General features: G+C 42.1%; 1 protein-coding gene across 7 annotated transcripts; it reads right to left on the bottom strand.

Annotated features, from left to right (window-relative positions):
* Positions 1-13264: 13264 nt before the first annotated feature.
* On the bottom strand, positions 13265-71407 carry LARP4B (La ribonucleoprotein 4B). 7 transcript variants are annotated; one of them, XM_075419732.1, is made up of 18 exons: positions 71059-71407; positions 68598-68678; positions 52688-52822; positions 36673-36820; positions 36328-36489; positions 34065-34146; positions 33058-33194; positions 32371-32474; positions 29949-30059; positions 29414-29467; positions 29025-29234; positions 25781-25887; positions 25015-25269; positions 24288-24333; positions 21010-21174; positions 18429-18553; positions 17663-17774; positions 13265-17103 (listed from the first exon to the last, which is right to left on the bottom strand). In XM_075419732.1, exons 3-18 carry the CDS (start codon positions 52766-52768, stop codon positions 16816-16818), a joined length of 2187 nt encoding a protein of 728 aa, XP_075275847.1. In that variant the 5' UTR covers positions 52769-52822; positions 68598-68678; positions 71059-71407; the 3' UTR covers positions 13265-16815. The 7 variants fall into 7 exon arrangements, 5 of the variants coding, with proteins under 5 accessions (XP_075275847.1, XP_075275845.1, XP_075275843.1 ...); XM_075419730.1 differs by lacking the exon at positions 68598-68678; XM_075419728.1 differs by lacking the exons at positions 52688-52822; positions 68598-68678; positions 71059-71407 and adding an exon at positions 38708-42129.
* Positions 71408-72089: the final 682 nt, after the last annotated feature.

The raw sequence follows: 72089 nt of genomic DNA, 5'->3' as shown, positions 1-72089 counted from the left end.
CTGAAGAAAAGATAACAGAACATGAAGAAAAGATAACAGAACAAACCCCCCTGTTTAGTCAGGGGTCTGCTGAGCTCCTTACTCCAGCAACGAAATTGGGGTTTCAGGAGGATGCTCGTTTTCTATCCTTTTTCTTCTGCTGCCTGCTGTTCTCAGGGACTTACAATGTGACATACGCTCTGTGGGAAGAAACTATGAAATATGGGAACTTCTTATGGCAGCTGTTTCTGCAGGCTGGTACAGGAGGACATTTCAGGTAAGTAAGTGATGCCTTCTCTTACAGGGTCAGGCTGTGGAAATAGTGACAATGCCACAGCAAAGTGCCAAGATCTGAACTCACCCAAAAGCACAGGCAAGGTATGGGGGGGTTCGCTGAAGGGTGTGAAACATGGGGAAAAAACTGGAACAGGACACAGAAGAGGCATCTTGTACAAGCAAGCTTGGATGGAAAAGCTGAGGAAGAGCACTTCTAGAATTCATCTTAGCCTGACAGAGGTCGAAGCTTACCTTCAGTTACTCCTGTGATGCAGGAAAGCATTACACGCTCGTTGTGATTAAACAGGGTAGCATCATAGACAATGAGCTTGCTGACATCATTTTCTCTTCTTTACAGAAACGCTTCTCAGGATGGTTGGACAAGCCCAGTCCGGCAGTGCCAGTTCCCAACCATCATTGACCTGCCCGGCCAAACGAGTGCCGCAGCAGCCAGGGATAGGTCCCTACCTGAGACCGACGTCTGTCTCCTCAGCAAGCTGGCATGTTTTAATGCCATCTCAGCCTGAAACGATGTTAAAATCTCTGACCTGCTACCAGTTAAAGCCTTTTTTATTTAATTTAAAAAGCAATCCAAACCTCTTCTGGTTATCTTCTTAGGGACAAACTCTGAGACAGGGCAGCTCAGGGACAGCAGTGCTGGAAGTCACAAGCTTTGCCTTCATGTGACAACAGGCAATTAAAGAAGAGAAGAGAAGCTCCTTTCTCCCTCACCTACCACGCAATGTCCCTCAGTCCAAAGATAACGTGCCACTTTATCATGTGTTAGTGAAGGTGAGGCATTCATCTCACCTGGCATGGCTCAATAAGGGAAGGACTCAGAGGCTTCAAGCAGAAAAAGACACCACCAGCAACAGCTTGCTGAAAACTATTCACGGCTGTGCCAACAGGTCCGATGGCCAGCAGAAGCTGGGGGAGGGAAGAGAGAGCAGCACCACACAACCACACAATGGCTGGGAACACCAGGGACCTCTTGAGATCATCCCGTCCAGCCCCCAGCTCAAGCAGGGTAAGCCAGAACAGATTGCTCAGGGCTGTGTCTGATCAGGTTTGAATACCTCCAAGGATGAAGCCTCCACAACCTCTCTTGGCAGCCTGCTCCAGAGCTTGACCATCTTCACCAGAAAAATGCTTTTTCTTATGTTTCAGTGTAACTGCCCCAGCCCGTGTCTGCACACGCCGAGAGCACCAAGTGGGGAGCGCAGGAGGGACCCGACACAGCCCATGGAGGTAGCCGCCTTCCTCTGTCTCCACCAGCTGCGGTACCATCCATGGTCAGGCCCTGCCCGGGACCTTCTCCTACCTGAGCCAGCTCCTCTGCGTGCCTGCCTCCACTCTGCAGCAGAGATGCTCCCTTCACCCAGCACAGTTTTGCCAACCTGTGCCAGATGCGGTGAATTAAACCCACTGTAAGACTCATCGCTGCTGGTGCCGATTTGGGTTGAGGCCAAACCTCTGCTTCGCAGCTTGGCACCCAGAGGAGCCGCTTGCCACGGGTGCCCTAGTCCCCGAAATCCCGGCAGTGGGGCCTGCTGACAGCTCCACGGCTCCTCTGTGTCCCCTGCCGTGCAAACCCACCCGATCGCCCCTCGCCTGGTCCCCGGTGACTCAGCTGCTTCGGAGGCAGCGCAGTGCATCAGCTGCCGCAGAGCCGCCCCGACAGCCGCGCCGGGGAGAGGAACAGCCCAGAAGAGCCGAGGCATGGCCAGAGGCTCCCGACGTGAGACGGCGTTTATTTTTAGAGTGCCGTAGCACTAAGGATATGGCATGAGCCGCTTCCCCCTCGTCACTCTGACGCCATCACCCGCCGCCCACGCGAGCGCTAAGTGGGTTATCGCAGCCCATCAGGCTCCCAGGGAGAGGGGAAGAAAGCAGAAAGGTCACTTATCTCCTCGTGCCAATAAACAGCAGAAGACATTCAGCACTGTGGTATTCATTAATGGACTTTGGTTTAGAGTGCTGAAGGTGTCTTGCGCAAGGCATCATCTCTCCTGCCGCTCAGAGCCCGCGGGCCAGCTGTAAGTCACCGTCCTCCCAAATCCATGACAAATCCCACAGCTAAAGGACTTACAGAGGGCTTTCCTCCATCTCAGCTGATAAACCACTTTCCGTATCCTTGTTTTTTTTTCCCTGACCTGTCAGTATCCTTTCCTCTCTGCTAGACATTGCTAAAATCACTGTGAGCCCAGCTACCATACCTCTTCTCAGCTGCCTTCTCTGTCATTCTAATTTTCTCACCTGACATATCAAAATTCACACTTGCCTGAGATGTTTACGTGTCCTTTGTGCCACAGTATTTACAGGGACTCTCCAGTGATGTTGTTATCCTCATCTAACACAGGGAAGCAGTGCAAACTCCCCATCCCCCATGTCAGCGAGAGATGAGCAACATGCTCAGCACAGCAGAGACCATCCCAGCCCTTCACACCTCAGGTCACACTTTTTCCTCTTTTCCTTTTTTTCCTTCAGTTAGACTCAATTTACTGCTCCGCAGACCTCACTGCTCCTCCCTGCTCGCCATCCTGTGCATCCTTCCAGCAAAGAGCTCCTCACCGGGAAGCTTCAGCCCACTCTGTTGCACTTTCCTTGCACATTTCCCTTCCTCCAGCTCGCTTTTTAAAATTTTCTGGCACTGACAAGGCGCTCGCTGAAGTAGCACATCTCTGCTCTTCATCTGCCTAACCATCTGCTTGAGAGAGAGCAGGGCAGGGGGTGTTTCTGCAGAGATTTGTAGACCGAAGGCCAGAAGGAACCAGCATGATCTAGATCAGCTGCAAGACAAATGCCGTAGACAACCAGGCAGCAGTTCCCACAGCAAGCCCTTCATCAGTCGGTGCGCTACCTCTAACCAGTAAAGGCCCAGACTTCCTGCCTTTTTCTAAAAAAGATGCCATTAATTAAAATATTTTTTTGTACTATGAAAACACGTAACTCTACAGGGAGAGGACAGCTAAGGTTTGGAAATCTTAATGACCAGATTTGGGTAGACTGTACAGTCTCAGGTACATGTACACACAGGCCTAGCATTTTAAGCTTGCACAGTTTAATTAGAAAACAATTCTATGTAGTGAAACATGCTGAAATTCCTAAATGTTTTGTTCCAGTGAGCAGCGATACCTGTCTCCTCAGGGAGAGCTACAATGGCCAGGAGCTGGCTGTGCTGAAGCCAATCACCTGCAGAAACCCAAAGCAGCGTAACGGGAGCCTGCTATTCATACCAGCCCCAGCGCTGCTGGGGAGAAGCCCTGAGCATCCCCGGGCTCAGCTGGAACAAACACCACCTTGTCTTCCAGCCCATGGCTCACAGGCCCTGCAGGCTCCATCACTAAGGTCACCCCAAAGAGCTCTCTGCAGCCCCGGGTAGCTGTACACCCACAAGTGCAGACACAGCTTTGCTCCCAGCCACTAAAAAGCTGTTACTTCAGCTCACCTAACATGGAAACCTCACCACCATTCCTTAGCCTCAGGAGACCGAAGAACCCAAAAAACCTTAACCTAGAGGGGAGTCTGCTATGCTCTGTTCCCAGCCAAGGGATAAATGACAACACAGGGGTATTTCTCCAGTCCTAGCTCTATCAGGTGTCCGATATGTCTCCATTTTAATCCTGCCCTCCAGTAACACTACCAGGCACGGGGAAGTCTAAAGCCTCCTCATGCCACAGCCGCAACCAGTAGACTCTTACTTGGCCCTGGCAACAAGCTAGCTCTTACTAGCTCAAGTCAGATCTCCCAGCAAGTCTTCAAAAGCCTAATTATAGCCCAGATCACCAAAAATAACGTTAGCATGGAGAGGTCCAGAAACTCCCTCGTCAGTGTCAGAAAATATCCAAAGCTGAAGCCCAGCAGCATGGGTCTAACGTCTACTCCAGAGCCTGGGGTGGGGCCACGGGGGTGATTTAATCAGCCACTTGTCTCCCTAAATGAAAGGCAAGAGAAGTCAATAGATGCAAACTCATTAAAAACATGCATGAAAGTATTGATTTTCTCTGTAGTTGTAAAAACAGTCTTTTAGTCAAAGAATTGGTGCTTTCTTCTATAAAAATCTCTAAAGCTTCCCCAGCACCGGCTAAGCCTCTTTAACAAAAGACAGCGTGATACACGTTCGTTTAGATAACTACACATGTGGACATACTGCAGGCATCTCTGTGAAGTGCTTCGTAAGATGACTTCTTGTATCACTAACGACAAACGGTGTCGGCATCTCCCTGGGTGGAAGCTGACATCTTGTGGACAGTTCACATGGGTCTCCCACGGAGAAAAGCGCTGGGAAGCCACTGGAAGCTGGTGGGAGAAGGCTGGTGTGCCTGGCCGCTACAGCATTTATGTCCAAGAATATTGCTGTAATTGGACAACCGGACAACCTCTTAAATATTGCAAAATGTAAAAAGGATCCTATGAATCTTTATCTGCAGATTTCTTGCTTAGTAAAAAACACATTGCCCATGGTCAGATGGAATGGACACTGACAACTTAGTATTTAATGCCACATTTTAGTAATTTTAAGAATCAATATACTCTAAATAGCATGGCAATTTGCTAGCTCTGGCAAATCCCTTTTTTTAAGGATGGACTTACGTAAAAGTAGAGGGATTGAGAGACACTTAGTTGATTTAGCAACATTGGTGGCTGTTTCTTTTGAAAGACATTCACCTAGGAGAACATTGCCTTCCCTCCAGGCCCCTGGGTTCAGCCTCACAGTTACCACCAGGGAACAGGCAATGTGCAGTCACTGACCCCACGCATGCCCCTCGTTTCCATCAAATACGAGCTTATCTGAGTTAGCTCAGCCCTCCTTGGTACAGTCCCAGACCAGTGCTGAGAGCACGAAACAGCAGATGCATCCAGATGATTTCCTTTGAACAGAGCAGCTGAGCCACATCCAAATGACTGAGTTCAGATAAATTGAGTCATCAGATGCCCACTTAAGACAAATTAGTTTAGAATGGCTACGCTGCATTTGTCAATGGTTTAATGCACTAGAAGTGTATTTATAAACCAGGGCTAATTTCCTAGTCCTTGAAGCACACCACTTTGAGAAAGCAACTGCTCCATCTAGCAAAGTATTGTCAGATGCAGTCAAAAAAGGCATTCGGAGCATTAGTTTACTATGATACATCTTTGGCCAAAAGTCACTCTTAAGGCTGAAGAGACATTGTCTTTGGTTTTTACAATACGAACAACGGAAGTAAATGTCAAAACACTGAGGACCTCCTAAATCATGTTGTACAAGTTCTCTGCTTCTTCTCTTCTACCAGATTAAATAGCAGCTGAAATGCAACCTTATTTTTTATAAACTGGATTTTAAAATTTTTACCCTCTTTCTTCAACGTCAGCAAAGTATTTTGCTGAAGCCAGCGCTGGCTGGGAGAGGCACGCAGCAAAGCGCACCCCTTGGTGCCAGCGGCAGGGCCGGGCTGGTGGGCAGCAGGTCAGCATGCCCGGCCAGCCTGCGCGACCTCCCTCCACCGCTGGCCGCGGCTCGCTGCTGCTGGCACACAGGGGTGCACTGAAACCCTCCCCGCAGCGAGATGAGCAAAAACCCCTCCTCCTTCAGGACTGGAGCTCTCTCCAGCTCTTCCCTGTCTGTCCTTTCCTCTGCCTTTGCTCGTGCCTGCTTCAAAGTCCTTCCTTGTGTCCCAGAGGAGCAGGAAGAGAAGCTGGGGTGGCTGGCTGAAGGGGTCAGGGGAGGAGGCTGGGAGCAGGGCAAGGACAATGCAACGCTGGACTAGATTGCTTGGGAAGGTAATTTCCATCACAGAAACAAAGTAAACGTAACAAATAATCTGTCTGGCATGGGGGGGACAGGAGCAAGGCAATAGAGGCATCATTTCCTGAAGGCCCTTCTAGACATTTTTTCCCCTACTACACTGAGACGGCAATCCATACTTGCAAAAATTTGTCTCATAATAGCAGCCACTGGGTACAAGAAAAAACCCATACAAAAAGTACTCATCAACTTCGAGCAGCAGCAAATAGAGTTCTAAGCAGCCACCGTGTTACACAGCCTCTTCAAAGAAGTGGGCTTAGGAAATTTTCTAAGTCTCCAGTTATGCAAAGGCAAAAGGCAACTAGAATTATGCTTTATGTGGAAAACTGCTAGAAGGTAGACTGCAGCTAGAGTACTGGGTCCAGTTTTGGGCTCCCAATAAACAAAAAGCATGAGCAAACTGGAAGCAGTTCAAACTGGAGCCAGTTCAGAGGAGAATGCATAGGCTGGAGCACTCATGCTGGGCAGAGAGGCTGAGGGAGCTTGGCCTGGTCAGCCTGGAGATGGGATGGCTTTATGGACGCCCACCTGCAGCCCTCCGTACAGGGAGCCATCGGGAAAACAGAGCTGGGCTCTGTACAACAGGGTAGAGGGAGGATGAGGGGAAACAGGCACAAGGATTTGAGAGGAGGACAACACTGTCCATGAGGACAGTCAAACATTGGAGCAGATTGCGCAGAGGGGTTGGCAGTCTTCATCTCTGGAGGTTTTCAAGATCCGACTGGATAATACCCTGAGAAACCTGCTCTGATCCTGCTTGGAACAAGGTGGTGGACCAAAGACCTCAGGAGATCCCTGAAGACCATAATTACTCTAAGGTTCTGTAGTTTTTACTGTATCTGCATCTAGGAAAAGACTTGATATCAAATCCAAAACCATGCTATGTGTTGCAGCCACTTTCAGACAAAGACTACCAATTAACTGTTACTCAGGCCACTAAAAACGTGCTATGTACATTTATATTAATAAAGAGCTGTATCACTTGGCCATGTTGATGTGTGGAATTGAGTTCACAGATCAAGACACCCAGATACAGGTGTCTGTGTAGGCTGTGTATCTGCATGTCCTCAAATTTCAGTGGAGCCTGAAGAGCTATTCAAAACGCAGGATCAAAATCTGGCCGATCAAGATGCAGATGAACAGCTCTCCGGGGTTCATTCCCTATTGATCCCATCTCCACGGACTAAGCAGACAATTAAATTTATGTGCATCTGCAAGCTGAGTCCCAACCACTGCCTAGTAGTTTATAACTTTATTTCGGCGTCTTACATACACATTCCTTGCTCTTTTACGCTGTATTAGCAGACAACAGCCTAACACAGCCTCCCACTTCACTCCTTAAGAGGCAGTTCTAGTGCCATTCACTTGGGAGTTTTTACCATGCTGAGATCAGTCTGGCTTGGCAGCCGTGGTAAGCGACGGGAAGGCACTGGAAGAAGCAGAGGAGATCAACAGAGCTTTTTACACATCTCAGCGGAGAAGCGTGTTGCAGTCCTGGTGCTCATGTCTTCACAGAGTGGGAGAAGCCCCTGCAGCCACCTGGCTAACCCCGTCGTTCTCGTCCTGGTGCAAACCACGCCACTTCCCCTGCACTCTGCTTTGTTTCTGTTTACTAGACAGTGCCTTTTGTTTTCGAAGTACCAGTTCTTACAGAGATGGAATCAAGCCAGAAAACATTCAGATGTCCCTGGAAATGCTGCCAGAGACCTGAAGGTGGTTGTGGAGCACACCATCAGTGCTGCTGAATCACCAGGATTGCCCAAGGGCCAAGGAACCGCAGACAAATGTGTCCTGACTCAGGACATGCCTGGAGAACTTGGAAGGCCCGGGGAGATCCCCATCTGCATGCAAGCATCACAGCACGCTAGCAAGGCTGTGACTGCGTGGTATTTATTCAGTAGTGACGGTGACAGGTCCCACGTGCTGCGATAAAACTCCGGCACCTTGTGCCCGCCCTTGGCCCTACCTATCCAAGGCACTGATTTATGTTATGTTTGTTCCTCAAAGGGCAGTAATGGCAAATGTTGGGAAATGGGCAGAATTAGGACTAGTTACTCAAGTAACTCAGCTTCCATTTCGACATGCAAGGGGAAAATCTAGATGGAATTTAGGGAAACATTATTGGAAAATGTTACTATTTTCTGTGGAAATTTAAATTCTTATTCAAATTTGGTCATTCAATTAAGACGCTTTAAACAAGCTATTTAACAATAGCTTCAGAAGATCTCATCTTTATCATACACTCACTGATGGCTTCGAAACACAGTTAATAAAATGCATCAAATATGAACTGTTATTTCACAACATGGCAGGAAAAACCCCAACCCACACTGAAAACTACCTGCTGATAAGCCAGAGCAAAGGAGCCAAACTTCATCTCCGAAAGGCTGTGCATGCAGAACTAACCGTGTCTCTCACCGGGGATTAAATTAGTCAATGCACAGTATAATCTGAGTTTTTGTACAAATAACTAAGGCAAAGCAAGACTATCTCCCTTCCCAGCTAGGTAACAAAATCCCAGACTGGTTGAGGTTGGCAAGGACCTCTGGAGGTCATCCAATCTGAACCCCTGCTCAAAGCTGGGGCAGGCAGAGCAGGTGGACCAGGGCTGTGCCTGGTAAGAATTTGAGTATCTCCGTGGCTGGAGACCCTTCAACCTCTCTGGCCAACCTGTACCAGTGTTCAATCATCCTTAGAGCGAAAAAAAGAGGGGGTTTATTCTGTCTCTTGTCCTGTCACTGGGCACCACTGGGAAGAGTCTGTCTCCATCGTCTTTACTCCCCCCATCAGGTGTTTGTACACAGAGATAAGATCTCCCTGAGGTGTCTCTTCCCCAGGTGGAACAGTCCCAGCTCTCATCAGGCTCTCCTTGTATGACAGATGCTCCAAATCCCTTAATCATCGTTATGGCCCTTCACTGGACTCACTCCAGCACGTCCATGACTTTTTGGACTGGGGAGCCCAGCCCAACACCCCAGGAGTGGCCTCACCAGCACCAAGCAGAGGGGAAGGATCACCTTCCTCGACCTGCTGGCACTGCTGCTCCCCATGCTGCCCAGGGTGCCCTCAGCCTTCCGTCCCGCAAGGGCACATTGCTGGCTCCTGTCCAGAGCATTGCCCACCCGCACCCACCAGGTCCTTTCCTGCAAAGCTGCTTCCCAGCTCGTCCCTGCCCCGGGTGCACGGCCCTATTCCTCACCAGGGGCAGGACTTCGCATGCCTCTCTGGTGAACTTCGTAAGATTTCGGTCGGCTCATTCCTCCAGCCGGTCATGATCACCAAGTCTACAACACTCAGGTCAACAAAACCAATCTTTGATATATCATGGCCAGCAATACAACAGCCAAACATCAGCAGCTCACCTTCCTACAGTTGAAGAGCAACCCTCAGTAGAAACTATAGCTTGAAGTTACAGGCGAAGGGGTTAGCACATCTGGTTTCAGGCAACTCTACGCAATTTAATGGGGAAACAAAGAAGAGGCTTCTCGCTCCGAAAGACAGCTAATCTCTGCCGCGTCCTGAGATGCCAGAACCTCTGAAACGGCAGCACTTGCTATGGCTGAAGGGTGAGGCATGCGGTGTGCTGTTTGCACGAGTCACCAGGTCCAGCTCCGCCGCACATCCCCGCCTTCTCGTTCTGGAACAACTCACAGCACCTATATCCCCCTTTCCCTATCAGAACTAAAAACCAGTTCCAAAGAGCACCTCTTGGTTTTCTGATTTTCAAGCTCAGTGTGCATTAAACCTGGCACCTAATGTCCACGTATCCAACCCGACGCAGCTGCCTTCAGATTTTCTAGGCCAGGATGAAAACATGCATAGGTACAGAGGATGGCAGCCAGCACAGCTGAGCTTAGGTCTCCATGCAAAGAGCTAATTCAAACGAAAACTAAAATACAAAGGTTTATCCGAAACAGGATTTGCTACCAAGGAAGCATTTGATTGCCAGTCCAAGCAATTGAATCCTCCGAGAAAATCACTCTAGCAAACCGGTCACTTCAATGTCTGCTGTCTGACTCCACAGGTCTCTCCGGCGCTTATTTGCCATAGCTTCAAGGCAGGCATCTTCCCTCAGTACCACCGTGAGTCATACAAGAGAAGATGGAGCTAGCGTTTGCCAGCACGTAGGAAGGACACAGATTCCACCAAACGTAGAAACGAAGAACTTCGTATCACATAAACCCAGAAAAAGCTATAAATATTCAAAGATAGAGCATACTTTTTTGAATTTGTTGTATACGTTATAGTTTGGGAACCTAAGAACTGACACACATCAAGATAATCCTCCTTTGAGTACCAAATTTGCTTTAATATGTGGGATAAAAAAAAACCCTCCAGCAAACTGAAACGTTTCAAAATGCTGAGCTTGAGCCTATTGCATTTCTGAAAATAGGCATAGTCCTTCGGAGCAGTGATCCACAGCTGCCACCTCCCACAGGCAATGCAGCTCAGAATGAGCCCAGAATGAGCGCGCCGAATCACGAGAGAAAGGAGGAGGAGAATATATACCCAGGGAAGAAAAATGACTGAAAAAAAAAAATTAAAAAAAAAATCTTACACGCCCTATTTCTAAAGGGAAACAAGATAGAAATCGCACTCCTCCCAGCAGAGGAGTAAGACTGCGTAGGCAAGGCCAGCCACCAGCACCACGGATCCCCGAGAAGCATCCTTTCAGGAAGAGGCCTTCTCTGGAGAGCCTGTGGAGCTGCCCATCTCCCCGCCTCTGGTCCCCACGCAGCGCAGGGCACAGGGCTGGCCAGGGGAGCTGCAGTAATTCTGTCTGTGTAGATTTCATAGATCTTCCTAGTTCGGGTGTGTTTTACAACCCTAAATTCATCCACTTATCCCTCCTTCCTCAGAGCATCCTCAGCCGTGGCAGATTTACTACTCTGCAGACACCATCTCCCTGCAGCAAGTGGGACGTAAAGCCGTCAGGCTGCAGGATGGTTTCCGTACCACACACACGTAACACCAGCACACACAGCAATTTGCTCTTCAACCTGACGGGAATTTAAGAGAGGTTAGGGGGTGATTTTATCTTGGACACCCTTCCCCCAGCACACAGGCGTTCTGCCCTCCATTTCGCTGAACAGGGAATGCTCCCAAGCCAGTTGTGACAAGCCGCTGCACAAAGACTTCTATCGCCATGAGACAGATGTAAGATTTAGCACATTCACAGCTCGTATGTAAGAATAACCAAAAAGGCCAAAGCAGAACCCAGACCTTTCTCCTCATCTCCCCACTGCGAAAATAAGGGTCAAAAATGACCAAGCTTGACGAGTTGAGCCACGTTCACCCGTGCAAGCCAGGCTACCTTTAAGCCACAACCTTTTACCTCCCATTTGTCACAAGGTCATTGTAGAAACGCTCACTTTTTGGCTGAGGTAAGACACTGTCCCTGCCATGACTATTACTGCACCAGTCCCCTCTGGGCACTGACTGTGTATTCCTGCCCCTTCCTCCATCCTGCTGATGGTACGACAACAGCTTCTGGCCTATTCTGAAAAACCCTCATTCTCTGTTATTCTCAGACAGGCCAGTGTGCCGACGACGCGAGGGAGCAGACACAGGAAGGACACGGCGCAGCTCGGGCCGGCCAGCCTCCTCAGTGCAGTGCTGTGCTTAACTGGCCGAAGAGCTCAGAAACAGTACCCCATGCACCGCTTCACCTGGAGCCAGTTCCTACTCCGTCAGCTTAAGCTGAACACCGAGTTGTAGGAAGGTGTCTGTCCATGCCGGGAGCGGGTGCTGCAGCAGCCGATGGCACCAAGGCTCTGCACTGCTACACCGCTTTTGCTCTCACAAGCGCAGACGAAGTGGGTAACGTTACTTACACCTATAAACCAGCAGAACTTGAATTTCAGTCACTTCCCTGACTTGAAAAGTTGCACTGGCCGTGATAATCCACAGAATAGCAGGTCTTAAAACTTCCAGAGGCTTGTGAAGTAAAAGCATATCAGAAAACTGAAATCTTCATAAAATCATTTTTCTAAAGAAGCCTTAGTATCAAAAGGCACTGAGTCACAGTTTCTGTGACAATAGGCAACTTCTGGATACTCAATCGCATGTCATCTTCCATATTCACTTTCTCCTCATGCCCAAGCAGAAACGAAACAATTTGTTCAACAGGAACCTTGGTGCAGCCATCATCCAACATCACCTCGCACTGGGGAAAACTAGCACTAAGGGGACACTGCCGAATCTTGCTGCACGAACAAATCAATCCCTGATTTCTGCCAAAGCTGGGGCGGTCCTGGAGACCCGCACTACGATTATGGCAACATTGCTGACAGATTTCCATGTATTTCTATATGTTGAAGTAATAGAAAACTAAGTTCCAAGGGCAGAACAGGATACTCCAGGCTGAAGTGAAAACTGGTCGCCTTCAACTATTTGTAGTCCACATCACCACCACAGCTTAACGTTTAACTGACACACCAAGCTTTTCCAACAGAGAAACCTGCAGTGCCTGGTGAACACTGATATTGCTGTGTTGCCCTATGCTGTTGAGCAGACAGGAGGTGAGAAATAAAGCAGCAAGCAGCCTAACCTGTCCAGAAACCTACAGAACATCCAGCCTGAAGAATAATACTGCAATACTTCCCAAGATACTTATAAAACACAGTAATTGTTAATATTTCCATGCTTATGCTCATTGTTATAATTGATTAGATATAGCTGAATGAGAACAAACCTAAAAAAAGGGTTTCGAGTATTTCCAAGTTCGCTCTTTTACTTAGAGGTAGGATAGCCCAGCAGCTCTTCTTTCCTAGAGGCACAGCCAGGACAACCTCCAAAACCAGTCAAAGTCAAAATTAATCCCAGGACATCTCCGAATTCAAGAGCCATGCAAGCAGAGTGTTAACCAAAACTTTAAAATCCACACTTCAGACCAAGTCAAGGCCTTATCTAATAATTTCAGGAAATCACTAATGAAGATAACCTCTGGTAAACAAAACATCACATCAGCTTTTTGTGTTTATTTTTAAAGAAAGTTAAGCAGCCATAGGTACCTAAGAGATAGACATTGCTGCCCTCAGTTATCTTACAGGTGTTCTTGCTGCTGCTACATAGCCTTAGGTGATGGTTACAACAGCTGTGCTGAACAGTAAAGCAAAGATTTTTCCCCAAAACTAGAAATAAACAATTTCCAAAAATGGGAGCAAAAGACAAAAGGTAACCAAAAATACTGCTGAAGAAAGGTTTAATTAAAAAAATCAGGAATTCAACAGTGCCTAAATCTTTATTTTTCATAACCTACATATTTTTTCAAATTAGACAGTTTTACATTTTATGACACAAAAGGAAACTTAAATTACTGATAGTTTACATGTAAGCTTGATTCCAGTCTTAATGGAAGAACAACAAAAACAAAAACCCTCAAGAAGGCTCCCATATTACACTTCTATTTCACGAACTGGCAGCTGTTAGGTCTCCTCAGACGTCTTCGATTGTCTGCTGCTGTTAGCGTAACAGGTTACAAAGCACATCAACACCCCTAACCGTAGCTAGCAGCAGGAGGTACAGAGACAGCTACGCACCATCACGCTCCGCTGCTGCTCGTGACACCGCACCACGTTCAGACAAGGGCCTTTCTAGCCCAGCTGCTGAAGTCTTCGAAGGATAACTCTGCAACGTAAAAAGTTGCCATGGTTCACAGATTTCTAAGTGGCAAACGACAGTGGCATGGCAGGGGACTGATCTGAAACAACATTTAAGTTTTAAAAGCAACCTTTGTTTTCTTTAAACCCCTGGAAGAGTCTCAGATCCCATTTTGACTTTTCAGAATGAAAAGCATCATCACACAGTCCTACAAGGTACAATGACAATTTTAATTACTGTGTCCCTGAATCTAACTCAGCTACTGCTTTTGGGAGGTTTTTCATTTTAAAAGCCACATTTTAATCTCTGTGTATCATAGCAACAGTCTGCATGCCACTTCACAACTCTACTCCAAAAACTCCACTTTGTCATTGACTGGGGGGGGGGGATAATCTCAAAGTAAAACACAGTACGGTTAAGTTGTGTATGCCACAGCTATTTGGCCTGTCACTTTTCTTTTTAAAAAAAAGCTATAAAAACCACATCAGAGGAAGGTTTAAACTTTGGACGCAACGAGTGTTGCCGGGTGAGCAGTAATTACAGTGTATGGACCTAGCAAAGGGCAGCAGAACAGAGGAGAGCAGCACACAGCATCCTGCCGGCCCCGCCGGATTACCTCGGGTACCAGGCAAGCATCGGGAGCAGCCGCACAGCCGCTGACAGGAACCTCTGCAGCTGCTGCAGCTGGTGAGCCTTTCACTGCCAGCAGACAAACAACATGAATCATACAGCCGGCCTAAGCCATACAACAAATCTAGCTACCATTTTCACTGCCACTGGGGAAAGGAGAATTGGATTCAAAATCCGATGACAGAACTAGTTGAGCAGTTTGGGCGATGTTGTCGGAGTCCCACCTCCTCCCACAGCATTCACAAAGTGCGCTTTCTAAACAAGAAAAATCAACAGATTCCAGCATGCCCTATTCTGACCAATTCTGCAGCATCCAACAGGCCAGACTTGAAAGGTCAGCTAGTCACCAGTTGATGCTTGTAGCAGGAAATTTATCAGGAGTCAATTTCTGTAGTTACTTTACAGTTCTATGAAAGGTACACTAAGAAAAGCACTGGTACTCTTGAAAGCAGACAAGTAAGCTTCAGTGAATATTTCTGTAGCAGTCTGAAGTCTTTTTTCCAATTGAATCTGATTTTATTAATGACTTAAAATTACAATTTGACTGCTGAAATTCACTTATTTACATTGTAGAACACTTCTGAATTGGTTAAATCGCTTGTTTTAAGAGGGACTTAGGAAAACATTTGAGGGCTTTCAAATAAGACTTTCATTCCATTTCCCTTTTGCAGTGAAGAGGCAGAGTCAGTTCAGCACACCAGAATAAAATAAGAAAAAAACCAACAGATTAAAGTAATATTCAAACCACAACATTTAGTTTATCTACATCCAGCTCAACAGCAACATTTATAATATCAATAATTTTTATCAGATTTTTTCTTTAGGGTACCTTTTTATATGTTCTGATTATTTACAACTGTACAAGCAAAGCACACACTTCCAAGTGCACATATTTAATACAGTATTGACTATTTGCATTTACAGGTTTTTCAACAATCTGAAAAAGATCAACTGTTTAAGATCTTTAAGGTATATTACAAAAACTGCTGCTAGTTCCTGTACTACAGTATGTTTACCCAGTAAGACCAGTGACAATAGATACATACTGTAACTGAGTAATTCTGTATTCCACTCATGCTAACCCTCCACGGGGTCAGACCTCATTAACTCTAAGCTGTCTTGTACAAAAGTTAAGGCAAAGTCATTTTCAAGTTTAAATAAAATTCAAGTCTTTAAATATTGGATGGAAATAATTCTTTAAAAAAATCAGTTGTTTAAATAAACATTTTTGTGGAATAAACTGTACTGTCATAGTCAGCAGGAATGAGTTTGTCTGAAATTCCTGCAGTTTAAACGCTTAAAGAAAAACTTCAGGCATTTTAAAACAAAAATAATTTATATTCAGCTTTATTAGAAACTTGCTAATTTAGTGCATCCTTGTCCTTCAGAAAGCGCATCACTTCTAAAGTAAGTGTGAGAAACCTCAGCCCAGAGGTAAATATCAGGGATCTCTTCCTCCACCACACAAAACAAACACCATTCTCTCACGTCCTGAAAAATTTAAATCCGTGCACCAATGCTTGTAGTTACAGGAAGACGTCAACACAAGGCTGACTAAGATATGAACTCTTTCAAAGAGCACTTGGGGCAGAGTCTAAAAAAAAAAAGTCTACACCGAGCACAGGGGTAACCAGAACATACAGCGCTGACTCAGTTAACTCCCTTACAAGCACAGGGAAGCTATGGTTATCACAAGGAGGCTACAGTGCCTTCTCCTGATAACATCCACTAACGGGCTTCACCACCATAGAAGCTCACAGACTTTAATTACTTTCTATTCACAATGTGCTTTGTATTTGCAAATTATAACATCAGTTTTATTCTGGAGTGAGAAGATGGTTACTTGCTTGCAGTAAGTCAAAAAAGGAAATATTTTAGAAAGACTGCTATGGTGCTCCATAGGATTCATTCTGTGTGTGCAAAACAAAAAAAAGATTAAATTTTTAAAAACGCTAGAAACAACTACTCATTTAACCTAAAAGTGCAAGTTCATTTGCTGACACTTAGTACAGCAGCCCAATAAAAAAAAATCTTCAAGGTCATACTAATTCGTAAAATACGTCTACTTCCTTGCACTCTACACACTAGCTGCCGTTATCAGTCGTTTGGACACTTTAGATATGTACTTGCAGACCAGTTTATTAAAAATATTGCAGCAGCACATTTCTGCTTAACAGTTTAGAAAAAACTCACTATACAGAGCTTGCACTCACACAGCCACAGAGAGGCTTAATAAAAAGTTGATTTTTTGAAAGACAAATATTTTACATCTTGAAAAAAATAATCACACTAAGCTTCACCTCCAATTAAGCACCAACCTAAATGTAAGGTTTAGAACAACTATCCAGAAATATCCAGAAAAATAGAATGTTTGTTCAAGAGGGGAAAAAGTATTTCACAGAAAAATAACTTGCAGGCATTGTTATATGCCTAGTATCACTGCAAGCTCCTAACCAGCAACTCATTCTCAGGTATCTCAGTGGGAACATGGGTTTAATTTGTGGGAAGCAGACCTCTTTTCGAATCCCTCCCAGGTGTTAGCTTCACTGAGGAGATTTTGGAGGGGTATTCTGTTCTTTATTTAAGCGTTTGCCAACGGCTGGAGGGGATGATCTGCGTCCTGACTGTCTCCTCTGGTCTTTGGGTTGTCCAGGATGTGACTTAGCAGGAGGAGGAGGAGGTTCTCTGTTTTTCTCTATTGTTTCTGTGGGCTTTCTTTCTTCTTTCCCACATGCTACAGTGTTCGGCTTCTGTTCTTTCTGGGGTTGCAATGTAGGAGGATCCTTAGTTGTTCTCTGGCAAATTTCTGCATAACTAGGTTTTCGCAGTTCCTGTGAAATTGAAAGCAAACAGGACAGAGTTAAACAAAGCATCCTGAGAAAAAAATCCTTTTGTGAACAAAAAAGGTGAAGTCTCTGTCCTAAAAGATTGCTGCGTTAAAATATGCAGATAAGGGCTTAAGTATGAAGTTTACAGCAGCTGTACAGACAAGGTAACATGCAAAACAGTATGCCAGAAAAATGGGGTACTGTGATAGGGCAAAATAATTCCAGTTCAAGCAAACTCTAAACCAGCTGAAAGACGATGGAATACTTTGGTTTAAATACCAACAGCTGTACTAATGCTTCTACCTCAAGGACACTAACAAGAGGAGAATTCAGATAAAGAGCTATCATTTGCCAAGTTATCCTGAACACTTTTGCACTGTTCACTGCAGAATTGCATCACGCAAGCAATCATGAGGCCACCACCATGCAAATTTAAGGACCCCGGGCAAATTTAAGGATGCTGGACTGACATGATTAAGCAACACTGGGTGGCAACAGAAACCATATTCTGTTAAACACAAACTGGATCATTAAGAGAAAGTGAAGTAATAAGGTCACTTACTATGGCAGCCCCATTGACTTGCACCGATTTACATGCAGTACTGAGTGTGGAAGAAGAAAGCCTTTCTGTACTCTGTGTCTCTCTCTGCTGTTTATCCACAACCTTGGAGTCCCTGTAAGCATCCAGCAGGAAGCAAGGCTCATGAGTGAAACTTCAGGATAGAGGAGTGATCTAATAATGGGTCTAAAACTCTGAGTATGACTGTAACAAGTTAGAGCTATAATTTGCCTAGTACATTATAACTAGCATTGCATTGAAAAACGCTACCAAATATTGAAAAAGATATTCCTGTGGAACTTGACACTACCTGTAATTTGTGACATTCTGACAGCATTTGGTTATTCAGTTATCTTACTCCTGTTACTCAAACACCTCAATTTGATTTGCAGGTTCCAAATAAAATCTTACTGAAAACTCTTTATTGTATGGACAGCAGTACCACCCATGGGATCATGGGTTTACTCTCTAAGTTTCAAAGCTATCTAAATACAAGACAGTAAGGTATTCACTAAACTTAAATACTTGCAGAGACTAAAACACAACACTAAACTTTTGTCTGCTGAATAACTGTTATGACTGAATCACCATTATGATATTGTTCAGAAATTAAGCTTTACTGCCTTTACTACAATATACAACAAAACATTATTTCTTTCATTGATTAAGATTTTAATAGCCATTTACAGTGTTCCACCTAGCCTTCTGATGAGAGAAAATGCAAACATGATTCAGAGCAGAATAATGATAGCCATGTCTAAGTGCTTACTCAGAAGACTGGGATGGAGAAGGAGACCTTTCAAACGTCCTGGGCAATGTAGAAGAAACTGGCAACAATGGCTCTCGAGGAATTCCCGATGGAATAGTGTTTGTACTTGCATCCACATTAATGTTCTGAAGAAGGGAAAAAAGGCACAGAAGGGCAATCATTATATCCAATTAATATGGTTTGCCTGGATATTAACACAATCAGGAAACAGTTTACAAGTTGATTTAGAAGGGTAAATTAACTATATGAAGATACAGAACCATCCAATATATGTATTTTAACAACTAACTTTTTTGCTTTACAATTATTTAGAAACACAGACAAAATCACACACTGTGGCTCTTTCCCAAAGAGCTGGAAACTTAGTTCCCTTTGGAACGTATCTGGACAACAAAATCACTTCTTTCACACTGGGAATTCTGCACCTGCTGGTGACAAAGTAGGCTTTATGCCTGTTCACACAACCACAGTTAGCCTGCTAAGACAAGTCTCCTAGAGTTATGCACTAAACTGTCATCTTCAAAGCTCTAACTCTGCATCATCCTAAGAGCTGGTGTTCAAAACCCCTAACCTTTTAAAAAAATTTTTTTTTTTTGTTATAAGTCTCTTTCTTATGCTATAGCATAATTTGCTACCAAGCAAGAGAGGCTTTTTCCATAGCCCTCAAAGGATTCTGCTAGGGCCAAGTGATACTGTGCTTCCAGATAAAGACCAAACAGGTTCAAGACACATGCACGAACTGTCACAAAATAAGAAAGGAGAAAGAAGTCTTTGTATCTTGAAAAATGCATTTCTGACATTTAGTTAGAAAATGCAGGATGATCAACGCCTGCCATTCCCCAGAGCTACCCCTAGAACACCACCACAAAGCAAAGAGCACGGAGATATGATGCTTGGATAACAGCTGTTGGAAATCATGCAACCTAAATTCACTCAGCTTCTGTACACCAGACTTGCCCACCTATAAAACAAGAGTAGCACTGTGTAACTACTTCAGCACTTCATAACTCTGTCAGGGGACATGAAAAAACATTGAGATCAAGGTGAAAAGCAGCCTGTATACACTGGCAAGATTTGAATGTTAACTCAAACACCTTTATAGAACACAATCACTCTTTGGAGCCAGTTGCTGTTATCTTGTTCCTTACTAACACCAGCAAGGAAAAACAGCGCAATCCCTTTCTTCTAGACAAAGGTACAGACCAACTCATGCAAGACAGAAAAAGAAATTGGGAAATCAAATGAAGATTTTTAATGTAACAGTGAATTGCACTATGATAAAACCTCAGTGCCTGACTGATAAAGACAGCCTCTACAGGGGAAAAGTGTTAAGTGCTTTACAATAAGCACAATGCAAAGCAAGTACTAGATTTGTAATGGGAGGAGCCATGGGTTTTCAGCTGCAGTATCAATAGCAAGTACTGGAATTACATTTAAAACCTGAAAGTCAAAATGCACTTCAGAAATCAGAGAGGTAAAATACTTCAAAAATAGATAGATCTTTGCCAAGAACAGACTACAATCTGGCATACTGGCTGACAGCAAGTTAAACACTGCTTTTATGTCACTGAGCTGCTTGTTCCCCTTAAATGCAAGCCTGGCTGTGCACACAACCCTGGCTTGTCTGCACAGCCACTGCTTCAGCTGCAGGCTGCCCTCTTCCCTTTCCCAAGAAACACCCTCCCTACCCACCCCTAGTATGCGGGCACCAAACAAAACACTTCTGCAATAGACTGGCTTTAGAGACAAGATGCAAGAGATTTTGGTGTTTCATCAAGTTACTTTGCACCACTATATCCAGGTGTTAACTTCAGTTCTGATACAGCTAGAAAAACACAAGTTAAATTAGAGCTAGCAAAAAAGCTAATACCGACTCCCATAGCCTGGACTGTTCCACAGCACACAGTGTTACATGAGTCTTGATGGAGGAGAACATACTGTCACTCACAGATGGCATGGTGGAGACAGTTCTAAGAATGAACTCTATGAGCAGCTACTGAACATTAATTTTCAACTGCATCTCTACTACATGTAGAAAGTGGTGGTTGCCAAGTCATTCTGGTATATTTTTATCTTTCCAAGCAATATGACAAGACAACACTGGGAACCAGCTGGTTTTGGTAACAGTTCATGTTCCAGCTATGATGCCTAGTGTACTGAGATCACGTAGGCAGCTTCTTTATATTTCGGTGCTTAAAAGTTTGTCTCTGTCACTTTAAAGTGTTTTACATACAACTCAGAAGCCTGACTTTCAAAGAGGAGGAAAATTTATCACATTTTTCACCTGAGTCTATCAAAAAGCCTGATGCAATTACAAACAGCAAAGGGCATATTTTCTAATCTTTGCTATTAACATCTACTTATACCAGTGCTCATATTCCACACCATTTCAAAGAGAATACCCCACATATTCTAAGATGTAAGTGAAGGTGGCACATCATTTGACAGATGTTTTTTTAAAAGCATTTCTTAATCACCCTTGTAAGACCACATGTTTTTTCTATGTGTTAGCCACCAAATCTGGACATAAGTAGTATTCAATTGTTTGTTTTTCCAACAAAAATGAACACTGGTTACTCACTCTTTCTTTTGATGTTCCTATTACCACACTGGACAGTCTGTTTTCAAAAAGATCTTCGGTCTTTAAATTGCCAGCAGCCCCGGGTAATGGAGGAAAGCTAGATAAACCCAATTCAAAGCTAGGAGATGGAGGTTTTGGGGGTGGCGGAGACTGTGTTTGGCCTCTCTGGAATAGAAATAACACGTTGAGGTTACTGCACTGGATGACAGAAAAGACATGGGACTCTAAACTGTACTTTGTATTTGATTTATATCTGCGAAGACCTAGAGAGGCTTCCCCTATCCCGCCTCCCAAAGAAAGCCACACAGTACCAAGGAACAGATGCTTTTAATTTCCACTGTGGCCCTTAAAATATTTAGCTATCATTTAAATAGGATGGCATAAGCATCCTTAAAAATTCCATATGCATAAGCTTTAATGATACTGGTATAGTAATAAGTCTTCTCACTGGCTATTCCTTCAGGATAGACACAGACTGACATAGAAAGGAAACCAGACTGATTTAGACATCGTGATATAGTGAAAATATAAAGTCCATTTCTGTGCAGTTGGTAGCATTCTAAATGAAAGACAGGACTCAAAAAGAATCTTTTATCATGTTCAGATACATTAAGAAATGGCAAGACAGCATGCCTTGCATGTATTGTAGACAACAGCAATTCTCATCTAACTAATTTGAATTTGTATCGTCACTTTGTAAAAATACAAAAATAAATGTCAAAACTGTTTTTTGAAACAGGGAGAATTTTTCTAACTAAATCTAAGACAACAAACAATGTCCCAGTCAAAAAAAAATCAATGGGCTAAATACAACTATTTTGCACTACAGACAGCAATTTAGGAGTTGAGTACCACAGTTAAAGATCACTTGTAAGGATTTGTAAAGCTAAATTCTATTTACATTGAAAAAATAAAACTGCTTTTGTAACATGCTGTAACTGAAGTTACTCCTTAACTTCATCTACATCATGTAAACAAAGAAGTAACTATTTCATGACTGGGCTCAGGCCCGTGCTAAGAGGATCTCTGCTGTAAAATACCAAATGCAAAGCAATCCTTGAGACGATTCCTATTTTGAAATGGAAAATATTTATGGGTATATAGTCAAGATGGTCTGAATGTGAGAACAATGCTTCTGGACAGAAAAGTGTTGCATTACTTACTGCTTTTTCCTCTTCCTTCTCATGAAGAATAGATACAAAACTACCCTTGAGGCCTTTTCACAAACTACAGATGATGTCAAAAGAAGTGTGTATTGGGAGGGAAGTAGGGAAAGAATAAATAGAGAGGCAAGAACAACTACAACTTCTAGAACTGCTGCTGACCCAGCACTACCCCCCAGAACACAGTTTAAGAGTGTTACAGCAAGGGAGGCTGCAAATCTCTAAACATAGCTGTCAGATTACCTGTCAAAGGCTCATGAAGAGAGACTACACTTACCCAGCTCAAACTGCCAAAGGAATAACTTTTTTTTTTATAACAGGTCTTCAAATCTCAGCACTTAGTTTTGTTTAAGACAACTTACATCCTGTGATAGATAAAGCTTTTATATTTGCTACAAACATTTTGTTATACAGCTGAGTCCTAAAAATTCCAATATATTAAGAGACCAGTAGCATTAACATCTTAAATTAGTGAGACCAGGGAGGACTTAAATGGACTCTTAAGCTACCAACTGCATAAATTCTCAATTCAACTTGTTATGACAAGTTGAGTAATTGGCTTATGTCTACAGCCTCAGATACAATCTGATCAAAAAGGTTCATGCTCTCTCTTATGCAAGCATGCATACTCTTCGTAATTTTTCCTTTACAAACTAAAAAAAAAAAATCAATGGAAGTGATCACTCCATTCCAATACAACTGGTTGTAGTGATGTCCTATGTATACTACCTAACCACTAGAACATCACACAAGAAATAGGATCCTGAATCAATTATTTCCAGTCTAAAGGGGTAAAATTTCAGGGTACGCTCCTCCTTCCCAGTGTACGCAGTTGTGGGTGTGCAGCAACTCTCGCCTCTGTTCAAGCTGCATCACTGGACAGCACAGACTAAAGACTCATGGGCCAGAAGAGACCACAAGAGACTGCTGCACAGGCTGCAATGAAAGCCTGCTGCTGAGAGATGGGAAAGGTAGGTCTCCAAAGAACTCACGTCTACCAGTTTTACACTCAAAATAACCTTTGGAGTCAGCTGAGTCAGAAGACCCTCTCTGCTCAGTAAGTGTCCAAGGTAATCCTTTCACTCCAGCCACTCACACACACCTAACGTGTACCGCTCCCTTCTTCTTTCAAAGACAGAAAAAATGTTGACAGGAAAACATCAATCTAAAAATTCAAGCAGCTCTGAAAGGGCAAAAGAAAGTAGTACTGAGAGTCCTACATGTAATCTGATCTCACTGAGCTTTGAGAAGCTTGATGAGAACTAGAAGCAACTAAAGGGAAGGAACCACTTGTCATTTTATACTTTCCAAAACTCGATGCTCCTTTACCCTAGTCCCATAAGGCTACTCAACAGCAGGAGCCACAAATACACAAATGCAATAATTCCAGACCTTTAAGAAAGAGTTACAGCTCATGCAGTGGGGTTACTTTGCAATTGTGACATGAATAAGGAAATAATCTGGTTCAACTTCATGAACATGCCATGTGCGGCAAAAACGAATTGTAAGTAAGTGTCTGGTTTTATCAAATCAAACCTTAAGTCCTATAAAAAGACTCTTTCTTCTACACAATGTCTAGTCCAGCCTTTTCAAGTGTCAAGGCTATTTAGGTATTTGCCTTGAATTTAAGTTTACCAAAACCGTAATATTTCAATAGTGCTAGCATACCCTGACCAAGTGGTACCTGGAGAGGCATTTAAGAAATGGAACTGACCACTTAACCAACATTCTAGCTATACATTATGACACATGGATGTATGAAATGTTCTTCAACATCTACATGCACAATAATAAGTATCAAGCGTTCTGAGCTTTAGCTTAGCTATTTAGCTCTCCCTAAATGTGTACATTGGCATGCTGAGAAATAATACTAAGATGGAAATTTTTTGCTACTATAAAAGAGTAATTTTAACTTCCTCCTAACTTCTGCATTAGCGGACAACCTTCTCTGATACCCAAATGCAGTAAACCTCATGTGACTAATGAGCTGCTGTCTTCAGTCAACTGTGACATACAATTGCTTGTGCAATAACTTATCTCACCTGCTACTCCACATAATATCCATGCTATTGCCTGGTTAACCTACTTTTATTATAGATGAATATGAACACTCACTGTAAACTTGTCCTCCCTTTTCTTTCGGTAGCCATATGAGTTTTTCCTAGGGGAAAGAAAGCAGTTATTAGAACCTTGCCTATAAATGATTGGAATGCAGTTGGTGAAAACAGGAGAAATGAAATTCAAATTTCTATTTCATCCATCTTTATACTAGATAGGTTATTAAAAAAGTTTTAGGAAAAACTTCTAGCAAGCGCTCAGTAAAGGTACAGATACTATACAAGTCAGCATAAGAATATACTGGTTACAAATAATTCCCGCATTAAAAGCATCTCCGTGCCGATTACATATAAGGCTTAAACAAAGCCTTTCAATATCCATGTAAAGGTTTTAGTCTTTTTTTGTTACCTGTGTAACTTCTGAAAAATGTCTATTTTCACTTCACGTAAAGTCCCTCTAAAACATTTTCAGCACTTCTACCCCACCCATGCTTCAGATAAAGCCCCTCCAAGCAGCAGTTTAAAATCTGCAATGCCTTCTAACTTGGCTTAAATATATTTTCTAACTTTTCTGTTTGACTTATATTCTAAATGTACTCAATACCAAAACATCAGAATACAACAGACTATTTCTCTGAAGTACTTTCCAAGATTTTAGCTTTGAGAGAGTCAGTCTCCGTTTACAATAGTAATGAGAGCAGTAGTAGTACCATACCTCTTTACTAAAAGTAGTTTAGAAGCAGCAATACTGTGTTGTTCAGAGGGCAACTACAGCGTACACTCACCTTCCTCTACCTAATCCAGGAGACGAGTCAATGCTGGTCTGTTCCATCCGTCCAGTTCCTACTTCCCTCTTGGTGTAACTCGTAGTAGCATTCTGCATCCGTGTCCTGTTTTGTCCCGGCTGTCGTGTCTGTGGACTCCTGATGCCATTGATTAAACGATCAGCAGAAAAGTTGAATATTGTAGGACTGTCTAGAAGCCCAGGTCCCCTTTCTGCACTGGGTATTGTATGTCGTATATGAGACTTGCTAGGATTCCTACAAATTCAAAAGTCATTTCAACATACGTACTATGAGAGATATTCTGAGGACTAAGACTATACTCGAATTCAGAAGAAGCAAGATCTTTAGCCCTTTATTGCATATTTCATTCATAAGAATGATAAATATTCATGTTAAAAGGTCAGTGAAAACTAATCTTGATAATTCACATATCTATTTTCAACTGTGACTTTACTAAAAACTACTTGAAACTGAAAATACTATATGAATAATCCTGCTGATCACATGTCATCATTCAGAATATTTAATCTGAATACTCTAAATCATGGAACAGACAAGTTCTCAGCTTTCAGACAGTCCATTTACATACAGTACACCCACTAACAACAGCAGCACCATCTGCCCTTTGGCCTCACTTAACCTTGCACTTGGTTCAATTCCACAAGTATTTTCAAGCTAGCTGGTGTTACTAAAATAAGCAGATTAAAACCCCACACACCAGATAGTAAAATGGTATGTATACCATTAAAAAGATGGTTGAACTTGCCTGTTCCTTGGAGGATACTGTCTGAGTGTAGCCAATGGAGAAGCAGCAGGCTTGAAGGTTGGAGATGTGAACCCATTGATAAATCCAGTATTTGGAAATGGTGTTACCTAAAGAGTATATCGCGCACTCATAATTATAAACAAACCAAGTACTATTTTTTTTTTTTAAAACCACCTTGTATTTTATGTCACTGTGCAGGGCAGTACTTAAAAGATTGGCTCAAACAGCAATGGAACATTTGTCCAGTGCCTTGTGGCCAACTTACAAAATGCTGTTTTCTGAGAAGACAGCCACTACACATATTCAAGTTCTGATAACTTGTGAAGAGGATTGAAAAAACATCGAGCCAGAATTCTTAGCTGTAAGTTAAGTAATGCTCCTCCTATTTCACACCATACTATGCATGGCTTCAGAGTACAGAAATACCTCTTCAGTCTCTCTAACCTACACAGCCTGTAATTATTTTTTGTATTACTTATACATTAATCCCTGCCTAAAAGGAAAAAAATTCTTTTCAGTTCCTCATTCTACTTATCTTCCATATGACACTTAAACAAAGCCTAGAGAATAAACAGATGTTAAGTAGACCTCTGATTCTTTTCACATCTTACCACCTTATTCTACATGCAAATTACTGTCTTGTTGCCCAGAGAAGCAACATTAGCAAAAAATTTTTTGAAATGGGTGCATATCAATGTTCCCCATTAGCAAGATCTCAAAATTTGAAGCATGTTCACAGTAATTTCTCCAACCTCATTAGCATACTTTTTTCTGTTTTTTTTTTTAAAACTTATGAATGAGTTTCATTTAGGAAATTTATTATTAGCAACAGCAAATGCTTGTGTTCTCCCCTGAAAAGAACTAAAATGCATAACAGTAAGATCTCTATGTAGCACTCTTTCTACATTTAATTCAATGACGAGAAACAGCTGGGATTAAGACAGTTGCCCACAAAGGTATCTTTAAGCTCATCTAACCTTTCTTGCAAAGGTTAGAGCAAATCACTAATCAATGAAAAGTAAAATTTAACACTGAAGCTGTCTGTCAAACTACTGTTAGCCTAACATAGCACACACGACAGCAAATGCTACCTCAGACTCCAAAAACAGGCCATTAGGAGTTTAATAAAGCTATTTTAGGAACAAAGTTTCATCAAAATACTGCTTTGAAGTGCTCTCTGCTTTAATAGCTATGACTTGAAAGTTGTAAAAATTCAAAGCCACTAAGCAACTACTGAACCTGAATAATGAAAAGGCATTGAACATAGTAAATAAAAACAAGTTTAATTCATTGCTTAAAGGGACATTAGCAATATTCACCCCTTCTTTGTAAGCATCAATTGGTTTCTCCACAGAAGTCATCTGGCTCACCAAAAGTACACCCCCCTTTGCTCCCTCCCCACCCCCCCACAGGACAAACTAGATCTTTCCTCAGATACTATTAAGTACTTAATGAAGAAGCAGGTAGCTTTAGAATTTTGAAGACACATGTTGCCATTTTCTAGTTTCAGAACTAAAACTGTATGCCCACACTACTGGGTGTACTTCAACTCAAACTGGAGATGAGACAAAGCACTGTTAGTGTTTATGCCGAAGCAGAAGAGGAGAGAAGCTTCCACTGTATTTGCGCACAAGTCTCTACATGCAAACTACAACCCTGCCTCATGAAAAATCCTGTATCATTGTTCGTGGTCCCTGTTCTGCTCACTAGTAACTTCTATTTAAATACAGCTCTTCCTATAAAAGGTTCAAGAAAAAAACACACTACATTAACATATAAAAAATGCAGCCAACCAACGACAATATGCTGCAGAACAGTGGGAGGCAAAGCTCTGCCAGTTAATTTTCTGTTTCTACTATGAAAGGTATGAGAGTGTTAGTGCTGGCAAACTTGTAGTGTCTTCCCCCAAATGACAGGACTAGTAAGCTTTCAGGAATACAAAAGGTTCCATGATGACATAAGGCAGATACACACTACACTGTGCTTGAACCCGTGACCAGTTAATCTACGTCATCTACACCAATGCTATCCAACTGCTTCCTTCTCCCACAGAAAGACCATGCAATAGTCAGTTTATCCAGAGGAAGAATCACATTCATCGCTGCTTTACAAGGTGGCTTTCTCTTGGAATAACGTGGTTCACTATGCTGCCCTGTCTCCTCCGCATTCTTCACTCCCCTTAAAAAGCCTTCCCCTTCCAGAGCAAGGGCTCTGGCTACCTTCCCTGTGTGTGAAGTGTTTAGCACACCAGCTTTTTAATTAGCTTGCTGTTCAGTACACAGGAAGTTTGCTCAAGGACACTTCAATCATCAGCCAAAAAAAACCTCTGAAAAGTCTCTCATTTTGAGCATTGCTACCCCAGTTACTTTTACTGCAAGTAAAGGGGCATTTACAGAGGGGAGCAAGAGGTTCCACACAAGACAACATTAGTCCTCCAGTCAGTACAGAAAACTATATTTATATTAGTTTTTGTAGGTTGACAAAGGCAGACTAAAAAGGGCCAAGGTAATTCTGATAGGACTGTCACAATGGAAGTGAAGATGGAAGCAGCATTGCAGGACACAGCAGATGTCCCATTAGAGTATATAAGGACTTATTGATACCACCCTAGCTCTAAGGCCTACTGATAGGGCCTTTAAGAATTTTTTTAAAAAACTAAGCAATTTAAAAGTGATTTTTTAATTAGCAAAAGTAATCTTATTTTGTATTGCCAAAAAACATCTTACTTTTGCACAGAAAATATTTGGCTTCAAGAACTTGCTGAATAGGGTAATTCAGCATGTAAACGTCGAACTTATTTTCCTGCTGGAAGATCAAGATACTAAATTATCCTTATTTATCTGATTTCACTAAGTTTATTCAGTATGTATCAGAATTGCTTTTTCTGGTATTCACATACATATTCTGAAGATTTAATTTCTAAAGAGGCTTTTAACCATTATTAAAAGAAGCCTCTAGTAACGATTTCTTTCTGTAATAGTTAATTAATAATCTTTGGTAAAGAACTGACTCAAAAACTAAAATGTTAAGAAGAGAACCACATGGCAATCTGAGACCAGATGCAATTTTCAAGTAATTCATCGTGTACACCATGGGAAGAATTTTGAAGAACTGTTTTTCAAGAAGAATCAGTATCTTAAACTCCCCTCTTCAGGATACATATGCTTCCTACACCTCAAGACTTCATAAGAAAACAGTAACAATTTTGAAAAGAATGCAACTGTTTCATAATCAAGAGACTTACCAATGAAGGGTCAAGGTAGCTGTGTGTGGCTGACCAGGTCTGTGGGCCAATTAAGCTGTACAATGGAAACTGCTGATGGGGACTGTATATTGGAGGTAAGTAAAACGATGTTGTATAACGCTGCTGCGTGTAGAGGTTCATATCCAGAGGTCTATATCCATTCTTTGGCAAAAATGTGTTTATAGCTATTGCCTTCGCTTTTATCCTTGCCTGCAAAGGAGATTGGATTACTTATTACAGCAGCCTTTCGAATGAAATCAGGATAGTTCAACCTAGCAGCTCTCAAACCTTTACTAGACACTTGTCAGTCACTGCTTTCTCCTTCAAGGAGCCCCACAAAAAACAGAACACACACACACATCCCCAAAAACCCATGAAGTTCTATTTACCTTAATCGGTTTTCCTTGGAAAGTTTTCACCTCTTCTCTAAGGTATCTGTAAGCCTTTAAAAAAGTAATTATAAAACTTGTCAAATACAAATTAAACAAAGGAAACTGAAGTTCTGACAGGGTAAGCCTAACTATAATATCTGAAGTGTCTGCTAACGCTAGACTATAGAAAATCCTCTGCATTCAGCAAGATTTAAGTTATCATTGCAGAAGTGCTTCAGTAGCATTAAAACAAGATTTTAATTCTTACAACTGAAGCATGCTGAAGTGTCATCCAATGTTCTTCATACAAAAAAATCATAGCTTTGGCCAGGAAGCCAGGATATGCGAACAAGATAAAACTTGTACAGGGTTACATTTCATAGTACTGATAACTGAATATTAGCAAAGGGGAAGCATTACTGGTTTTAGAGGTTTAGGTATTTTTCTTTTAAGTTGTAACACATTTGCAACTGTTCATGATCCATCAATCCACCCTCATCCCACCCTTGTTTGCTACTACATTCTAAAATGCTTCAAAAAAATATACTGTTACCTGCTGTGCATCGGCTTCCGATTCAAATGTGATGAACCAATTGTCATTATAGGCAAACTCACAGTTAATAAACTTAGGCAAATTATCTCCTTTGAAAAGTGCTTCAACCTCCTAAGGAAAGCGGTTTTGGTAAGAAGGGAGAGAAAAGGGTGGGAGAACACAAAAAAAAGATGGACAGAAGCAAACATCAATTTAAAGTACAGAACTTGAACTCCCGGTAAGAAAGATAAAAAGACCTTTCTGGCTTACAAAACAGAACTGAGAACTTCAGAACACCTGCAGCAGTGTTAGCTCTCTCCAATCTCCCCACCAGCTAGACAGAATTCAAACAAGCATTGTCTAAGGCCATGCTGCAAGAAGTTGCCCGCTCCCTTCACATCAGGGGAGATAAGCTATTTAGGCCACAGAAAGACACTTAAATTTGGCACCAAGTACAGAGAAATGTTTATTTCTCCTCTGTCCCCAAAACCATGGAGCCACATGAAAACCTGTGCATATTGCATGGGACAGGAGAATCCCACCCTTTCAGCAGAAACCTGGAGATACAGTGTAACTCAAGTGTCTACAGATTAATATATTTGAAACAAGAGTTTATGCTACCTCAAAAATAATCAGCTAGTTTCTACAGAACACACACACCTTGGACTTCACATTTGTATTAAGCCATTTGCATATTATTGTCTTTGTCACAGAGTTCAGGCGAGCAGCAAACACCAATGCAGCCTGGGAGGCCTTACAGCATTTTGGAACTTTGCTGCTTAAACAAAGCCTGACCGTGCTACACCAGAAAACGCGTCCTGCTAAATTTGCTGGGTTAAGTCTAGATTTTCCAGTTTGGCAAATTTAAACACATAATGTATAAAATGCTTCACTTCAAACCACCTCTTTTGAAAATACAGACTCCTCAGAACTTTGTTGTTGTTAAGCACTCAAGAGCTCCAGTGCTAACACAGCCAACCTGACAAATTGATGACCACAAAAAAACCCCCTGTAAGATTAAGAGCTAGGCAGTCTTTGAAAGGTTATGTTTAATTTAGAAAGCTAAAAGCATTTGATATTTTAAAGCCATGTACATAGCATATCTAACTTCTCCCCAATTCCTTTTAACATCTTATTTCATGCTCCTGTTTATTAAGGACACTTACTTCCGTATTGTAAGTTTTTAATCTGCAGTACTTTTTATTTTGTATGAAGATTATCAAGAGCAGCACCTCTTTCAGAGTCTTTATTCTTCCTTGTAAAATTAGAAGGGAAATTAATATATCTCCCCATCATCAAGAATCTGCGCCTTCTCCTCCTTTTTTGAAAATTCAAGATAGTTTAATCTACAGTCCAATCATTTTTTCCTGGTCTTTCCATTAGTCATAGTCCCAGCTACAGACTTGCACTGAATATCTTTCGAAGAATCAAGTTCTCCACTCTCGCACTCGTTCCACAAGCCACCAGAGATCCTTAGCAACTTGCTGACACCTCTACCCTCAGCACTATGGAAACATATGCAAAGCTTTCCACTCTAAGACTTACCTTCCCTCATCTTTGTTATTTATTTATGTTCAGGCATTGAAATAGGCTGCCCAGGGAGGTGGCTGAATCACCATTCCTTAGGCGTTTAAAAAAGGTGTAGATGTGGCACTTCAGGATACGGTTTAGTAGGAATAGTGGTGTTGGGTGGATGGTTGGACTCGATCTTAGAGGTATTTTCCAACCTATGATTCTATGATTATCCAAGGAGCTGAGCTCTAAGGGCATATGGATAAGCCAGAGTCCAAGAAAATTATGGTATCTCTACCAAACACTGCAATGTCAGTTTTTCAGCCCTCTGTAGAGTTACAGGGCTGACGAAACTGGGGCTGTTCAGTCTGGAGAAGAGGAGGCTGAGGGGAGACCTTATTACTCTCTACAGCTACCTGAAAGGAGGTTGTAGTGAGGCAGGCGTTGGTCTCCTCTCCCAGGTAACTAGCAATAGGACAAGAGGGAATGGTCTCAAGTTGCATCAGGGGAGGTCTAAATTGGATATTAGGAAAAATTTCTTTACTGAAAGAGTGGCTGGGCATTTGACCACGCTGCCCAGGGAGGTGGTGGAGTCACCGTCCCTGGAGGTGTTCAAAAAACAGGTAGATATGGGACTTTAGGACATGGTTTAGCAGGCATGGTGGTGTTGGGTTGACAGTTGGACTTGATGATGTTAGAGGTCTTTTCCAACCTTAATGATTCTATACAGGTTTCACCACAGTCTTCCTATGAGCATCATGCTTCTAACAAATATATTTATTATCCAAACACACACAATACACTAAGGTTTAGAAACATTGTTACAAAATAATTAACAATGTAGTAAGAAATGGAATACGCTTCTTGAAATCTGGAAGAAACCTAACTTCGAAAGGGAAAAGCATTGTTTACTAAACAATTAAACACTTACTTCAATGGGGGTAGATTCAGGTACTTCACGTAAAATCACAATACAGCGATTCTGATTTGGCCTAACTTTTTCTCCCTTCTCATCCACTTGGACTAAAGGCAACGCTAAGAGAGAAAAGATAAAAATGAATTTTAACTGTCAGCAACCATAATAGCTTTTCACACCAAAAGATGTTAGGGACACCCTTTACAATGCAAAGATTATGTTAAACTTCAAATATTTTTGAACATTAAGAAACAAACAGAAGACAACTAAGGATACTTTCAGACGTACGAAACTGAGTAGACATATTCCTTAAAACCTCCACACTCTTCCTACTCTTCCAGCCTAAGAAATCCCAATTCACTAACTTTTTCTTGTAAGACACACGTGAAGTCATGTTGTTCTTTAATTCTTACCTTAGTAGTAATGTCTAGTAGCCTTTTGTGAGAATTCAAACTCACATGATTCTCATTTACACAGATCATTACTCTATATCTCAAATGTGAAGTAGCTTTGACAAAACTGCAACCCTATAATTGTAATGGTCTAAACTGGAAGCTGCTTGCTCTATTTAACAGTTCACAGAAAAAGGATGGCATTTTATTGTGATGCACAACAAAAAAAAGAAGGGAGATTGAAAATCCAGATTAATAGTCCAACAGCAGTAACCAAAATGCTTTCTAGTATTGAGGGATTTTTACTTACATCTCAGCACTTCAACAATCAAATCCATATCAGTACTGAGTTTCTTGACATGATCAAGGTTTGCTACTGTCATTATTGGCACATACTGATCACTGTCCATCTGCGATATAAGGTACATGTCACTGGCAAGATTTTCTCTGATGGAAAAAAAATTGGGGGGGAAAAGTCACAGACGTAATTTTTGCCAATACACTCGACACAGAACAGTAGAAAGCAGATTCCTACCCTAAATTTTGTTGTAAGCATTTTCACCAACTCCCCAGTTCATTCACCTATTATATTTCACTTCCTAGAAACCATGAAATTGTCTTTCTTCGTGTAACAGTATTGGCATATTCCTGTTCAGCCAGCATATTGCCCCAACAAACATGTAATATTGTTAGGAGTTTATTACTTCAAATGACCACTGACTGTAACTGGTTATGCAGTATGTAGATGAAGGATTGTTCTACACTAAGACAACATGCGTTTAGGATGTTTTTATCTAGACACAAGAATCAAGAACAATTAAGTACCAGTAAACTGCATTGATGATCTTGCATTGCTCTGTACTGGAATGTGTGTGATTCAGAGCCCTTAATTCTTTTTAAAATTGATCCTTAACTTAAACTATCAAGGGATCTATGGATGCACACACAAAAATTCTACTTTGTATCAATACAAATTTAAAAATTATTAGCTTAAACAAAGCTTACCAAATGGCTTAAGCTACCTAGTTTTAATTTGCAAAAAACCACTAAAAGTCATAAAAATTAACCGTATCTGTAATTGCTTGTAACTACTCTCACTTCAAAACAATATATTCACTAGGTCGTGTTTTCGGCCCAGAAGTTTCATGTAAGCTTTAAGAGGTACATCAATACTATACTCTGGAATTTGTGTGTTACTTTCCCCAGATTCTCATCCTCTCCACTCGTTTTTAAGTGACAAGCGTGAAGTATATCAACACATGTCTCAAGTTAGATACTGGATCTTGTTAGTTACCCTTCAGTTATATATATACATACCTAGATAAGCAGAATTCCAGTGTTTTTTTCAGTAATTCTCTTAAGTCTTCCTGACCTTCTGGCTGCAACTGTTCATTTCCACCTAATAATTAAAATTCTAGTTTAAATTTTGAAGTTCAAAATTTAGTTCTGCTAAATTACACAACAGATATTTTATTCAAGCCATCATACCTGTTACTGGCTATGTAACTGGTAACAAATTTTCAAATTCAGTAAGTGTTCACTGTATATTTGTTCACCACCCACCAATATCGCACAGGAAAAGTTTTTAAGACAAAAGAAAAACCATATCTGACTTCACAATACAAATTCTCCAAATACACAAAAACTGGAAGCAGTTTTAGAATAGCAGCTACAAACACATCTCAAAGTAAATACTGAACTGAGTGAGCTCATATATCTGTCTTCCAGTCTTGGGAAACTAACCAATTTCAAGTTGACTAAACCCTGACTAATGCAGCTGACTACAGCTAGCAAGCAGTGTAATGGAGGCACTTTGTACTTCTGGCCTCCCTCTAAATTTCCAACACGCTAATTCAGCAAACACAGTTTCAGAAAAGTAATCATGAAATATCATCAGATATTGAATAACACATGTATGATCAATTAACAATCTCTTGGTTAAGAACAAGAAATTATTTTTTGTCTTATACCTGGAAGTTTCAAAAATCATCACGTGAAAACACTAGTTTCACATTTATTTTAGTTTACACCCAATATTCTAGAGCCAGTTGAGGGTAAACCAATTGTGTCAGTGGGAGAACTATTTAAAGATCAGAAGTTGAATGTAGCTTTTATAGATTTACAAAACATTTAGTAACATGTTACATAAAAGTAAATTAGTTTTTTTAAGAGTATTTCACACCAACTATTACCCTCTATACCCTTCCCTTCTTCAGTAACTTTCATCCTTTTCTTCAGCTCTCCTTAACCTTTCTTCTTCCTAAAGCAACTTCTAATTTCCTCCCACTGTTTTGTCCTTCATGTATTCTATTCTGATGTAGATAAGGCCACACCTGAGAAACACACATATCATGTACTAACCACAATTTCCCTTCTCCACCTCCTCTTTGTCCCTTGCCCAAAACCTAGCAAAGACCAAAATTACACGCATTTTTAAAAACAATAATTAAAAAAATAAAAACAATATTTCAGAGTTGGGACCCCCTACGTCACTATTCATCAAGAGGAATAGGTCTGACCTGCTGTCCAGCTGCTTCACACCACTATTTGACTCCTGTTAAACATTAACTATTTTGGGCACATAAAGGACATGCTAACAAGTTCTAACGCACTGAGGAATGCTGTCCTCTTCCAGAGTGCTAGACACTATTAACACCATTTTCTATTTACCTGTTAGTTATTATTTGTTATTCCCCAGTAGTACCCTTAAGTAGAAGAGTCAGAGAACTTTCAGTTTTCAAGACAAGCAAGGATGATGCCACAACTGTGTGAATTCAGTTGTCGTTATTCCCAACTATTATGGATGCTATAGTGGTCATTTTAAACACGTTACAAAATTAGCTAAGCACCATGAACAGGGAGCAGACCTCTCATGAATCTCCAGCAACACCCAGCACAAATTCCTTTTTCCCATGCCTCATCTCACTTCATGTAGTAATCCTACATGCATCTGGCAGACCTCCTGTCCCTTTCTGTGAAATAAAAGCACAGCTGAAACTCTATGCCAGTTTCCAGAAGTTTCTAACACATGCCATCTGGTATAGACTACAGCTACTAACAGTTGCACTGAAAAATATCATGAAAGTTCATTAAAAAAAGAATGCAAAGAAATTACACTAAATTGTTGCTTATTTTAGCATTTTAAGTACAAGACCAATCTTTCAACACATTAACATTACTACTTGAGACACAAATGGTACGTGAATTTCACTTCAGTACCTGACCCAACTAGAAACACGCAGCTTAGGCAGGGTTCTAAATATAAACATCTACACTAGGGACTCGCATTCAGAATAACACTTCAAAAACCAATACTCCATTATATCCAGAACTCCTGATGGATTCTGTGCAGTATCTCATAAGGCCTATACTCAAACAGGAGGAGACTGGTTTCCAAGCATGTCTAAGCTCAAGCACAGAAAAGACAGTCTGCTTACAGAATGCATACACTGAACAACAGAAACAGTGTAGCTTTTGGGGCTTTTTCTTTGTTGTTTGACATTTTAATGGGTGCTCACTGTTCCAACTCAGTATGTTTTCTGTTTTCAAACGAAGCCCAAGCAAATATCAGTTTTCTTACCTATCTGGGTGGTTTCATGCATAGACTCATACTCAGAATGGTCAAGAGCCAAAGGGTTCATATCTGTCTGGTCTGACACCGAAACAGCTGGTGACGGCTCCTGCAGCTCAGTCAGCACTGCACTCTGATGCTTTTTGTCACCATCACCACTGGCATCCAGTCCTGCAGCAGAGATCACAAACACACTCAAAAAGCATTCCTTCTAAACACAGTAATATCATAGTTAAAACTTAATCTGAAGTGAAGTTGCTTATTTACATTTATTTTTTTAACATGAAATGAAAACTAAGTTCTGCACTGAGTATCACCTTTGGTTGAGTAACAGATAGAAACTCTTACTCATACCTTCTTTACAAGAATCTGGAGGTTGGTCAGGTATTTCTTCCCACGTCTTGCTCACGCTACCATCAGTGGCACCACTTGCTTCCAAGTGTAACATATGATTTCCCCACACCTTTGCATTAGGATTTAACTCAGAAACCTTGGTCGACTCCTACAAAAAGAAACGTGATTATGCACTTTGTGGATGCACAGCATGCATCTGTGTGTGTCCATGTACAGCTTCAACTAACAGGACCAGACGTACAACTCAAGATTGTGTTGTCAAGTTTTTTTCCAAATCTGAATATATTAAGTGAATTGCCACCCCACAATTGTTTCAGGTACAAAAATGACTGAGTTTCACAGCACAGAATTCATTTGCCTGATTGAGAATCACCAGAAAAGGCTAGACAAGCAGAGCAAACTACAATAAACATTTCATTCTTCGCCTCCGACAGACTGACTCAACCTGTACTTGCCCCAGACTTGAGGCAGTTCTCTAACATGTGTTAACTCAATGTTGACTTGCTTGTTATTGTATCTGTTTCTGCGAAATAAAAAAAATAACACACAAAAACACAGGAGTTTTTTTCTGGCCTTAGATGAACATGTAACAGTTCTAAGGAAGCATTATGGAATACCGAAAGCAACGAGATGTGCATGACAACTTGTGTCATTACACCAAAAGGAAAAACAGAGCATTAACAAAACGTCAGGTTAGTTTTCCCCCAGGCAGTACAAAAAGAATTACCAGATCCAGTTAAATCATCTTAGACCCATCTCCTTTAACCTGGATTGGAAATAGACACATTAATGGTCACACATAATTATATATAACAATTATACAAATGGTTATATTCGTGCTTCAGAGATTGTTCTCTGCAGTGCCAACATCTACAACACTTGTTTGATAGTAACATGAGACAGTTTTCTCTTGTTTTGCTGATGCTTGAGCAAAACGCATTAAGTTATTCCATACCCAGAATATCTCTGGTATGTTTTAATATGATGATTATACTGGGAAAGAGTATTGCTCATACTAAAAAAGATTATTAAAATTCGTTAATTTAAGGATGCTAGAAATCATTACAGAGTTTAAGACAGGCACTTCAAAACTCCATGAAGCTTTAATTATTCTGAAAGTCATGTACTCAGATAGTCATTATCATAGTGCATAGAAAACACATCCAGAAGGTAAAAAGATGTAAGGAATCTCAACTTAAAGACACTGACCAAATAACAGGGAAAAGACTTATAAAAAGTGGAAGTGTTTGACATAAGTACTTGAATAGTAAGGACTCAGAAACGACAGCAAGTTCCATCAGTTTCCTTTTTTAATGCAAAGAGTTCCCCCAGGAGATAGTAAACTTAGTCTCTTGTACAACCCACTGCCAGCACCGCAACTGCTTGTCAAGGTCAGAGCAGCCGTGGCAATGCAGCCAGTGTGGAGGGCAATACTAAGCACTGGCTCTGCTCGCCGGGGAAGGAAGAGGAGCAGCAGCTGCCACAGGTCAGCTTGGTTTCTCTCTTACCCCAGCTAGCCAAGATCCAGTCTAGCTCTTTCCCCACGCTTCTCCTGCAGCCACTCCTTTCTACAGCACTTCAGAAGATCATCTCCGGAAGGGAGCAAAAGGTTTCCTAATTGCTACCAAGCAAGAACTTTCAGATTTCAGGAAATCCATAAACATTTCTTCCTATACGAAGGTAAAGAGGACTATTAAGTCTGTAGACTGTTCCCCTTCCACATACCGAAGTATCCATCTTGAGTTCATCTGGAATTGAGAATCTGCAATCAAGATACTTTGCCCAGTGTTTAAACTTCCACACAAGGTAAACAGAACCACAAAGAAAAAAAGTATCAATATTCAGCAACATTTTGAACTACTACATTCTATATAGTATTTAGTTTTGCAAAGGAAAGAGCGAGTGGTCAGCTTCAGGACAAAATAACATCTGATATATTTAACTATCTAATGTAAACACAGTTTGACTTGGCTTACTCCAACTCCTAGCTTCAGCTTTAAGCTTTAACATTAAGTCACTTCTGCAGAATACTTACAAATTCATCTTGATCTTGCCATCCCCAAGTACCACCATTTTCTGGTGCTAGCAGCTGATACGGGTATCTTCCCACCGCATACGAAGCGCCTGTTAAATCTTCAGGTTCATTCTGGAAGTTGTCACTAACTATACATAGTCTGTCATTCTTCACAGTACTGTTAGAAATTGTATTATTCCATAAAAAGCCCATCAGATATTCACTATTACCAGCAGTAACAGTGTCAGAAAACAGCTGATTTGACCCATCAGTACTGCCCGTCTGGAGACTGATGAAATGTGACCATATTTCAACTTGGGGATTTTGTCTGTCCAGTTCACAGGCGTGCTCTCGGTCACTCGATGTGTCTTCCATCAGATCTAATACACACTGCTCCCTGCCTCGCTGAACTCCAGCAGCACCAGGAGAGGCACTGTGTATTTCATAGGAAGGAGTAGCAGCGTATTTGTCTATCTGCTCCGGGTCAACAAAAACTCCAAGCGCTTTGTTTGAGAAAACCTTGTGATCTGACTGCATTTGTTCCCAACTTGTGGTCAAGTCATTAATTTCAGTGTTTAATACGTAACTGGTGTTTTTCAGTTCAGTAGTCTTGGCCTCCAACTGCTTTAAATCGCCCGTGGTAAAAGCTTCTAGATTGCCAGTTGACATAGTAAACCCAGTGAGGCTCTCCTCCTTTGAGTGAATACTGACACACTGCTTTACTTCACCATCCTGAAGGTTACATTCATCTACGTCACACACACTTTTTTCTAACGCTACTTCAGTAAAATGCCCAACAGAAACTTGTGTGTTGCTGACCTCTGGCTCTGGACTTGCACAGTGACACCACTCAGGCTCTTCCACTGGCTTATCACACATTTGAGAATATGAATTCTGACACAATGAAGGTAAACAATTATGGACTTTATGTAAGAGATTACTGGCATCTCCCAGATTTTTAGTGTCATCTATCAATTTTACACTCTTGTACACACAACTGGCCAAAACTACAGGTACAGTGGAGTCAGAGTAAGTATTCTGATTGTAAGTCAAGCCTTTATTGCTATTTAAGATGTTTTTATCATGATCAACAATGTTAGCATCCAAATTCTCTTTTGCATTTTCTGCCTTGTTATCAAATGTCTTGTTTACATGAACTGCAAAGTTTGTCTGGCTTACAGATTCCACTACATCCCCAGCTCTTTTGGCTGAGACAGTCCCCACATCCCATTGATTTTCCACCACATGGAAGGAAAATACATCCTGATGCTCTCGTCTATAGTTCGTGTCCATTTTGTTCATATCTTCATGTTCCACAGACACAGAAGAGACACTGTTTTTGTTATCTAAATTTGAATATTTGCATACTTCACCTTCATTCCCTGATGACTCTTGTGGTATCTGAGGTTCTAGGCTGCTTTCCTTTAGGAACATTTCATTTGTGTTTGCGTTCTGTAGTTCATGAGATGTCAGAGTGCCATCACTTACCCATGATCGAGTTCTGCTCAAGCTATCAGCTTCCTCAAGCATGTCACCCTTTAGCTCAATGATACTCACACAGACACCTTCCTCCATGCCATTATGGTTTGCAACTTCATTTGATGTCTTGTTTTCAGTGCAGTTTTGAGTTTGAAAATCAGAACTTTCTTCCAAGTTTTCAGTCTTCAAAGCTTCACAGCTATGCAAAACTGTACCTGTGCATTTATCTTTCAAGCATTCCTCCAAAACGCTGTGTTGTTCACTAGAGTGAGGTGCAAATGTTTGGCTGTCACCAAATGTTCTTTGAAATGTTTTCTTTTCCACGCTTGAGTTTACTTCACTTCCCAGCTTCAGGAAGTAGCCTTCTTCAGCAAGTTTTTCTGCATGCGGACTCAAAAAAGAATCATTGTCCACTTCATGTAACTCTGATAATCTGAAGTTGCCCCTCATGTTCTCTGCCACCTGTTTAGTATTTATTTCCCTTAAAACACTTAAGGGATGACTCCTTAAACCTAATGGTACAATCTTAGAATCATGACTTCCCTCAATTTTTCCTGAATTACATACTCCAGTGTTTAACAATAAACTGGAAACACAATCACTGTGTTTCTGGTTTTCTGAATTAGGGCTGTATTGGTCCTCTTCAGTAACATCCACAAATTTTACTGTATCACAAGCTCTATGGAGCGATTCATTACAACTGACAGCATTATCTATGACATATATCTCCTCTTGTCGATTCTCAGGGACCACTTCACCATATACTTTTGCTTTTAAGCCATTTGTTACTGTATTATCAGTATTTAACCTATGCACCTGACACCTGTTAGCCAGTAACCTCTCACAAGATGGGATGTGTATGCTACTACATGCCTTTGTTTCCTTTTTCTGCATGTTTGACCTATCCTCTCTCTTTAACAGTTCTTTCTGTGAATTAAACTCGGCTTCCACTTGTGCCGATTGCTGCATTGGAAATTCCTTCCCTGTGTCTAGAGGTCTTGCCATGCTGCACATTCCTTCATCAGTAACAGCTGAGTTATCTATGTCTGCTGCAATCTCTTCATGCACAGTAGCTGGAACCTCTTCATCCCCTTTCAGATCTTCAGCATCTACAACACAAATACTGTAAAACTCCCTATCTTTTGTATTTTGTCTGTTGTCTACATCACGATAGAGAGATGTCTCTGACATTTTCCTATGTGAACTTGAAACTTTTTGTAGGCTGTCACTCTCGCTGTCTTCAATCTTTACTGTTATTTCATTCTGCCTTGAACGGTCACATGTAACTGCATAATTGTCCAGAAAGTTTCTATTTAAGGAAATTTCACCCTGTAAGCCTTTGTCTAGGATCTCTGGTACATGTGAAGTAGAAATACAATCAAACAGGCAATGCTCTTTTGCGGCTACATTTTCATTTTTAATATTACTATTAATATTCTCTGTACTGTTCATGTGCTGACCATTACTATTAGATTTTTTAGGTACTCTTTTTCTAATAACCTTATCTTTCTTTTCTCCACTTTTCTGCAGATTTCCATATGTACCAGAGACCTTCAAGATGTGACTAAAGGAATTAAAGAGGCTAAAAGATCTGTCATACGCTCTCCTGGAGATCTCCTGGGGCATATTCTCCATGCTTTGGTATGACGGATATATTGCTTTTCTATCCCAGAACCCAGATTTGGAATTTGACACTGCACAATCATCACTACGAATACGCTCAATGCCGACTATCACAGCTGCCCCATTAATTGTCCTTCCCACTGTATGCAGATCCTGGCTTTCCACAGTTCCTAAAATTGAAGATAAAGTTTTACTTATCCTTGATTCTGGTGCTTCCTCTTCCACAGATTTTTGTAACAAGCCGGTTTTCTCCTCATTCGTACTGTTACTCAATTCTTTACTGAAGCAGCAGCCCATGTTTAATACGCCGTGTCAGAGGAGTCTTCTCATTGCAAATCACCTTCCTCTATGCACTAAACTAACTTTCTACTGCTAGGGGGGAGACAAGCCAACACCCAGCTGCCAAAAATAGCACACTAAAACCATGCAGGGGTTCATATGTCATTGCCACTCAAAATCCAAATCCCAGTTGCTGAGCAATGTTTTAGTATTTCATCATATGCCCTGTAATATTCAAGCCAAATAATTCTCCTAATGAGATTACAGTCTGTTTACATGTATTACCAAGTCTTATGAACTTCCATTGTTTAATTTCCTGAAGAGTTTCCTTCATCCGAATCATTAAAATATTTAAATGACATCTTTCACAATGTCCATGTGTGTCAGAAAAATGCTTGCCTTCATATTTAACACAACTCCCACTTTCTACTCAAAGATAAATGCAGTCTGGCTTCACATGTTTAAATCTGATCTGAAGACTAAACTAGTGGAAACTATTAGATCAAACACCATTTTAGACCAATTTCTCCTTCTCCTCCCTTCCCCCAGAGCCGAACCTATACTAAGATTACTTCTTTAGGAAAAACATGCTAAAGATAGGTAAGACCTCATGTAGTCCATTGAACAGTCATTGTACATTATCAGAAGCTAATTCTGTTCCAAGCCTTTTTTTAAATTTGTTATCTGCATGAAAAAAAGCATACAGAGTCCCTCAGTGACTTACAGCACTGGAAGGGGCCTCACGATCATCTAGCCATCTCATGGTACTGTGGCAGGATTGATTATACTGAACCTCAAAAAAATGTGTATATTCTTTTATCAAAAAACTGACAGATTTAAAAGGTAGTTTAACTAAATGCTCTTCTTCCAAAAATCTCTCCCCAGAGTAAGTTTTCTTTGTTGTATGTAAACAGACTTCTTTCTGACTTCATGACAGCAAAGAACAGCTTTCTACATGTATATTTACATATTGGAACACTTCTACTACTGTAAGTCCCTTTACTTGCTAAAAAAGTGGTTCTGTTTCTTCAAAAACAAAAACCCAGTAAAAGCTGGAAGTACCCAGCAATCTTCTCTGCTCTAAAGTTGTTCTTATTTGCCTTTACATAACTGCACATCACTCAGACCTCCCCTCAAACCCACTGCAAATTTGGACCCCCTCCCTCAGAGGCTGCAGACTGTACCACACTACAGCACCACTCTACACTGTTACTTAAAAGATTCTGAAAACACAGATGAAAGTAAGACAAGACAGACCCTTGAACTCTATTTCAAATGTTTTCAGCTGTACATTGAATTGAGTGCTATTTTTCAAATGGTTGTGCACCTTATGGCAAGTTTAATCAAGAGGTACTTGAACCAGAGTTTCAAGTTAGCCTGGCAGTTTGCCTTCACTGTATTCATATAGCAGCATACAGGGGTACTAAGACTGATTAAAGCAGTTGCCTTTCAACTAACTAGTAAGAGATCTATTTTAATTTCTACTGTAAACTATACTTGCAGGGTAAAGGCTGCTTAACACAGAGATCCATGCTATAATATTTCACTATCATTAGGGGTTTTTTTTCATGACAGTCATTGTGACTTCTTTACAGTTGCACTTTCATGGCAAGTCACACAGCCTACACAAGGCTTAAGACACAATTCAGTCTTATTTATGTTGTCTACATGGTCCTCTTCACCACCACAGTGCAAGATTCCTGCTTTGTTTTCAAAATTCCAAGGAGAAAAAACCAAACTCTTTACCAGAGAAGCCCCTAGTCACTTTTTCCTTTCAATCTCCTTCACTTCTTTAAAACAGAAAAATCTACTACTATCTTCTTCTTTTACTCATATCTAGCTGGTAAACTAAGTTCACATCTGTTTAGAGTAATGGACTAAAAAAGAAGCAAGCATTTTTTGTTCCTGTTGTCACCTGAGGATTGAGAAAATAATGATGCTGCTCTGAACCACAGTAAGCAGAACCAGGCTGGATTAAAATCAGGTAGAAATGAATACTAAAAAAAGCAGCTCTTGCTATCCCAAACTGCCCATAATCTTATGATAATAACTTGCAAGTACAAGGTAGTACTGAGCAACTGCACAAGCACTCTAGAAATTCCAATGTTTCACTTTAGCCTGCACTGCAGTCACTATGAAGCACTCCCGCAGTAACAGTACTACTACTGCTCACATTTGGCAGCATAAAAAGGACTACAGGTGAATCTCTATTCCTTATTCTGTTCTCCTCTCTGAAGCTTTTGCAAGGTATTTGAATATTTATTTTGAGTCAGTTCTTATCCTGCTTCTCTTTATAAATATTTCGTGCAACACAAAAAAGTGCAAAGCTGTTAATATAGCTGCCAATGCAGCTTTTTCTCCCCAGACAAGTATTCTGCCCGTAGGACAAATAAATCACAACAAAAGTGTGCTTTAGGTTTTCAAACACCAGTTACCATATATTTAAATACCATATAAATTTAAATGCCATAGGCAGACTCAGATTTGTATATGTGAAAGAACCATACTGGCTAACTTTCAAGGGAAGCCTCCTTTTCAGCATTAGTCCTCTGACCATGAAAGACTGCTGAACTGGCTAGGGAATACATCCCCTCCTCAGCAAGTCTGCTTTGAAACTGCAAAGTAAGAAAAGGGAGGGCTATCCTGCCCCCCCAGCTCATCCAACACGTGAAGCCTCAGAGTGCCCGTAGATAACTGGTCTTAAGGATAGGAACTCTGATGCACCATTGCTGCCATCTGCTGCATTTTTTTTAATCCTCCCATGGGTCAAAGTTGTTCAACATTTTTGGATCCAGATTTAAAACTATGCCAAGTCAATCCTCGCTTTAGCATTCCCTGGAAGCAAGTACAGGGAAAGGGGGAGGGAGTTACTTACAATAGTTCTTTTTAAGAATTGCCATGAGCAAACAATTCAACTGTATTAATGTCAGCATAAAGTCACAATAATACTTGCAAAGTTTACAACTATGCAGAAAACTCCCTTATCAGATGAACAGCAAGATTTTTTCCCCTATGTGATCTAACCATTATTAATGACGTGCTTTCTAGAGAGGAACTAAGTGCCATTAAGAGACGGACCAGGGCAAAGTCCACTTTTCCAGTGCCTTAACAAGTTCTTCTGCTATCAACTAATCGGGAGAAAATGGGTGAAGCAGTTCCAGCAAGCAGAAACTTCTTACAGTTTTCCCATACCCTTTTTCTTATGTGCAAAGGCACTTGTTCCTTTGGTTTTACCGAAGAGTTCCAGGGATCCTTTCTATTTTTAAGCACCTATAGTGAACATGAAGTCACATTTATCAATACTGTTTACTGTGGGATCACCATTAAAAACCCCAGCAACATAAATTTAAGCAGAAAATACCACACTATTATTCTACATCACCTGAGGTTAGTTTAAATTCCAAGACTCAGTAAGTCTTGAAAGCCTTCTGGCTAAGCTAAACACCACCACCTGACTTGAAAAGCACTTTTAAATTAACAGAATTTGTGCTCTACCACTTCAGAACCCAGCTCAGCTGGGTGGTGGGTTTTGCTTATTTTGTTTTTTTGTTTTTTTTCCTTTATACATATATATTTCAGGTCTGGTATATCTCTGCTCTACTCAAAGCCTAAACAGGTTTTCCCTCTCTGAAATAAAACTATGAAGCAGCACTTTTATGGCTTCAAGAATTTTTTTCTAAAAAAATATTTTGGTCCTATGTCCTGCACACACCTATGCAAAAAGCAAGAAATCAACATGCTTATTAACAGGAGTATACCTCCCCGTCTACTTTAATTTCTAAATGTACCTATTCCTTGACAAGGAATGAGGGCTTATCCCATATGTAGTCTTACAGACCTAAGTTTTAAAATATAGTCTAGCTTTAAAGTTGCAAGTCAACAGTCCTTACAGCCTTCTGACATCTAACTTCATTTATCTTTTTTCTATAATGAAGTCATGCAATCATAACTACGATTGCCTCGGCTAAGAAAAAAAGGAGGGTAATTGTCATAGGTGATTCCCTTCTGAGGGGAACAGAGGGCCCAATCTGCCCACTGGACCCATCCCACAGGGAAGTCTGCTGCCTCCCTGGGGCCCAGGTTAGGGATGTTGCAAAAACTCCCTGGTCTGGTGCGGCCTTCTGAATATTACTCCCTCTTGGTAATGCAGGTTGGCAGGGACAAGATAGCAGAGAGAAGTCCCAAGGCCATCAAAAGGGACTGCAGGGCACTGGGGCAACTGGTTGAGGGATCAGAAGCACAGGTGGTGTTTTCCTCCATCCCATCAGTGGCAGGGAAGAGCACTGAAAGGGGCAGGAAAACTCACCTGGTTAACAGGTGGCTCAGGGACTGGTGCCATCAGTCAAATTGTGGCTTCTTTGATCATGGGGAGGTGTACACAGCACCAGGCCTGCTGGCAACAGACAGAGTGCAGCTATCTCAAAGGGGGAAAAGGATTCTTGGCCACGGGCTGGTGGGGCTCATTGAGAGCGCTTTAAACTAGGTTCGAAGGGGGAAGGGAACATCGCCCAGCTCACTAGGGATGAGCCCAGGCTTGGAATGCCAGGGTCAGGGGTGAGACTGACAGCCCAGCTCAAGTGTGTCTATACCAATGCACGTAGCATGGGCAATAAACAGGAGGAGCTGGAAGCCATTATACAGCAGGACGGCTATGACTTGGTCACCATCACAGAAACACGGTGGGACAACTCGCATGACTGGCATGCTGTCATGGATGGCTACAGACTCTCTAGAAAAGACAGGCCAACAAGGAGAGGTGGGGGAGTTGCTCTATATGTGAGGGAGCAACTGGAATGCATTGAGCTTTGCCTGGGGGCAGATGAACAAGTTGAGAGCTTGTGGGTTAGAATTAAGGGACAGGCTCATAAGGGTGACATTACTGTGGGTGTGTACTACAGGCCACCTGACCAGGAGGAAGAGGTTGATGAGGCCTTCTACAGGCAGCTGCAAGCAGCCTCACAGTCACAGGCCCTGGTTCTCATGGGGGACTTGAACCACCCTGACATCAGCTGGGAAGACCACACAGCTAGGCAGGTGCAATCCAGGAGGTTCCTGCAGAGCATCAATGATAACTTCCTGATGCAAGTGGTGGAGGAACCAACAAGGAAAGGTGCTCTGCTGGACCTTGTATTAACAAACAAGGCAGGACTGGTGGAGGATGTGAAGGTTGGAGGCAGACTCGGCTGCACTGACCATGAAATGGTCAAGTTCAGGATCCTGCGTGGAGGAAGCAGGGCGATAAGCAGGATCAAAACCTTGGACCTCAGGAGGGATAACTTTGGCCTCTTCAAGGAGCTACTGGGAGGAATCCCGTGGGCCAGGGCTCTCGAAGGCAGGGGGGTCCAAGAGTGCTGGTCGCTCTTTAAACGTCACTTCCTCCATGCTCAGGAGCAATGCATCCCCCTAAGAAATTGAGCAAAGGAGACAGGAGACCTGCATGGTTGAACAAGGAGCTTCTAGCGGACATCAGGTGGAAGAGAAAGGTCCATGGAATGTGGAAAGAGGGACAGGCCACTTGGGAAGAATACAGGAATGTGGTCAGAGCATGCAGGGATGCAACGAGGAAGGCCAAAGCCCACCTGGAATTGAAGCTGGCAAGGGATGTCAAAAACAACAAGAAGGGCTTCTTCAACTACATCAGCAGCAAAAGGAAGGCTAGGGACAACGTGGGGCCGCTGCTGAATGAGGTGGGTGTTCTGGTGACAGAGGATGCAGAGAAGGCAGAGCTACTGAACGCATTCTTTGCTTCAGTCTTCAGTGCCAAGACTGGCCCTCAGGAATCCCAGGCCCCGGAGGTAAGAGAAGAAGCCTACAGAGAGGACGACTTTCCCTTGGTCGAGGAGGACTGCGTGAGGGATCGCTTAAGTGATCTGGATGTCCACAAATCCATGGGCCCCGATGGAATGCACCCGTGAGTGCTGAGGGAGCTGGCGGATGTCATTGCTGAGCCACTCTCCATCATCTTTGAGAGGTCCTGGAGGACAGGAGAGGTGCCCGAGGACTGGAGAAAGGCCAATGTCACTCCAATCTTCAAAAAGGGCAAGAAGGAGGACCCAGGGAACTACAGGCCAGTCAGCCTCACCTCCATCCCAGGAAAGGTGATGGAGCAGCTTATCCTGGAGACCATCAAGCAAGTGGAGGAAAAGAAGGTTATCAGGAGTAGTCAGCATGGATTCACCAAGGGGAAATCATGCCTGACCAATCTGATAGCTTTCTACGATGGCATGACTGGCTGGGTAGATGAGGGGAGAGCCGTGGATGTTGTCTACCTTGACTTCAGCAAGGCTTTCGACACGGTCTCCCATAACCTCCTCCTAGGGAAGTTCAGGAAGTTATGGGCTTGATGAGTGGTCGGTGAAGGGGATTGAGAACTGGCTGAACGGCAGAACTCAGAGGGTTGTCATCAGCGGCGCTGAGTCTAGTTGGAGGCTGGTAACAAGTGGTGTCCCCCAGGGGTCAGTACTGGGCCCAGTCTTGTTTAACTTCTTCATCAACGACCTGGATGAAGAGTTAGAATGTACCCTCAGCAAGTTTGCTGACGACACCAAACTGGGAGGTGTGGTAGATACACCAGAAGGCTGTGCTACCATTCAGCATGACCTGGATAGGCTGGAAAGCTGGGCAGAGAGGAACCTGATGAGGTTCAACAAAGGCAAATGCAGGGTCCTGCACCTGGGGAGGAACAACCTCATGCACCAGTACAGGCTTGGGGTGGACCTGCTGGAGAGCAGCTCTGCGGAGAGGGACCTGGGTGTCCTGGTGGACGACAGGTTAACCATGAGCCAGCAGTGTGCCCTGGCTGTCAAGAAAGCCAATGGGATCCTGGGGTGCATCAAGAAGAGTGTGGCCAGCAGGAGGAGGGAGGTTCTCCTTCCCCTCTACACTGCCCTAGTGAGGCCTCATCTAGAGTACTGTGTCCAGTTCTGGGCTCCCCAGTTCAAGAAAGATGAAGAGCTACTGGAGAGAGTCCAGCGGAGGGCTACGAGGATAGTGAGGGGACTGGAACATCTCCCCTACGAGGAGAGGTTGAGGGAACTGGGCTTGTTCAGCCTGAAGAAGAAAAGGCTGCGAGGGGACCTTATAAATGCTTACAAATATCTGAAGGGTGGGTGTCAGGAGGATGGGGCCAAGCTCTTTTCAGTGGTGCCCAGTGACAGGACAAGGGGCAATGGGCACAAACTGAAGCACAGGAAGTTCTGTCCAAACATGAGGAAGAACTTCTTCCCTCTGAGGGTGACGGAGCACTGGAACAGGCTGCCCAGGGAGGTTGTGGAGTCTCCTTCTCTGGAGATATTCAAGACCCGCCTGGACAAGGTCCTGTGCAGCTTGCTGTAGGTGACCCTGCTTCGGCAGGAGGGTTGGACTAGATGACCCACAGAGGTCCCTTCCAACCCCTACCATTCTGTGATTCTGTGATTCTGTTAGTTAAATCCCGTCTGGCAGAGATGTCCCTGCTCATGGCAGGGGGGTTGGAACCAGATGTTCCCTTCCAACTCTCACCATTCTATGATTCTATATAAACTACCTCCACCATGGGACTTGGGTCTTGGCCTCTCCCCTCAGACAGTAACCTCAAATTTCTAGCAGCAAAGTGTTACTGATGGAAAAAACCAGAAGTGAGTCAAAAGGGAGCAAAACAATTCTTAAACACTGTGTTTCCCGGGTTGAGTCTGACAAAGGCTTTCTCAGAAAGAGTAACAGTCAAACAAGACAAAAAGTCCAATAACAGATGTCACCTGAAGAGACGATGCCTGTCTCTAGGTTAAAAAAAGACAGAAATACCATCATATGTAACTCCCCAATTTATCAAGGCTAAGAATTTGCTAGTATCCTCTAAATTGTTACCTCCAATTTGTAAACTACCATTAACAAGAAATTTACAAGGATGCTCTAGCTGCCAATTTCCTTCAATTGACTTGCACGCAAAACTACTGAAGTTCTGTTGTGAAATACTACTAAAATCAGCCAAATTCAAGAGGAGCTGTTGTTGGAAATGAACTATACTAGGCTTGCGATCAGTCTACACTGGGCATTAAATAGCATAACTTTATAGCTACTTTAAGGCAGAAGAAATGACTTTGGCTTCCTCACCACATCATTAAGCCTTTGAAAACTGTTAGCAAACAGCTGACCTCTGTTACAGTAACCTAAGCAACCCTGGAAAGTGATTTCTGAAGGGTTCCATCACAACACCAAAACTTTCATTTCAATACAGTCACTACTGACTATCTGTTCAATATTACTCAGAGCAGAACGTGTGTTTTGTTCCTGCCAAAGAAAACAGACTGACTGAAGTCATAATTAGGAAAATTTATTTACTGTTAATATTAAAAGATTTAACAAAAAATACTTTACATAATCATTTCAGAATTCAGATTAGCAAACAGGGAGTTATTTTTGCAGGATTTAGAGGTGTATCAAAATTTCCAGGAGAAATTCTACAACTTCCCTCCTGAACTGCCACAAAAGCACTTGGACCAGATCCTAGTGCACAGCATAGCCATAACAGCTAGGGAATGTAATTCAGCAAATTTCTTTTAAGTGTATAAAGACCCCTAGAAATCTCACTAGCTACAACAGCTGTATGGCCCCATATCAAATACACACTGAAACAGGGATCATCACAGACAGGAACCTATATCCTCACTCAGTCTAGCTCTCTGATCTCAAAATAATTAAGACACACAAGAAAGAGCAGGTGATTTTCAGAAGCATGTACTTGTTAAATACAATCAAGTCAGGACTTCAGAAGTTTTTCCTCCTTCCCCATCACATTTTTGGAAAGACGAAAGTGTCTTAATGACTTTAGCTTTCTAACTTCTTCCTGTACTCCATAAAGTTTTTCCTCAAACTATAGCCTTGTTCCCAAAACTTGCAAGTGAAGTCCTGAAGAATTGTCACAATATACTCATGCAAGCATGCCATTATCAAAGAGACCATCCTGAAAACACCACTCTTCACAGCATACATTAGCAATGATTCTCATATAACAAAACGACCTTCTGATGCTGTGCATGTAACAGTATGATATTGGTGTAACTTTAAAAAGCTTAATAAGCTACAGGTCTCATCTATTTGGAATAAAATATTTGAAGAGAAAACTTTAATCTCATAAGAATTAGTTATTTGAAATGCAGCATTATAGCACTATGCATACATACGAAGATACCCAAATTGACATTAGTCTCCTCTACTAAGGAACAGAGCAGATAGTAACCACGTCTTTCAATTCCAGAAAAATCTCTTTCTCCAAATAAGTATGAAAGAACAGAAATTAAGATACAGGTGCCAGTTTATATGTAGCTTTATAAAAATTCTAGTATGTCAAATTAAAGGAACTAACATCATTGTGAAGATTAATCAAACCACCTTTAATACCAATGCACAAGCCACCTTTAATGCTAACACACCTGCTGAAAGTACACTGACAGTTCCAAGCTTTTGAAACAAATCTGCAAGAGGCTCTTACTCAAGCTTACACACTGATTTCTTGGAATTAATGCCTTGAGTAGAGGGGGGACAGACGGACAGACATCTACAAAAGCCCAATTTTCAAAAGTATGGCACAAAAATGGGTTAAAATTTTTCCTCTACTGTCAAACTGACAAAATTCACATCTGAGAAAAGTAATACACAGCAGAAGACAACCCAGCATAGCAATTTAAAAAAACAGGGAGGGGAGGGGGAACAAGAAACAAAAACCCACCAGCTTCCTTAGCCAAGAAAAACACAAGTTTACAGTGTTTTTCAAAGTGCTCCTTATTGCTTGCTGCAAGGTAAGTTACAGAAGCATCTGCTGCTTTGCATAGGACAGGCCAAGGGCCTAGCAGAACATATACTGTAACCGAACCCTTCCAGATGTCCCAGGAGAAAGCATTCCATCCAATATAGAGTTAACTATCAAAGACGATCATTTTATGAGTAGAGTTTACACGCAAATCAAGTATTCAGTCTTCTTGAAGACATATGTAATATTTACTGCAACATCTATACATACAGTACTATTTGCTGTATGATCTGCCAAAAGCATCCCATAAAGCAGCTTACTGGATTCTGCACAGTAGCACAGAAGCAGCAGCACGTGCTATTTGGCAGAACTGACTGAGCAAAATTCCTGTTATAGAACGGAATTTCCTATTTGTACGGGTTTGTACTTTTTTCAGTCACAGATACATGCCAAGTGGATTTGCTGCATTTTCCTCACATGTTGATGTGTGAGCTAGAACCTAACTCAAGAGTAATCTGATCTAGTTGAAGAGGTCCCTGCTCATTGCAGGGGTTTGGACTAGATGACCTTTAAAGGTCCACCCCAACACAAACTATTCTATGATTGGCAATACAGTTAATTCCTACACAGCCTAAAAAGCCCTGTAGCTTAAATGAGTGCAAACTGTTGTAACTTGCAGTTTATTTCAATCTCCTGTAGGGATGAAGAAAAGTTAAGTTAAGGCTCCTACTCTGTATGGAGAATTAGCCACCTTCAACAGCTCTGTTCTGGCATCTTACACTGCAATGTTATCAACCAACTATCTTCTCAAATATTCCAAGATACAATTTTAATTAAGACATAGTAAAACATGCAACACCTCTACCAGGTGAATATGTAATCACAATACTTACAAGATGAGAACCGTCTTTAACTTCTTGTACTTGCTGCACCTGCGGTTCAGCCACAACTTTAGTGTCCTGATCAGAAGTCATGAGCTGTCTGCTTTTTGGCTACTCAGAGAAAACTTTACTGGTCACCTCTGTAAGCTGCGGAAACAGGAAGACAAAAGATTCTGTAAGCAGTTGTTGAAATTCCTGAGAATTCACAGCCATTCCACATACCACACAGATTCAGACCAACAGTCCAAAGAACTTCCCAACAATATAGTCAGGATTACGCGCTCGGGGAAAATATGGCAGAACACGAGGATAAAGTCATCTTGCAGATATGCTCAGCTCCCAGGTGCTGGCTGCCTTGGGAGTGCAGATGAACACTTGCCACAGCACCAGGCAGGGAAATTCCACTGGGAAAGTTTCACTTGATTCTCACCTTAATTACACAGATTGTTTTTCAAACCATGACTTCTTCATACCACCTGCTAGACTTAACTTATTAAGCAGCATTTAGTCACAAACCAGCCTTTGTCTTCTACAACTACTCTGATAGTCAGTTAATCTTTGCAAATTTTAAGAAGCATGTTACAACAGTTATGCTATATTAGTAACGCTCAACAAGTTGTTCAGCTCCATCATCCTAAAATGTTATTTTATTTGATTAGACAAGTAGAAAACTGGGTAGAGTTGAAAGTCTGACAGCGATTTTATTTTGAAATCTGAGGCTATTACTTAACAGTTATTTTACAGAACACCTGGTCCTCAAAAAACAAGAAAAACTCATCTAAAGCACAAAGTCTCAGAAAGTAAATATTGGGATGTAAAATCAGGGTAATTTGTTAAATTTTTCTTTTCTAAAAGGACTATGAGAAAGTTGTAATGTGCTTTTTGAGTTTCTTATTCACTCAGAAATTCCAGTAGTCCATCTGCAAGAATGTGAGAAAAATTTATTGCCTTCAAGTTGGTGACAGCAAACTTCAGGGTGAGATACTCTACAAAGTCCTTCAAAAAACAAAAAGGAAAGATTAGCAGCACATGGCAGGTACTGGTATGATTCCATTCTTTAGCAGCATAATCTCCTTTCAGGGTATCTGGACTCCAAAAGACTGGAGTTAAAAAGTATTTATTTCAGACTATGTCATTTTGGCCTTCCACGGAATCTCCTCTACATTATACTATGAAATGGACAAAAGCAAAAGCCTTTCATACAACTGACTAAATATATGCCAAATTTTTAAAATAAAATTATGACAATCACCTATGAACTGATTCAAGCATCTGTATTACAGGATTATGCAGAAGATAACATATTTTGCACATACAGTTGAAGAAAAAAATAAGCTGACATCCCTAATAGGATGAAATATTCAGTTTAGATGAACAGTTGCTTATCATTTCATGCTACTGACGTAAAGTCAGCATGAAAAACATGTTTTTGAAAGAAACACATGCACTGTGTCACTTATATTCCCAGAAGTTTTTTTCCCCTAACACCCTGCCTCTTGTCTTGGAATAGAAACTGTTTAAATAAGGGAGAAATGACACAGAAAAAAAACAACAAGAGAAGAAATAAAAGAATTACACTGCCCCTCACAGACAGGGTTACATACACATGAACATACAGAGTCTACACGGCAGAAAGTCTAGAATTGATTCAGGATGTTTGTATTTTGTAAAATAACCAAAAATCATCCTCAGGATGAAAGCAATTGTTCACATGCAAGTATTAAGTAGCTAGCCTCCGTGTTGCTCAAACCCACACATGGGAACCTGCGCGCACATTAACACTGTAGAAGGTGTCTAAGCTTCTTGAAGAATGTTTCTGTTAATATTCTTTAAAGAAATTGGTTTTAGCCTTTTAAAATTTTGGATCAATATTTTTCCAAAAAGAGCACAAGACTACTCACATTTTGTGTTTGCTGTATATAATCTCCACTGCTTCTTATACTAACTTTGAGCATGCACATTAGTCCAGATTCACAAGCTAAAGTCTACTTTACAGAAAGACAAATGTGTTTCAGTCAGCAATTATGTTATCTACTCAGCATCGTGATGCCCAAATCAATGCCAAGGTACTTCTTTGCGCCCCTCTGTTGCCTGCTTATCTCACACAGTCCCACTCCCTTCTAGGGTCAGCCTGTTCCCAGTCACACTGCAATCTCTTCCATCCTCTGGCATGTAGTGTTAGCACCAGTACTTTGTAAATCTATGGACTGTGGAAGGAAAACAGCTAAGATCATGCGAGTCTAACAAACAAGAGTAAAGTTCCACTACACATACGTCCTCTAAAGCATTTGCTGACTGGCCATCAAGCACAAAATATTCAGCTAAATCATTAATTTCAGCTGAGGGTAGACAAGTTGTTAGTCAACTCAATAGGTAACACATGACTGCAACATGCACACTACAACTCCTAATTTCTTGGGCAAGCCACCAGCAGAGCAGCACATCATTCTACTACTGCTTTTCAGAAGTCCTTTAGATAAGATTACACAAGATGCTTATCACAGGCTAGGTCTAGATTGAAGCTCTAGGTAACTTTGTTTGGATTACTCAGACTAATGATCATATTCTCATTAGCTACACAGATTTGTTGTAATCCACTCACCTTGTGAACAAATTATTTTTATTTCTATAACAACAATGCCAAACTCATATATTTAAGTTGCATTTTGATCATCAAGGATCAAAATGGCTCTCAAAACAGCTCTCAAAATAAGTGAGATACTATTATAATCTGTTTAAAGAGGATATTCACCCTGCCTTTTAAGTCCCATGCTTTTAACAACAGTCAGCTATCGCCTTTCTGCAAATGCATAAGCCATACGGAAAGCCCCAAACCTAGGAGTTTCCTTCGCAACTTTCCTCACTGAGTACGTCACACTGCTACAAGCGCCCAGGGCGTCAAGTGCTCTGCTGCACTATCCCAGCTGTTGTGATATACTCCAGATAGACTTTATGTGCAGGGCTGTTCTCAGAAGTTAGTGCCATCAACTTCTTCACTGCAGAGTTGCCACTTGCCAGTCTCTTCCAGCATAAAACCTGCATGACAGCAGGCTTCCATGACTATCGTGTCAGAGAACAGTGTTCATGGAAAAAGCAACATTACTTCAGGGAGAGAAACAATACAGACCACAAAATGTTAAATGCTCTTCACAGGATGTGTTTTATCACGTTTGTCATTAGTATTGATACGTACCTTCACACACAAGCTTATTTAGAGGAACCACTAACAATATCTGGTAGTGCTGGAAACTCGGATTGACAGTTTGGAAGACAGTTTATCTTCTTTTGAGTCTAGTTTAATAGTCAAATTAGCGAGCAAGTTAACTGTGGCTTTTTAATGCAGCAATAACAATTATCATCCCACTGAAGAGTTAAGTTGTTCAACACTAAAAAATACACTGAATTGCTGGTTCGTAAGTCTACCTTTGCACAAATATATGCAGCAGCATATAAGTAGCAGACTTGTAGGAGAAAAATGCAAGTTGGCAGATCTGTTTGGGCCAGAGACAGCAATACCTATGGCAGAACATTGAGCTATCAGAAGTAGGCCGCAACTTTTTCATTCAAATTATTAAAAAAACACAAGAAAAACCTTCAGTAGCACACAATCTCTTAAATAAGCTTTTAAATTATATTTCTAGTCTATAGCAAGCAGATTCACAACAAAATCCATGTCTTCCACAAATTCTGTCTAGTCACACAGTCTACAGAATGGCCCACATTTGTAAGTTGATTTAGAAGTATACAATTACAAATTCATAATATTATAGGTAATTTCAGTTCTGTAAATGCCCACAGTAAATCTTTCATTTTCCTTCTGGCTTGCCATCCGGTCATCACAGTAATTAGTCAAGTTCAACAACTTCAGATATATTATGTCAAGAGCAAAGTTCATCGTGAGACACTCAAATACTTATTTCCAGAACTACCAAACCAAGAGAAACTGCATGGATTTTACTGAAGCTCAAAAGCAGTTCGAACTTGGTTTGTAAGCAGGCAAGACACTTATCCCTGAGGTAAAATCATGTTTTTTCAGAAACCGCACAACATTGAACCATTAATTCCTTACTGTACCCAAAACTACAACAACTGCACAGTCTGCTGAATTAGTAATCGCAACAGGAAGGGGAAGAGCACCTTAACATAGTTGTTTTCTCATAATAAGGACAATGAGGGCAGTAACTCTTTACTTGTATTTGTACAGATCTGCCCCTGCAAGCACCTGGTCAGCAGTGGTTAATCTGAGGACTTACAAGAATGTTCTCAGGATGGACTGGAACCACCCGGCCGAGTGACACCAGTAGCATGTATTTCAGCCTGCTGGTCTCCCTCTGAAACATCCACAATCACTTCTACAAATAAAAAAATTGTTGGTTTGTTTGGGGGGTGAGGGGGAGTGTTTGGTTTTGGGTTTTTTTTGTTTGTTGTTTTTTTTGTAACAGACAGCATGGCTCTTTACTGGCAAATATTTTCAAATGCATCCTGTTGTAAGAACTCCATTTCAGCAGATACCAGATGCAAACCAGCAATGGTCCACCGAATGACTATACAGACAAGTGCACACAACCACATGATCATTCTTGTCTGGATGCCAAGCCAAGCAGAGCTGGGACCACTCTCAGCCACACATGTTACTGTGGTGCCAACATCAGGCTAACATTTACACCACATTTCAGTTCAGGTTTAGGTATCTCACAGCACTGGCAGAGTTAATATTCAATTGTCTGAAGATCTTCACACACACACTGCATTCATGTACACCACAACCTCGCAAACAGCTTGGAAGAGACATCTACTCAATTGTTATATAGCCAGCAAAACCCCTACAGCCCCCATCAACTCCAGCAAAACCTCCCTTGAGTATAGCCCCTGATCCTCCCACCTCAGCTTTCATTAGAAGTAGTCTCTAATTTTTCAAATTCATATTCAAAGTGTGCTTTTATGCAGTCTGTTGTGCTGTCTAGAGTTACAAGAGTATGAGTAGCAGCATGTGTTCTCTCAATCAAACCAGTCAGATAGATCTGTTATTTAAAAACATGCAAAATCCCAAACAATGCTCTAGGGCTGAGATCTTGCCTGCCAACTTTCAGCCCAGAGTAATCAGCCCTTAAAAAGAGATTCACAAATGCAAGTGCTGACAACTAACTTTCACACTGCAAACAGCAACACCATAAAACAAAAAAGCTCACTAGAATAAAAGATCTTTTCATTGCTCTTCCAGCAAGCACAAACAAAAATACATTTGAGTTTGGCTTTGTGCAGAACTCTTCCTCACAAACATTTTGGAAACCTTAAACACAGATTAAGATAAACTCTTCACAAGGCTAATACACAAATACACTTCCAGTAACATGAGAAAGGCTAAAATGTTTTCAAAACAGAGGTGCACGGCTTAACTAAAGCCCTTTAACAAACTTCCAGTTGCAGGCCAGAAACCCTCTTTCTACTGTCAGAGATAACACACCTTCTCGCCATCGTTCTCACCCTTAGGTATCCACGAGGATCATGACACCGCAGCAGAAGGAATCAGAGCTACCACTGACTTCAGCTTTGAAAAGAGTTTCAGCACCTGATGAATACATCACATAGTTGATGTGAGAAATAACAGATGCATGTTCCAAAAGTATGCTATTAATTTAACACTTTAACTCTTGTTTAAACAAAGTTTGCTATTCTTTATTTTATTACTTTCACAAGTGTTTTGAATACCCAAGGCATACGTACTATGTCAAGAGTTAATTCCGTTCTCAGTCCAGGCAAAGCTGCTAACTCAGATGCAGGATAGTTAAGCCTACAGAGCATCATCAAGAAAAACTGACAAATCCTAATCCTGAAAGGCTGCAAGCTTCCCTCCTTCTTGGCATTATGAACAATGATACAAACTGGAGTTGGCAATTTTAATCAGATGGCTGTTTTAGAAGATTTTGAAAGAAAGATTTCAGCTGTTAATGTAAGAGTTGAACCATCCTCCCGCTGCATGGGGCATGTTACAACTCTGCAAATGAATAACCCTGTAAAGCTGTATCATTCTGATACAGCAAGCCTGTGACAGAACTGTGGGGTTTCCATCTTTCCTTCCAAAACAGGAAATCATTCTCTTTACAGAGCAGATGTGACAAGCAATCCATCATTCAAAGGATGGCATTATTTAAAAGAATATGCACTGTAACTTGGTTACATTACCGCAGTGGACAAAATAGCTGCAAATGAAAAATGTAACAACCCCAAAAAGCACATTTGTTGGTGGCAATCTCTGCCATCATCATTACGCCTACATCAGTTGTAAACTCTGTATTACACAACAGCAATTAAAAAGCTGACATGACATAGATATTTAGTCACAGCATTTGTCTACAGAAGCTAAAAATCATCACAAAGCTCTGAATTTGTTCAACTGCTGGCTAAATAGTTGGGGGAAAAGTTGAAAGCTTCACCTCTGGAGCTTAGTGAGACACAGACATTTATCCAAGTATGCCAGATTAAGGTTTCAAAACATGCAAGCACCCAGCCTACATGGCAACATGGTAACTGGAAAGTTAGATTTCAAAAAACCTGAGAAAAGTACAGTCTGATTTGTTTCAGTATTCCTTCCTGTCAAGAAAACTGCTTATGCCCGGGCACACCCCAGGCAGCACTCAGAACAACACAACTTTTTGGTTGTCGAAGAAGAAAGCGGACATAAGCATGGGGAGTGAACCTGCAGCTGCAGACTTGGCAGGCACCAGGCATTTTAAAATCCACATGGCAACCGGGTGTTAGCAAGAACTGCCCTGTGCCAGAAGACCACCTAAACCTTAACGCGGTAAATTTTTAACATTTCACAACAGAAAACACCAGCTCAGAAGGTTTAGAGCTGCTGCTGCATCCACTTCCCAAGTTTTTTAAAAAACAGTCTGTTCTTTATAAGGTTGACAGCATTGCAGAACAAGTTTGGAGGTTATTAATTCTATCTTCAAACATAGTCTGTCCTCTAAGAATGGCTGAGATTTGAAGAGCAATGGCAAACCTCGCTATTTAAAGGGAATACTGCGTTTCCTTATTTAAAGATGTATGAAACACTTCTGCACTACACGTCACAAGCAATTTGCAACTCCCTCATTTACTGAGCTAACACACACAAACCCATGCAATGTGCAACCACACACTAGAACCAATTACTCCGCAAGTCTAGAAATTCAGATCATGACAGTAATTAGTTGTCCAAGTGATACCAAGCAATAAGTTACTAAACAAAGGTGATAAAATACCAAAGAAACCCGATAGTGGCAAATGATAAGTACTCTACACAGAAGTATATGAAAAACTCTTTCAGTCAAGAGCAAGGAAAATGGGAAGGGTGTAAAGTTACAGCCTTATTCACTCACCTAATCACAAACAACAGGAACAAAGATCTTGATAGTTCACAGAAGAAAACAGGATGACCCCTACCAACAAATAATCCTGATTATCTTTTTCATGTCTAGCCTCTTATGCATTGTACTACAAAGATACATGTTTAAAATACAAGGAAATCTTTTCACTATATCGAAAGGTCTCACACAGAAATTCCGCAGTCCTCTTGCACACCAAGAAGGTAAGTCTTACACACAGGTACTGTCTGATGCACACTCAAACGTAACTCAGCAAATGCACTAATAAGCCCATGGATCACATCCTCCTTAGTAATGCAATGCACTAGATGATTAATGGTATATAATGTAACAAACAAATCTTACCATTTAAGAATGCTAGGAGTGCATACCAAGACAGGAATAACCCACTGGGAAGAAATTTTTGTGCCTGATAAGATTATCATGTGCCTGGAAGACAAGCATGATTGTGTCATGAGCAGTTTTCAGTTTACTTACAGCTTGTTCTCAGTTTTCATATCTGAAGCAGCACTCTCCTGACTGCAGGCTGAAGCACGTAACATTAAGAAACCCAACTCATTAATTAACAAGGGTTGCTTCATGTAGCACATCCATCACAAAGCCACAAGTTTGTTTTCCTCACTGTAAGTGGACTAACAGCACACACCCTGCAGGTTATCCATAAAGATGCATACTTACTTTCTATTACAACTATCATGTCAGATAAGAGATTCATTTATCAGATGATGATTTCAAAAAGTACCAAACTTAAAATAAACCCTTCACTCTTCTGTTTGTGCATTATCTGAGTAACCCCTCAAATGGCAGTTAAAGTTATTAGCAGCTCAGCCAAACCATACAACTCAAATGAAAGGCAAGATGCTACCTTAATATAAAGCATCTATGACAGTAATTCTCCACAACCCCATCCTCTCTTGAAAAGGTGTTTTATCTAGTTGAAGGTAGAATCACAAACTCTGCGTTCATCACTACAGCCTACAAAAAGCAGAAAACACCTCACACTGCAGAAAAAAGGTCTTTTATCTTTCTCAGGAAAGAGATCAGGAATTTGCCACTCAAGCACATTAGGCAAGTACCTAAAAGTATGATGATTTTCCACTAAAATACTCCAATACTTGCCCTCAGTCAGGTTCATGAACATTTGACCTCCTTCCTACTTTCTAGCCCTGGTGTCTTTTTTTTGCAGGACAGAAAACATCACCAGCAAGAACAGAATTGGAATAAATTTGAACAACCCCCCTTTTCCACAAGCTGTTAACACAGAACTACACAATAGTTGCTTGCACACACACTTCTGGTACCACCAGAAGAGTAGTAGAGGAGAGACGACCCACGTTGAACAACTGATGCCATTAATCCTTCCCTCCTCTAAGAAACCAGCAGAGTACTGCAAGCCAAGTACTGCAGTTCTGAGTGAAAATTAACAGGTCAAGTCCATGTCACTCCACTGCTGCTATTACTCTTGCCTACAAAGCATCACAGGTAGTTCCTACTACAAGAGAAAAGAAAAAAAAAAGAAAAGACAACAGTAACATACCTGCAGGACTTCCACAAGAGAAATCCCAGCAGAATGCCTGTACTGAATTGAAGAGTGAAAGAACAGGTCAATGCAAGCCACCGCTCTTTTGCATTGAAAAAAACCAGAAAACCAATTAAGCCTCAACACAGGGCAACAATGCTTCAAAGTACCTACAGAAGGACAAGCTTGGAGTTCAGACCCCACATGCTGCACAGCATTTCACATCTGCCTCTGCTTCCAAGCTCTATAATAGATAATACATTTGTTAAATGAGCCTAACTTTTCATACAATCTTCTAAAAACATTATATATAATACTAACCCACTGCTCACATTAATCTCCTGTAACACCCCCATCCACCTGCATTTACCCATTACACTTGCGTAAGCTGTGAGGCAACAGTCTGTGCTTGCAGAGTCCAGTCCCGTGGGATACTGATCTGCACATACAAGTCAAAGCTGAAGTACTGCAAGTAAACGTTGGTATTTTTACTAATACACATGATTTTAACTGCTAAAATTGATTGGCTGTTACACAAATATTAACTCTAGATGCTTTGGTGTGATCTTCGATAGGCTAATTGCATTTTTCTCTGAACTTCAAAGCTTCTCAATAACTTCAGCTGTCTTCAAGCCTACAAATTTGCTGGGATACTATTCCAGGCTTTTAATGTAATACCAATATTTAATGACAAATACTGTTCACTGACGTGCAAATTAATTTTTTCATTTAATGCAAACATTAGGAAAGCATCGTAATCTGTTTCCGAAGTTTAGCACCATCAAACACAAAACCTCATCCAATACATCAACTATCACCATCCATGTTGCTCGTCTGCACTGAGGTCACATGAGTTAACAATTGCACAACATCTCTGTACACACAGGAAGCAGAAGACCAAGGCACAATTGACTAGAAGCAGTAAATTGAATTGGAAAGAACATTAAAACTTGCCGTGGAGTGGATGGGGCAGGAGGTGATACTTGTGCTATAGATTTAACAAAATATCGCTCATTTCTGTACTATTTTTAAAAAGGCATTTTCAGAACACTAGATAGTAACTTAAACTCTTAGACTCTTATTTATTTAAAATAAGGGAAACTTTTCCAAAACTTCCACATATTGCTCCTTCTCACAGCCAATCAAGACACCACATGAAGAGATTAACATGGCTATCAAGAAAAAGCCACATTAAAAGCTTCTCAGATATTTCTCCTACAAGCTATAGTTCTTAATTTTGACACACATCTTACTTCCAGCAGGTGAGTTTACTCTGGCACTCTAGATACTAAGTCTGTCTCATTCTATCATATCTTCTCTGAAGTCATGCACACATGAGGAATTATTACGCAAAGACAGTATCTTGCATAATAATACATTTTCCTTGTTTCCCTTCCCTCCCCACATAGCTGGCTTGCTCTCACTTAACCAAGGGTTTTATGGGGGTTTGCTTTTATTTAAAGCATCTATTGAAGGGAAGTCGAAGAGATTAATCTTCCTCTTCCACTGCTGGAGGAAGCAACAACTAAGTACACTAACAGCCCACACAAAGCAGTAAAGTTTACAAAAACTGTTGTACTTTCATTGTGAGAGGCAGTTTTCATTCTAAGACTGAAACTAATTCCTGACTTTGAGCGAAAACTAGAAGAAGATACTGAACTTTGCTGGCTAACAGGCTAACCAGCATCTCAGTCTCACAGTAAGTGGATCTGTCATTTTATAAATTTGGTATATTTCACAAAACAACTGCAAGCTTTACAATATTTTACTAGCTGCTTCAAATATTTAAAGCTAAGACCCAGCAACTGACAGCATATTTGGCCTTTCCTAATTCTTCAAAGAAACAGCAAGTCTTCAAAAGCTACCACACATGACAAAGCACCAGCAGCTTTAGTGCTTCCTTAGAGGGAAGAAGTTAAATGCTGTGCATGAAGAGTGTCAGTTTAGCAATGCTGGGAACAACGAACTTCCTTGTTTCAGTTACTGAATGTTCCTCCTCCCAATTTACCAATACCACCTTTAAGTTTTCCGCATGCTCCACTACTCTGCTAACCTGAAAATGGCCAAAGCTCACTCACCATGCTGCCCGTGACTCTAGGCAGTACAGTTCACAGACAAAGCAAATAACTAACACAGCTCTGCTTGGCAGGATTTTACAGACAGCCCCTTCAGAAAAATTCAGAAGTTGGCAGAAGAGGATGCAGTGTTTTATGATGAAAGACAAGACTGAAAACATCACTTGAAGCTACAAGGTTAATAATTTGGGCAGTTCCAAGGGTGAGGGTTAGAAGTTCGACGTTCTTTAACAGGTCTTAATAGGCTTGTAGTCTTAGAATAACTATATTGCTATTATTTGGATTCCATGTTTCAAGCTTGCAATCAGTGCTGTGCTTAAGCAAGGAGAGGTCAAAACCTGTACTGGGAACTTCTAGGCCACTTACCATTTTCAGTGCTTTGAATCATTCTCTAAGACACAGAGCTTCACAGTCAATTTGCCAAGTTCTTTATCATCACATTCTCCGACCACACAATAAATGCCTAACTCGGGGAAGCAGAAATCTTACACCAAGGATCCCAAATTCAAATGCACACAGAACCAGAATTCTGGAAAAGATTTGATGCAGACTGATGGGACAGCTGTTACAGTGCTGCTAGAATACATCTTCGGTCAGAACAGGTCTGACAAAAGTGAGAGAGAAAAGGGTCTACACCTACGTAAAGTCCAGGCGGGAGGCATATATAGAACTAAGTAAGATGTTGATAAATACAGTGATAAATGAAGAGGTGCAATGACAACCTTTCTTCCAACACAAATGTACACAATAATCCTTGAGTATGCCAAGACTGTTTTGATAAACATTTGTTCTACGAAACAAACAGCCTAGGATGAACTCCCCTTGGGTTTTTGGGTTTTTGTAGATGACTTGAAAGGCATTCCTTTACCTAAAATACGTTAGTTTAAGTTTTGAAACATGTTCACGACTACATCTGAAGTGAAAATAAACTATTTGCAGAAGTGTTATTTAACTTTAAGGTTTTGTAATAAGAAAAGGAACCTAATGTTTTTGCCAATGATTATTTCATTAACCTCTTTGACAAAAATAGAATTTAACCCAAATAATCCAGTCATTTTAGCATTACTTCCTCTTAAAGAGAAGTTGCCACCCTCCATTACAAGCTTCACCAAAATCAGAAGCAACTCTTACTTACATTTAAAACACTGTATGAAAGACTATCACCTACTGGGTGCACATTTGTTCACAGTTAGAGCACCCCACCTTTTTAGAGTATCACTGTAATCAAAACTACTGGTAATTCAGGTTTTGCCTCACTGTTAAAGGATCAACCATTCCAATATTTGAGCTTGGATTTAAGGACAATAATTCTTCCTTGCAAGCCAAAACTGGGCACAGGCCCTCCTAAAAATTCCACTGACTCCTTGCATCCAGGCAGTTAAAATACACAACATCAATTAAAAACCAGAAAATTCTCATTATAAGAAAACAGGTTATAAGCTAAGCTGCAACATGTTCATAAAAAAAGGATCCCGTTCCCTTCTAATAGAAGTCTTTTACATGTCTACTATAAAGAATTGGACAACAAGCTTTAAACAGAAACAGGGGCAAAACCCAAGATCTTGGAGACATGCCAATGCAGGCAGTGATATTTTGCCCAAATTGTTTGCTGTGCTGCTTTAAACAGCAACATGTTGACCACCTTCCGTCCCTATCTGTCAGACAGCAACAACACTGAACGGGAATGAAACTCCAAGACAAGACTGCAAATTCTGCACATGTAGGTAGCTATTTCACAAAAGCTTTGGCCCTCGGCACTTAAAATAACTGTGTCCCGATGCACTTTTCGCTTTTGCTCTATTTTTCTAATTCCTAGAACAAGAATCAGAAACCGGTAGGAAACATCAAAAAGATTGAGCATAAACCTTCAGCGCCAGGGTATGAAAAACCAAGCTACTTTGGACATTGGCCTGTTGATTCATCAGTTCCTTATTTGAACAAAAGTCAGTCAGGCTGTGTTGTGGGGCAACCTGCAACAGCATCACAACCTGCAAAAATATGCTGATGGATACCAACACCAACTGAAAACAAAACCATAAAACTGCCAAGAAACTTCACCATAAAGCTCCTCAAGCATTTCATTAAGTTTCTAACAAGTGAGATTTATCAAATTGTTAAATGATTTTTCCCTCAACAAAATTACTATTTAACTAATATTCTGTTTCTCAAGATTCCCTGTCAGAACACTGGCATCCTATCATTATAAATACTTGAAAATGGATTGCAGAAGTTTAGGTCTACCGAGAAATATGGAGAAACATTTTAACGGAGCAACAGAAATCTACAATTTTTTGAAGTACATTTGTAACTCCATTACCAAGGCAGATGGAATTCTGTCTTATGAATACCATCAATAAAAGTATCAATATTCATCACTGTGGGTTATTTCCAGAAGCTAGAAGGGAAAGGCCAGTATGATGCTGAGGGAGAATTGGTGTAAGCAAAGGGAAAATACTGTTCTGATACTTGTGCAAGAAAACACAGAAAATGTAAAAGCAAAATTAATCAACACATTATTTAGACTTGCAAAAAACCCAGTGCAAGCTTTAGATAAAATAACTATGTTTTACACTTATACTCCAAACTCAGTATATTCCTGAACAAGTCCCATGTGAACTACTGACAGCATCTGAAGTTGTAATTTCCAAAGTCTGTATCACCAGTGTTTGCTGTTTTCAATAGTGAAAGTGACATTGGCATTTTAGGAAGGAGTCCCTAACAGATAAAGCAATTCTGGGTCTAATTCATCATAAGCTACCATGCCAGATAGATGTCTATAGATATCTATAGGCATCTATTTTTTTTATCTATCTATACATCTAACAGTCCAGAACTGAAAGGTGCGTGCAGCTATTACCACCCTAAACACACATAACCGAACACGAGACAGCTGTGAACTCTAGATGGCCATAGAGGCAATCCAGAACAAACCTTCACTGTAGGATATACTCTCAGGGACACCAGCTCCATACATGCCAACAGCCTTATGAGAATAACAACAGAGTTGCTGGAAGTGCAGAGGCGGCAATCCATTCAGCTTATGAACGAATGATTCTTTTTGTATTACATCATTCAACTACCCATCAAGGAGCTGGACTGACAGGATCCAGAATATGCACAGCCCAGCCCTCCATGGTAAACGAGGGTTAGAAAAGATTAAGGCTCAAAGAAACTGGTGATTCATCAGGGCGTCAAAACAGCGCTTCCCCAATTCCCTGCAATGTTCTAGGCTAAGTCGCTAGCCACATATTAGTAACCCTTGTCAGACTTCCAATTTTGAAGTTAATTGCTGTTCCTGAAACACATAGCCAGACACAAAATACCTGCAGCAGCACACATCACAGAACGAACACTGTCATGGCTATCCTAATCGCACAATTATGCTCTATTACAGTCACACCTAATTTAAGTACTCCAAAGCACCTCTGCTGTCTGCAGGTATTATTACCCTGTAGTGCCTGCTTCCTAATGGAGCGGTGGGAAATCCCCCTTTAGAAAGTACGTAACAGCAACACACAGACCACAGAAATGGGAAATGTCAATGGAAAAAACACATTATGAATCCTCAGCTCCATCACATCACCAAAACTTAAGAAATGCCAGCTATGAACCAATCAACAGAATTTGTTTCTCTTGCACTATTTTGTGGAACTTGGCTAGATTAATTTAAATGAATGGGTGGTACAGAAATCAACTTCTAGTCTCCTGTTTCCAACACATTCCTCAAACTTACTGGTTATAGACAAATTTTTATCATGACCCAGTCAAAGCCAGCATATCCTTAAACAGAAAGAAACAGATTGTTGGAACAGCAATGGGTCATCTTCAATTATCCAAATTATTTTTATTGATCAGATGAAATATCCAGCTTTATATTCAGAGAAAGTGCAGAGAGGTATTCGATTTTCATGTTTGACTGCTACGATACACTAGCTTGCCTTGAATTCCACACAGAGCAGTTAAAAAAAGAAAACAGAACTTCCCCAAAGCACTAGCACACAACTCTATTTACAATATTTTCAATGGGTACCTTTGGTAAAGGATATTACCAGTTCAGGAGGGAAAGTGGTGTGTGCGTGCGTGTTGTCTCTGAGGTATCACATGAAACTACCATTATTTCAAATTTTACATCACTTTTTCCTAACTTAATGACTGGCTTACATGGTGAAATGCACTTGTCTAGATCTTGTTTGACATGGACTAAAATGATCGTATTAGGTTTAGCACGCATATGCCTTGCTTCGGGAACAACATGGTTCAAATACCTTTCTGGGGCCTCTACTACAAGAGCAGCTTTTGCTCTCATCTTCGACACAGCTCTCCACATACTCTTGCCTCTTACAAAACTGCAGGGGGAGGCGTTACTTTTCTTCCTTACAACGTCCTATTTTGTAACATCCTTCCTTTCCTACTCGTACCTGTGTGCCCATTCTGAACGCAAATACAAGAGACTGGCATTACTTGCGTTAGTTTAATATCGCTGATTACGTATAAGAATAAATGCAGCCAAAGACTATTTTCAACAGTTATTTCTAAGAACTACACCAACTTGTTGTCTAAAAATGTCATTTTGCTAGTAAATTCTTCAAGGAATAGAGCACTACGTAAACTACATTTTTTACATCTTGTGTCTTGTAACAGTTCCTCAGGTGTCTGTGTCCACACACACACAAAAAAAAATCACTCCCAAAGCTTGATGTTCTCCAGACTTGAAACTGTGTTTCTTTGCTTTTTTCATCTGGTCTCTTCTGCCTTTTTCTCTGTGCCAGCAACAGACTTCTCAACACTGCATGTTAGCTGCTCTGCAGCCACCTTTGCACCTTCCTTCACAGAGCATCTCCAAGACCAGAATACTCTCCTTCAAGATCAGTAAGGCCACCGTCCTTGACAAAACCTGCTCCTTCCAACACAGGCACAAGAAAAGATAAGTACTCTACATGCTTATCTGTGTATCTTACCTGTTAATTTACGAGAATGTGAAGGTCTGATGAATATACACAGGCGCCATGGTCTTAAACACTGAAGAGCCAAAAGGCCACCTAGTTTAAAAAAAATAAACTGACAAAACACATCTACACCTAATTACTTTGTTCTTTATAACTCCTTTCTTGCTACCTTTCAGCTGTCACTTTAGCTTTGTCATGCACCATGGCCAGAAACATGCATCTTCTGTGTCTAGCATGTGCATGCTGTGAGGTAATGTAATAAATAATTAACAAAGAACTTATCTTACCATGCCAATTAAGCTCACAACTGATTTAAAGCCAAAGCCACTGCCAGGTATGAGACTTAAGAGACACAGCAACAGGTCTCCATAGAACACACAGATTAAACCTGAACGTATTTATTTTGCATTTCAGCAAAACCAATCAAATAGTTAATTTCACTCTAATCAAGCAAAATATCAGAGCCAGAAATTGCCTAAATGGTTACTGCATGTCTCAAAGAAACAAAAAAGCCCTAAATCTCAAAGCCCCCCCAGCTGTCTCCAGTTCCCCATCTTCCATCTTGCTCTGTACTGGAGCAGATTGAAGTTCCAGCCACATATCTAAACAACATATATATGTACATATCAGTCATCCATACCTTTCTATGCATATATTTGCATTAGAGCAAGCCACAAAAAGCAACCAAGGCAGAACACACTTGAGCCCGACACCTTTATTCCCTTAAGGCATTTGTGTGTAAACACTCAAAAAAACAGACAGAATTACAAGTGAGACAATTCAATCTAATCCAGAACACTGCGTGCACTTAAGAATTCAATTGTATACCATGAAAATATACAATCACTTATTTAGGAGCATCCAAGAGGTCAAATGTTTTTTATTAATTCTTCTATACAAACCTTTTATTTGTTTCCATAAGGATTTCCACCCCCAAAATGTAAGCCCAATTAAACATAACAGTAATTCAGGCTTCCATATAAATAGTATACACACATAAATGGCAACACACCGAGAAGAATAAAATTTCCTATAGATATCACACATGTAATATGTACTGGTTTTTATATGTGCCTTATCAGGCCTCACCCTAGCTTTCTCCTCTCTTTCACTTCCCGAAAAAAAAAATATCAATGTTGTTCTAAGAGCCAGAGTGATTAAGCTGATCAGCTTCATATCTCAAGAATTAACTTGAAGGAATGCTTGCAAGTCAGCAGGAAACAAGTGAAAGTTCAACTGATAAAAAGAGTTACTAGATCAGAATCAAAACCCTAGAGTTGTGAAATCCCAGCAAGTTTAAAAAAAGAACACCAGGCATTTTGACCTGTGAAAATTTATCCAATCCTTAAAAACCAGATAAGTTTGACATGTAAGTTAAACCACGTGAAAGGTTAAAAGCTTTCAATGGCGATCCCGAGGCCGTACTTAGGGAGGATGCCTACTCCAGTTGTCCTAAAGATTCAAACGGAGGCCAACAAACCGAGGCCAAAGACAAGGCACAGAATCGGAAGCCAGAATCCCCATGGTTTTGCCCCAGCCGTGACTCAAGTTTAAACAGCAATTTTGAAACCGGCTCGCGCTCTCTCTCTGGCCACAGGCAAGTCTTAACCACTTTGCCTCCATTCCCTTACCTGCAGAACAAAAATAATTACACTTATCAGCCACACAGGAACCTCGCACAAGACTGTTTGGCAAGCGCGCATCTGTTTGTGCTGCGGACAAAGCGACGTGGTCATTTCGAGCATCTGCACAAACCGAAACCGAGAGTGAAAACAACTTCACCGAGGCAGCGAGCGACGGCCCAACGACAACAGAACGCGAGGGGCAAGGCACCGTCTGCGCGGCAGCTGCTGCCGCAAGCCCTACCCGGTCACCGGGGAGCACGGCCGGCCCGCCAGCCGCTCCCGCGCCACCCCGCACCCGGCCGGGACGCGGCCCCGAGGAACAGCCCGCGCCGCCCCGCTTCTCCCGGCGCCATCGCCGAGGGCCGCCCGCGCCCGCCGCCGGCTCCAGCCCCGCCCGGGGTCACGGCTCCCCGCCCGCCGCTGCTCCGGGCTCGTCCCCTCCCCGCCACCTCCGAGGCCGCTCGCACCCGTCGCCCGCGGGGATCTCCGGCAACGCCGCAGCGGGGCGGGCGGCAAAGCCCGCGCTGCTCGGGGAGGCCGCGGCGGGGGAGCGGCCCCGGCGGCCCGGCCCGGCGCCTCACCCCAACCCCGGCACCATCCAGGCCCCGACCCGGGATCCCTCCTCCTCCTCCCGGGAGCCGCCTCGGGTGGGAAGATGGCGGCTCCGGGCGCCTCCCCGGTGCGAGGGGGGCGGCGGAACGGAACGGCGGGAGGCCGGGCGGGCTCCCCCCCTCCAGCCCCGCCGTTTCCCCGCGCACCGGGAGACAGACAGCGGCCGGGCGGCGCGCGCCGAGCGGTCGCCGCTGCCGGGGGCGGGGGGCGCAGGCCCGGAGGCCGCTCGCACTCACCTGTCACCAGCAGCAGCCGCCGCCCTCGGGCTGGGCCTCGGCGGGGAGGAGACGGGCGGGCGCGAGGAGGGGGGGGTGTCCGCTGGCGGCGGGGCCTCTCACTCCTGCCGGGCTCTCCGCGGGCGCCGGGGCCTCTCGCTGCGCCGCCGCCGCCGCCGGGGCCTCGCCACCGCCGGATGCCGGGAAGAGGAGAGCGGAGAGCGGGGCGGGGGCCGGGAGGAGGAGCAGGCGGCGGCGGCACGGCGGGGAGGGGGGCGCGGAGCAGGAGGAGGCGGCGGCGGCGGCTCCGGGGCCCGAAACGTCTCCGAGCCGAGACTCAACCACCCGCTCGCATGAGAGACCCGCTTCCGGCTCCCGGCGGAAGTCCCTCCTCCTCCGCCGGCGGAAGGGATTGGCCGGCGGCGCCGCGCGAAGCGGCGCGCTCTCCCGGCACCAGCGCCCGCGGATTGGCGGAAGGGGCCCCGCGCGCGGCGTGACGCGCAGCGGCACGTGATGCGCCTGACGTCACCTGCTCTGAATGAGCGCGCGGAGGCGGGCCAGGGCCGCCCGCCCACCCGAGGCGTTTTATCTCCTCGCGCTTGCCGTAGCCCCGCCGGCGGGGCGGGGCGATCGCCGGAGGGGCGGGGAGGCTGCTTCGGGCGTGGTGATCGTCGGGGGGCGGGGCGATTGGGGGGCGGGGCTCTCCCGGCAGCGGAGCCCTACGACCCGGGGCTTGCCCGGGGGTTTCCTGGCCGTTTCCCGGCGGTTTCCCGGCGGCGGGGCTCCCGCCCAGCCCCCCGGTGCCCTGGCAGGCAGGGCTTCCCTCTGGGGCGGCGGAGGGGCGGGTTGCCCGGGCCGGGCGCTGAGCCCCGGGGCGCTCTGAGGCCTCGGCGCTATCGCGATCTGAAGCGCTGTCGCAGCAGCCGCCCCGTCAGACAGTGCTCGTTATTTAGCACAGGTCATAGTTTAACCACAGTTAATTAGGCCGAGGCAAAACCTGGTTTCTTCTCAGGTCTCTGCTGGGAAGTGCCAGAAGGCCTCGCCCCCAGCCC

Source organism: Opisthocomus hoazin, chromosome 4 (assembly GCF_030867145.1).
Source record: "Opisthocomus hoazin isolate bOpiHoa1 chromosome 4, bOpiHoa1.hap1, whole genome shotgun sequence".
Lineage (NCBI taxonomy): Eukaryota > Metazoa > Chordata > Aves > Opisthocomiformes > Opisthocomidae > Opisthocomus > Opisthocomus hoazin.
This window is presented reverse-complemented; position numbering and strand designations above follow the sequence as displayed.

Coding starts and splice junctions, on each gene's coding strand:
- LARP4B (XM_075419728.1), bottom strand. CDS start 42,085: ATGGGCTGCTGCTTCAGTAAAGAATTGAGTAACAGTACGAATGAGGAG. Junction 36,490..36,672: donor TCCAGATTCTTGTAAAGAAG/GTATGAGTAAGA, acceptor TCTCTGCTGCAG/GACTGGATGCCAGTGGTGAT. Junction 29,235..29,413: donor TCCAAGGAAAACCGATTAAG/GTAAATAGAACT, acceptor TCTCCTTTGCAG/GCAAGGATAAAAGCGAAGGC.